General features: G+C 39.3%; 1 long non-coding RNA gene across 1 annotated transcript; it reads left to right on the top strand.

Annotated features, from left to right (window-relative positions):
• The first annotated feature begins 17,676 nt into the window (after positions 1 to 17,676).
• On the top strand, positions 17,677 to 30,689 carry LOC139044591 (uncharacterized). Its single transcript, XR_011501658.1, has 3 exons — positions 17,677 to 17,809; positions 25,105 to 25,243; positions 30,031 to 30,689. It is a non-coding gene; the product is annotated as an uncharacterized lncRNA (long non-coding RNA).
• The last annotated feature ends 41,400 nt before the right edge of the window (positions 30,690 to 72,089 follow it).

Below are 72,089 nucleotides of genomic sequence, written 5' to 3' on the forward strand. Positions count from 1 at the left end.
CTTGGAAAGCATTTATTCACTCCTCTTTTTAAGAGCGTAGACCAAAAGTTAATGGAAATCCTCCCATATGGAAGAAGACAGAGGTATTGGATGACGCTTGTAGGCCACTTAGAGCAGTTTTACTTTGCAATGATTATTATTAGTATTGATGAGTCCTCTATCATTCATCTCCTTACATCGGGTTTGCTAATGATTCTCCATTGCTAGAGTAAGAGGACAGCTGTATTGTTAATAGTTGAAAAAAAGCACCATCTGCACATTTTCAATTTGGCTCTTTTAAGGAAAGGATAAGATTATTAAATGAATCTCTATTTTATGAAAAAAGGAGGAAATTAATAAATTGGGAGTTCAATTGCCCCAGATATTTTGTGTGGTTTTGATTTTTTATGGTGAGATGGCTCACGCAGTACCAATATCTCCATCAGGGTCAGTAGAACTGCTCTCTGCTTTCTTGCCACACTGTCTTTGCTCACACTCCTTCCTCTACCTTTAATGGGGTTATCTCTTTGTATCCTCTCTTGTCTAAGAACGGTTTGCTGATTCTCACAGCTAGAAGTATTCCTCCTCTATTGTTTATGAATTTTTATGAAATACTTAACCTCGTTCCTGTCATTGGCAGAATCATTTCCTTTATTATGGTTATCCCTGTATTGCCTTTTCTCCCATATTAAATGCTACAATTATCTAAGACTAGGTGGCTTTACTTTCTACAGGATATAAAATTAGGGGGTCAAAGGAGCATTATTCAAATCATCATGGTGCCACAAGTTCCCCAGTTGACATCCTGATTACACAAATATTCTTGGATAGTAAACAGCTTTAGACACGATGATTAAAATATATGTTGAATGTTGATTATTAGTTAATTTGTTTATTTGCTCTTATTCAAGGTCACTATGTAATGGATTGCTCTGTTCTAATACCAAAATAAAATTTTAGAATAGCTGAGGAATTTCTGTCCATATTTTTATAACATTTTCTCCTAGAAAAAAATGAACCACCAATGAATCTTTGTAATACATCATTTCTTCTATCACCAGAAGGATTAGGGCTTGGTCCTTATATATGAGTGATAGAATTAATGTTGTGATATACTTTAAAGCCTCTGAAACATGTTGGTTTGAAAGGAAGCATTTTTATTTTATTATTATTATTATTTATTGACGCTTTAAAACATAATTCAGATAAATTTAACCTGTTTACTTAATCATCATAGATGTTTAAAGCTATGGAATAATTATAATCCTATGCCTAGAGTAGACGAGATATGGTTATTCACGCTGTAGTTTGGTAAACTATGAAGACTCAAATTGATGCTTTTATTTTTTTTATAAACCTAGGTTTTTTTTAAAGAATGGCACCTGAGCTAACACCTGTTGCCCATCTTCTTCTTTTTTTTTCTTTCTCCGCAAATCCCCACAGTTCATAGTTGTATATTCTAGTTTTAGATCCCTCTAGTTGTGCCATGTGGCACGCCATCTCAGCATGGCTTGATGAGCAGCGCTAGGTCCGCACCCAGGATCCAAACTGGTGAAACTCTGTGCTGCCGAAGTGGAGCATGTGAACTTAACCACTTGGGCATGGGCCCGGCCCCAAACTGATGCTTTTAAATGATCACGTTATTGGAAAAAGTCAAGTTCCTTATCTGGAATTTTTTTTTTTAATTTTGAAAACCTCTTATTTTCCACACATCTTTTAGAAGAAAAAATAAATCTAGGCTGTGCCATTTCTGGATAGTCATTAAAGCACATTCTTTCTTTGGCTGTATCATTTCTGTACAGATAGTACTGCTACTGCTGCTCCTTACAGGGTACAGCTCTTAAAAGTATACTTCTGAGTACATATTTACAAAATGAATAAAATGTTTTCTTAGTCAAATTTCAGAGTTTGAAATCACTGTCCCCGACTGTCTCAGTGTCTCAGAGGAAGTGCTAGCTGCATGAATGACTTAAAAGGGACATGTCAGGAGCTTTTCCTTTGTTGGTTCCTGACACCATCTTTTACTTTTACCTTCTATTCATTTGTCTTTTAAAGCTATGTGTCTCTCTTACTCCTTTTATCTAATTGTCTGAAAACATTATCCTTACCTTTGTTTTATTTCCTCACAATGATTAATATTTACGTTTAGTTATAGGTGACCAATTAATATTTACTGAATAAGGAGAAATTTATTTATGAAACTTTCTTGTTCAATGTAAGGTTCAATACTAGAAACCAGAGATACAATATTGAAAAATAAACATTCTCTTTTTTACCCTAGTCTGTAGTACATAGAGAGAGAAAGACCTTAAAGCATCAGATAAATCCAGTGAAATGTTATTAAAGACCATAGTACACAGCAAGCAAAGCACCAGAACTACATGGACAAGTGAGAGAAATATTAACTAGAGGGTAATAATAATAAATTCGTATTTATTGAGTAGTTATTGAGTACCAGTCTCTGCTAAACTGACTTATCTCCTCTTAAAGTAATAGTCCATTCCAAGACAACTCCAAAGAAATCCTCTTTAGCCTAATATCCTGTCCTGATCTATAGGCTTGCAGAATAATAAATTTGCAGAGAAAATAATGAGATACAAATAATAAAGAAGAATTACAATAACCAGGCATTTGTAAATGTATTGAAAATCCCAATGTCTATTTAACTCGTTCTGTAAGAGTTTAGAGATCCAGAGGTTATACCATGTTCAGTTCTACTCATAGGGGCCATCCAGTTTTGACTATAACCAAGCTCCATACTATACTACCATCCCTGATGATCATAATGTTAAGGTGTATCATGGTTCCCAGCAGATGAACTGATATTCTGCCCCTCCCATGCCTGCAAAAACTCAACAGATGTAATTTATTGATCTTGGCAAACAGCATTGGTTTTGCAAAGAAAGAATGTTTCATTTGTTTATGATCTAGAGTATTTTAATAGCATAAAATCTCACAAAAGCATTGGAAACCTACCTCAGCCATGGGATTATCTGATATAATTGACAGCATTATTACAGAGAATCTTACCTATGGAATCATTCTTGGATGCACTGCAAGAATAATGTGTGAACTTCCTTGTTGTTATTGCTATGCTCTAAATACCAAAAGCATTCTAGTTATGGCTCTGACACTATTACTTTGAATTTTTATCTTCCTTGTTAAACTGAGCAAACTATAACATAAGAAAGTGGTCCAATTGACCCATCTCCCATTTAATGAATCAGAGCAAAACTCTTGTGAAGGGTATAAGGTCTGTGTCTAGATTCATTATTTTGCATGTGGATGTCCAATTGTTCCAGCACCATCTATTGAAAAGAATACCATTGCTCCATTGTATTACTTTTGCTCCTTTGTTAAATATCAGTTCATTATATTTACATAGGTCTATTTATAACTTACCATTTTGATGATTCATTGATCTATTTGTCTGTTCTTTACCAGTACCATACTGTCTAGATTATGGAAGCTTCACATGAAGTCTTAAAGTCAGGTAGTGTCAGTCTTTCAACTTTGCTCTTACTTCAATATTGCGTTAGCTATTCTGGAACTTTTGCCTGATCGTATATACTTAGAATCAGTTTGTTAATACCCACAAAAAAACCTAGGATTTTTATTGGGTATTGCATTAAATCTATAGATGAATTTTGGAAGAACTGACATCTTGACAACATTGAGTCTTCTTATCCACGAACGTGGAATATCTTTACAATTATTTAGAGAAATCATCCTTACTCTGTAAGTTGGTCTTAGTGGGAAAGCTTTGAGTTTCTCACTATTAGGTATGATGTGAGCCATAGGTTTTTTGTAGATGTTCTTTATCAAGTTGAGGAAGTTCTCCTTTTCCTAATTTACTGAGAGTTTTTATCATGGATAGGTGCTGGATTTTGTCGATGCATTTTCTGTGTCTATTCATATAATCATGTGATTTTTCCTTTTCAGTATGTTGATGCAATGGATTACATTAGTTGATTTTCAAATGTTGAACCAGCCTTGCATCCCTAGGATAAAGAACATTTTGTCTTGGTGTATATTTCCATTAACATACTGTTAGATTCAATTTGCTAAAATTTGTTGAGGATTTTTGCACCTATGTTCACAGGAGATGTTATCTGTAGTTTTCTTTTCTTGTAATGTCTTTGACTGGTTTTGGTACTAGGGTAATGCTGGCCTTATAGGATGAGTTGGGAAGTATTACCTCTGATTCTTGCTTCTACCCTTCGAAAGAGATGGTAGAGAATTGGCATAATTACTTGTTTAAATGTTTGGTAGATTTCACCAGTAAATCCATCTGGGCCTTGTGCTTTATGTGTTGGAGGGTTGTTAATTATTGATTCAATTTCTTTAATATATATAGGCCTATTGATTATCTCTTTCTTCTTGTGTGAGTTCTGGCAAATTGTGTCATTCAAGGACTTGCTCCATTTCATCTAAGTTAGCAAATGTGTCAGCATAGAGTTGTTCACGGTGTTCTTTTATTATCCTTTTAATGTCTGTAGGATCTGTAGTTATGTCCCCTTTTCCATTTCTCATATTAGTAATTTGTGTCCTATCTCTTTTTTCTTAGTTTCATTGTCTAGAGGCTTATTGATTTTGTTGATCTTTTTAAAAACCATTTTTGGTTTTGTTGATTTTCTCTATTGATTTCCTGTTTTTAATTTCATTAATTTGTGCTCAGATTCTTATTATTCCTTTTCTTATGCTTATTTGGATTTAATTTGCTCTTATTTTCCTAATTCCTTAAGATGGACATTTCAATTCCTGATTTTAGATCTTTCTTCTTATATAATATGTCATTCAAAGCTATAAATTTGCCTCTAAGCACTGCTTTCACTACATTCCACAAACTTTGATACATTGATTTTTATTTTCATTTAGCTCAAAATATTTTTAAATTTCTATTGAGATTTCCTCTTTTACCCATGTGTTATTTAGAAGTGTGTTATTTAATCTCCACATATTTTTGGCTTTTCACTCATCTTTCTGTGATAGATTTCTAGTTTAATTCCACTGTGGCCTGAGAGCAGACATTGCATGATTTCTAGTCTTTTAAATCTGTTTAAGATGTGTTTATGGCCAAGAATGTGATCTTAGTGAATGTTTCATATGAGCTTAAGAAAAATGTGTATTCTGCTGTTGTTGGATGAATTATTCTATAGATAGCAATTATAACCAGCTGATTGATGGTGTTTTTGAGTTCAATTTTGTTCTTACTGATTTTTTTTTTTTTTTTTTTTTGGCCTGCTAATACTGTCCACTTTTGGTAGAAGAGTGTTGAAATTTCCATCTCTGATAGTGGATTCATGTATTTTTCCTTGCAATTATATTAGTTTTTGCCTCATGTAGGTTGATGCTCTCATGTTAGGTGCATACACATTAAAGATTGTAACATTTTCTTGGAGAATTGACTTCTTTATCATTACAAAATGCCTTTCTTTGTCCCTGATAATTTTCCTTGCTTTAAAGTCAATGCTATCTGAAATTAATATAGCTAACTACTGCTTTATTTTGATTAGTTTTAGCATGGTATATTTTGTGTATTTTTCATTTGATGTCAATATAATAATAAGTATGAATCCAAGCTTATCAACCAAGAAAAACTTCTTTAGCTGGTATGATTTCAAGCTCAATTATGAAAATTGATAAAGATTATGAGATTAATATTAGTCAATATAGAAGTAGAGACTTTTATTCATATGTATAGTCCACACTATGTTTCAGCAGTATGCTTTCCTTGCAGATCATTTTACTCTTAAGGAAACAGGGCTTTTTTTCTTTTATTTTCCTTTTCTTTCTTTTTTTTAAAATACTTTATCATCATCATAAGAAAATATTTCTTTCTCTCTTATAATAAATCCAACATTAAGCTAACAATTTTAGAGATTAATTTATTTTCCTAAGGTTGCACAGTAGGAAAGTAGTGAAACTGAAATTCTGGGGTAATCTGTCTGACTTTTGAGGGCAACCTCTTAACCTCCAAACTACTCTTTAAACATTTGCCCTAATTATTCAGGTAAATTTGAACAGATAGTCAAATAATAGGTGTTGCCTAAAAATAAGAATTAAAAGTTCTTTTACATAATCTTATAACTTGCTTAATGTGGTGATTTGTCATCATAGTAATATTTAAAGTAATCCTTTTCCTTTGGTAATTGCACTGATAATAAAAATATTGTCATTTGCTTTTTGTTTAAAATGAAACAGATTTTTGAGAATCTGGCTTCGGTATCTCTGGTTTTTTGATCAATATCTGTGCCTGTGATATTTAAGAAAATGATAGCATCTAGTTAAGGCTAAGAATGGGTTGAGGAAAGGGAGCAGATATGCCTGTTAACCTTTAGAATTCCCTCCCACCATTGAGAGTACTATTGGAATGTTTTTGGTCAATGTTCACATAACATTGGTTTAGAATATCTTTTAAAATTACCACCATATCCTGCTTGTCCAGAGCATTTTAAACTTTTCAAAGATGTTCAAATATTAATATTTTTGAGTCCATACACACTCTGTAGCAGTCATTTTGAGCATAAGACAGTGAGTTTTACAGAAATTAACAACTTGCCAAAGGTCACATTACAAGTAAATGGACAGAAACAGAAATTTGTATTTCATTCAGATATCAACACCCTTAGATAATTCTATGGAACTGTATCCCATCAATACTAAAAATCATCCAGACCAGCCATTCATCTCACAGTCCTATGGAGTGTGAAATATCTTCCATATAACACAACCAGTGTGTGGCAGACTTAGGACTTCAAAAAAGGACTAGAAAGAAAGGCAGAAAATCTTCATTCATTACACTGAATTGCCTTTGCAAAATTACTCCATATCATTACAAAAGCTTTAAAAATTAAACTCACAGCTGATGTTGCCTTGAAAATCTGGCATTCATCCATGCATAAAGTTGCTATTAGCTCAGCTCTGGCTCATTAGACATCCTGAATTTGAAGCAAATTGCTTAAGACGCAAGATGTGTGAAACCAGTATATTGATTAAACATGACAGACGACATAATCAAAACACAACTTTATTTTTCTCTCTCACTATTACTTTATAATGTTTAGGAGCAGATCTTTCTCTGGTCCTGAGTGAAAATTCCCTAAGTCCGTGTCTTTTATGTCATTTTTTTGGTAAGAGGAAATTCTACTTTAAGTCACAAAACAATCTCAAATCAGGAAGTAGAATGTCCAATCTAAGTTTAATCAGAAGTTTGAACTTAATTTAGCATGTAAATCTCTCCTCTCCCCTAGCTGCAGCCTACTTCTATTCAAAACCTGTAGTGACAAAGAGACTTCTCTATTTCTCTGTCACTGCAATGGCCACTTGAACTTATACTGACATATTCTGTTGGAATATTATGGCCTCTAAATCTACCAAATTTGGATTCAATTAACCTCATTCATATTTGTATACGCTCTTTGAAAACAGGTGGAAAGAACTAATAGCTTCACTTCTCTTGCTGCCCTTCCTCCAGCTAATCATCCCAAAGAAATTATGATGAACAATTGGGCTCTCCAATTCACTCTTTTCATGTCTGCCTTTCAGAACTGGCTTTGTGAATTCAATACATCATATTCTTTTTAACTTGGACTAGTGTGTTAGAAAACTGTAGGGGCTGGTTGAAGATGGTTCACTTCAAGACTAATGTATGAAATGACAAAACTAAAATAAAGTATGTTAGATCATTTCAAGAATAATTTGATCTAATATTGTATTTTAAGACTTTACCACAAAAGAAATATTTTGGAAAATCCAATAAAGTTGAGTTTCCTTAACATGTAGATTAAAGTTTTTCAATAAAGCTGGAAAGTTTTCTGCCACCATTTCTTTGAATATTTTATTTGCTCTTTTCTCTGACTTCTCTTTCTGGTATTCCCATTACACGTATGTTGGAGAATTTAGTAGTATCCCACATTTTTCTGAAGCTCTGTTCATTCATCTTCGTTTCTCTTTTTCTCTCTGTTCTTTGGACTGCATAATCTCTATAGATCTATCTGAAGTTCTCAAATGCTTTCTTCTGTCATTTCACATCCACCATTGAGTCTTCTAGTGAATTTTCAACTCCAGAATTTCCATTTGGTTCTTTTTTATAACTTTTGTCTCTTTTGATATTGCCTATTTGAAATGACATTATCATACTGTTTTTTCTCTTTTTTTTACTGTAATCACGATTTCCTTTAATTCCTTGAGCATGTTTATATTGACTACTCTTAAGCCTGTTAAATCTGCCATGTGATGGCTCTCATAGGCAGTTTCCATAATTTGCTTTTTTTTTCTTGTGTGTGGGTCATGGTTTTCTGTTTCTTTATGTGTCTCTTTTTTTTTTTTTTTGGTAAATGGACATTACAGGTAATATGTTGCAGCAATTCCAGACACTGCCCCCTCCTTTTCCTGGGTTTATTACTGTTATTTCATTCCTTGCTTGTTTGTTCAGTGCTGGTCTGGATTATTTTAGTGAAGTCTACCCCTCCTACACACACATACACCCAGTGTGAAGCCTCTGATTTTGCTCCCCAGGGGACACACACATGAGTATGTCCACAGCCACTCTATGATGACAGTGATTATAGTAGAGATTGCTTTGTCTCTTTTTCTGATCTCACACAGCTGTTATCTCCATTAATTGCTGGCCAATTGCTCTGTTGTTTTCAACAATGCCTTGGGGCATAAATTCCTTTACAGAACAATCCAATCAAATTCAGACTCCTTTGAAGGGATAGTTCCTGAGATCGGTGTCTAATATTTGTTGACCCAGGAGGCCTCTTCCCAGCTGGCACTGTCCTCATTTCTCTCCACTGAAACGAAGACAACTAATGTAGCGTTTATTGTGAATCACTCTATCCATCTCCTCCCACTTACCTTTCCCCATAACTTTTACTGCTTTTCAGAGTGCCCTTAGGCTTGAACTTCTCCATACTTCATTGAAAATACAATCAGTTCCTTGGGGAATCAGGATGGGATTGGACCTCTCTGTTCTATGGTCTGCTTCTCTCCCTGGGCAAAATATTTGAGCCAGTGCTTCAGTACTGGAGGTGGAGACAACACTGCCTTCTCCTATCAGTGAAACTCCCCCTTGAGTTGCTGAATACTCAATTGATATAAGGTGACCAACAGTGGTCAGATTACCACCCTCACTGACCAATTCGCCCCTGAAGAAGCAGGACACCTATTGTAGCATCCTCACAATTTTTCTGTAAATGTACAACTGTCCTAAAAAGGTAGAGTTTATATGTTAAATATCCTGAAAAATGTTGCCCAGCCTCAGTGAATTCCCATAAATGAATCTCTTAGACCACCTCTTTAAGTAGATGATCTAGATACATGTATTTGGGAGGTTGGGAAAAGTAACATTTGTATGGAGGAAAACAAAACCAAACCATAGCATTTGTATCTTTAAGAAGTATCTCTGGAAATTATTTTAGTTTCGATAGCCATTCTGCTTTCATGCTAGGAGGATGATAAATAATCTAGGGCTAAAATATTAAGAGCATTATTTCAAAATCAACATTAGTCCTACTCTTCAAATTTATTTATTCCCTCTTTCCTTGTTCCTTTGCTTTATCCAGTTCTATCTCTGTATATGGAGCTACTTGTACTTTGATTTTTCAATCTGGTTTCCTACCTTTGGAATCATTTTCATATACTTATCATGGTTAGATAGGAGTTAGGAAGACTTGTAGAAAAGACATTAAGCAAATGCATCTGCAAATCTCTGAAATCATTGTGAGAGGAGAGAGAAACAGCTTTACTAGTCTTTAACAAATAACATTTGTGGTTTGAGTTGGGGGAGACTACAGGTTCCCTTCTCCCATCTATAGACCACAACTGGACAGCATCTTGCTTTGTTAGCAGAGGATAGGTCTGATTTCCAAGGATATGCCCTTATTCATGGGAAGTAAAAGTATTTTTGAAAGAATATCCCAGGCTCCTTGAATGACTGAACTCGTCAGCCTGACATTTAGGACACTCTCTTGTTCATAGAAGCACTGAAATTTAATGGCTGAGATGGCTGCTTTTCTTGCATTTGCTCTTGTCTTAGATTGGTCTAAAGAATAGCTCTGAAGATTCTTCCCAAAATACACCTTACAAAAGAGCTTGTGTGAGAGAACTTTCCTTTTCATAAGTTAGAAAAGGTTTAGTTATTAATGAGTAATAGTTACTCTGTTATCTTCCAAGTGGTCCCATCACAGGTCTAGAAATTATATTTTTTCAATGAAGTTAACATGAAGGAAACAAAGTATATATTTAGAAGTTATAATTTTTCCTATCTTATTGTTATAGCTATCATTCTTTCTGACACTCATTTATTGAATATTGAGTACCTCCATCTATATACAGGAGTATCATTAGTTTTGTGAAGACTGCAAAGGAATCTGAAGACATTTCACCCCTCTAGAAATAAACCGTCTACTTGAAAGGTTTGGATTTTAAGAAATACTTTGCAATTTTCAAAGTCCTTTTTCCCCAAAATCTCCATTTGAACTTTATAACAGCAGCAACAGGAGAGCTGGCTTGACAGATATTATAGTCATACAATTGAAGAATTTTGGACTCAGAAAGGTTTCAAAGGTCATTTAATCCAATTCTTTCATTACATTTTTATCATAACATTTTTTTTCATTTTTATTTTAAAATAGTGTCAGATTACAAAAAGTTGCAAAAATGAAATTCATATATGCCCTTTATTCAGCTTCTACAAATACAAACACCACGCAATCACAGGACAATTTCAAAACTAGGAAATTAAATGTGATATGGTACTCTAAACTGATCTACAGACTTTATTCTAATTTTGCCAATCGGTCTACTAATGTCCTTTTCCTGGTCTAGGATCTAATCCAGGATCACACAGTTTGTTTTCTTGTCTCCTAAATCTCCTTTAATTTGGGACAGCTCCTTAGTTTCTTTGCCTTACCTGATGCTGATATTTTTTAAGTGTATTGGTCCCTTATTTTGTAGAATGTTCCTCACTTACAACCCATTTTCAAGCGTAGGCAAGGGAGGGTGGTAATTCCCTGAGATCTCACAGTGAATTAGTGACAGAGAACCTTGTTCACAAATAGAAGACTGCTAACCATATGGAAAGTTCATCCCAAGGTTTCAGAGGCATGTTTTCTGCTAGAAGGGTGAGGACTGACACAGGTAAATCTGAATTTATCCAACGAACAATCATATAATAGATGCAATAAATATATGTCTCTAATAGATTACTGATGTTCTGTGGGGTCTTGGGTTTTGTGCTAAGCCCTGGGACTACAACAGTTTGCAAAAACCAAAATGTTCCCAAGCCTACAGTTTGAGCTCCTTTTTTTTTTTTTCCCCACGTTCTCTGCTCCCGCCCCAGGACGTAGTAGTGTTTTAGAAGACTCCGAAGTGTGCGTCCACACAACATTTAGAACACGGTTAGTAGCAAAGTGCTCTTTCAAATGGGATTATGCAAGAACACTGATTTTAGACAGAATGAATGTTACAGAGGGTCAGGAAAAGAGAACAAAGAATGGCAACTGATAGAAAAACCCCTAAATATACGTATTATCACCGTCACTGGAGAGATGATAAATAGATAGACCTTAGATCTATAAATATACGATCTATGTAGATATATGATATGTATCCATAGGTATCTATTTGTCTATTGATATCTGTAGATAGATCATCGATATCTATCCATCACACACACCCAACCCCACGCCATCCCTTCTACCGCACTTCTAGCGCCTCTCCCAGGCCAGGACACATTGCCTGTGCTCTGGGTTAGATCGAGGGGCCAATTCACAGAGACTAAGAGGGAAAGTGTAGGAATCCCCCAATTCCTCTCCTCCCAAGGTCACTGGCGAGTCCTGGAGGCAGAGGAAAACTAGACTCCTTGCGGAACGGACAGAAAGAGGACAAAGCCAGAGGTGGTGAGCAGGAGAAGGAGGGTCCACGGCGCGTGCGGTCCGCTCCCAGTCCGCGGGGGCGCGGCGGGAAGGGGGAGCCACTGAACCTGAGCCCCGCCACCCCCGGCCCCGCACTGGGCTCCGCAGGCGGCTGCACCGGGGCCGCGGGACGCCGGCTCCAGCCCGCGTGGCGGCGCCTGGCTCTGTGCAAAGCACGCGGCCGCCTCCGCTAACCTCCTCCGCGGCCCAACTTGGATGGAGTTGGGGTCCCGAGCGCCTGTCCCCCACGGCCCACCGGCGGAGAGCCCCGCGCCGCCACGCCACCTTGGGTCCGGGACTGCCCTCCGCTCCCGGGATGGGAAAAGTTGGCGCGGCTGGCGGCTCCCGGCCCGGCTGAGAGCGCTCCTCGCCTGCGTGGGTCTCGGTCCATCGCGCCCCGGGCGCCCGCGGCGGCGGCTCCTGCTGTATCCCGCGGTCCCAGGGCTCCGACCCCGTGGATCCCATCACCAGTCGTTGCGGGGACCGGCTCCTGCTGCTGCTCCCTTCCTTTCTCTTCCCAGAGAAGCCTCGGGAGAGGTGAGCAGGATCGAGCAGGAGTAGAATCCGCTTTGGGCAGCGGGAGCCTGGAACTCCGGAGCAAGAGTAAGAAAAAGCCACAGGCTTCCGGGATGGAGGAGCTGAGGCTGACAGCGTGTGAGCAGTGACGAGGAACTTTGCACACAAAAGCCGCTCCATTGGTCTGACCACAACAGCGTTGTGAGTAGAGAAGCGGCGCTGGGACGCGTCAGAGAGGTGAGAGGCAACGGGTGGGATGCGTTAAAGTGGGCTGGGGGGTGGGGGGTAGTCAGGTGGAGAAGGGCAGTTGAGGCTTCTGACTGGGAAGGGTGCAAAGTGAAGCCTCTGCCCACCTTCTTCAGGAATTATATCACTTTCAAGATGTGCCTCCATCCCTCCGGGACCTCCGTCTTCTCCAAGCCTCAACCTTGAAAAACACTTCCAAGATAGCAGGCAAATCCTGTTTCCTGTCGCAATGGTCTGTGGGGTTGAAGGCCAGACAAAGAGTAGGATATTAAGTATCCGGTTGGTAGGGGTGAAAGAGTTAACTTTTAGGGCCATCTGACATTCCCTGGAGTGATTTCCCGTTTACTTGCTACAAACTTACTGATGGCTCTAAGACGACATATTTACAAGGTAATTTAGAGTGGGTGAGAACTGCGTGGGTAGTCGTTGCCCTTTCATCTAGTCCCCCTCTCTGGGAACTCATGGGATGCCAGCGCAGAGAAAGCCTGCACTACCTTCCACCCGCCCCAGTGTGTGTTTAGAGCTGGAACTTTGCAACTTGTAAACTTTTGATTGTTCTCCAGTGTCATCCAGTCCTAGAAACATCAATATCCCAGTGACAACACTCCCCCACTGCCTGACCTCTAGTGAAGAGCACAAATAGAGGCTTGACCTTTCCTTATAAGGTGAAAGCGATTGACAGATTACAGGAGGCTGACACTAGGGAGATAGGGAGAGGGGTGTGTGGTGGGCTGCTGCTGGACCCAGAGAGGCTATTGGGGAGAAAGTCAGTGATCTGGGGTCATGCCAGGGGAGGTTTTAGATTTTGGAGAATAAATCTGCAGCTCTAGCTCTTCAGTCTGTCAGAGCTGTCAGTTTAAAAAGAACCTGGAAACTCTTATTGGCAGAAATAGTAAAAGAGCAGCTTTGGCCGTAATGATTAAAGAACATTTAAAAAGTGTCAGAAAGTTCTCTAGGCTACCATAAAGCAAGTGTTAAGAACATTATGATCAAGGATGGGCAAAAAATAAGCACATAAATAAATAAGTGGGGACTCAATCAGGAAATTGAGAGTTCACTCATTGAAATATGCACGGATTATCCAGCTCAGCACCTTCCACCATGTCTTTATTTGTAATGTAACTGCCAGAACCCTTTCCAGACACAAGCACGTTGGTTATGCTCATCATTAGCTTTTGAAATACAAGTTTTGAATATTTTAAATATCTGCTCAGTAGGGATTCTATTAGTACATATGTATATTGATACAAATCGTGGTAACAGCATTCCAGATTGATAGCCCTGTCTTGAGAGCATCCGTGACACCCTAATGTCCAGCCTTGAGGACACAAGTTTTGTGTGTTGTTCATGTGCAAGTTTACTGAAATGACTGCAGCAGAGATTCTTTCTGTTGAGCTCCTGGAGACCTTTGCCCTCACTCCCTACTTTAATAATTGTATTTTTAATATCATTACCACTAAAATTATTTATCCTATTTAAATATGAAATTCTAAACGTTTTTCACTTCAAGTAGTTAACTCAGAATTTCTGGCTTAAAGGGAAGTTTCAAACACATCAGATAGGTGAGTACCATGAAGCAAAGGGCTTGGACTAGAAATAGATACTGTAATCCAAACTGCAAATTATCCCTTACCTAGTCTTGAAAGATTTTGGACAGAATGAGAGAGGGGGGAAAATACATCTTTGGCAAACCAGCCACTTGTTCATTTAAAAAAAATGGCTGAAATGTATGGCCAGGGTGTGTGTGTATGTGTGTGTGTGTGTGTGTGTTGCATATACACTCATATGCTTAGAAGCTGAATAGGGACAGTGTGGCTCAAAGCTTGGATGGGCGGCATGCAGTTGGTCTACTAAGACTACTTATGGTAGGAAGTAATAGGGATGGTGGCTGTTAATGTTTGAGCGCCCAAAGTTTGCTAAACAGTGAGTTTTCTCTTTCGTCTGAAGTCTTCTATTTCTTAATGCCAACCCCTCACACACACACAGAATACTTTTCCAGTATATATATATATATATATATATATCCTCAAAAACAGTTAATTTCATCTAGCCAAATTTATGTCTGAGCATCGTGGAGAAGGTAAAGTTTAAAGTTATTTTTGTAAACTGGAGTATGGGGAATCAGAAGTAACTTCTTAGTTGGAAGCAACTTGATGAAATGAATAGCAGAGTGGAGATCTGAATTCTAGTCCTATTTAATTTCATGTTTCTTTGGCAAGTAGATATAATAATCTGAGTTTGAATTTCTTCATCTGTAAAGCAAGGTCAGGGCCAATCAGGAGAATCACATATCTAATACACACGAAAGGGCATTGATGTAACATCCTATACACATGTGTCACTCCATGCCCAACACTTTCCTTTCTCTCAATCACTAAAGGGAATAGCTCATCAACCCCAAATCTGAAGACAACATCAGAAACTCATGACTTGCCACTTAGATTTCTTCCCCCAGAAAGCAGGGGGACTTAGATATCACACATCTGTTTGACCTGTCTGATCTTTAGCTAAAAGCCGTGGCTGAGAAAGACTAATGATTAGAATAACACCTGAATTAAAGGTATGAAATTATGGTAATCATAGCCTGCCCACCTAACTTTTCAAGAATTCTGAATGGTTTCCCTGACTCTTTCCCCTCTCCTTCCTGTGCCTTTTGCTGATGCTCGTGGGGCAGCCGTTTGAAGATGTAACTTTGATCTTGGACATGATTAGACCTTTTCCTGTTGTATGAGTGTGTGTAGCGTGTGTGTGTGCATTTAGAGGAATTCCCAGTATTTGAGAGCCATTATTTAAATCCAGGTGCTCATCTTTGCAGCTTTGTCATAAAGGACAGCCTTTCTTGATGAGAGCCTTTGCAAGATCTGAAACAAATGAGAAAATCCTATGGCATGGAGGATGCTGAGTACAGATAATTTGTCATAAACAGGAACATATTGCTTCTGTGCCACTCATTTTATACATAATTTAATTTTATATGATATTTAGTGCCGTGTGTGTGTGTGTGTATTGCTTTCTTCCATTGAGTTCCAAATGCTAACCAGCCTTAACTCATTAATCCCTATGAAATTTCTGTTAGGTAGGTGGTAAGCATTAATATCTTTCCTCACATTTTTATGCTGAATATAATTTAAATGTTTCATTTTCTCACTCCCAGTCTCTTTTTCACTAGCATTTTGCTCAAAGACAGTTGTCTGTAGTACATTACTTGACTTACATCATTATGATGGTATTGATGCCACGTTTATCAAATTGCATGACTATCTGATTGTTTGACATGCATGTCTTCTCCTTCAGCTATTTTCAGACCTGAGATGTATCAACACAATGTTGGTATTAAACTGGGCCAATTTTTTGGTAAAATGCCTCATATTCATCATCTTTTTAATTTTCACAATAATCTTGTGAGAGTGGGATTATCGCTCCCATTGCACAAAACAGGAAACGGAGGTTCAGAAAGGATAAGTAACTTGGCCAAACTGATATGGGGGGTCAGGGACAGGGCACAATTTGAAAATTGCTTTGGTCTGACTCCAAAATCTGTGCTTGTTTTGTAGATTTTAATGTAGAATTTAGAAATGAGAACCTTTTAAGATCTGTTTGTAAAATTATTCATCTAGAATGGATTTCAGAGGAGGTTGGATAGAGGCAAATCCTGGCTATGGAAACTCCATCTCCTTCTGAAAAAGGAATGCCTTTAACCTGTGCCTGTCACATTGCATCCCTTACTCCGTTGGTGACAGTGATTGATTGCACTGGGCTCACACTCCCCTCTTGATCTGTAGAGAGTTTTAAAATCAACACTCGAGGGATTCATTGAGCAGAAGGTCATCTGCACGTTTTGAGATCTGGTCTTGGTTAATACATTTCTGAGTTAACAAAATCTGTTTTATTTCGACATTGGCTGTGAAAATCGAGTTTGGTGATCATTTGTATAAGATTTTTTCACCTGACCCTTAATTGACTTTCTTTAACAAACTCACGTTTTTCCTTTTCTGATCAGAGCTCTCGTCCTAATCAAGAATGCAAATAGAGCACGGCAGGGAAGGCACGATGAGTGGAATAAGAAAGCTTACTAGATGTGGAGGCACATGGACTTCAGTTTGAATGCCCTTACCAGCTATCTCTTCTTTTCTTTTTGTGAGGAAGATGATTAACCCTGAGCTGACCATCTACTGCCAATCCTCTTATTGCTGAGGAAGACCGGCCCTGAGCTAACATCTGTGCCCACCTTCCTCCACTTTATATGTGCGATGCCTGCCACAGCATGGCTTGACAAGCAGTGCATAAGTCTGCACCCAGGATCCAAACTGATCAGCCCTGGGCCACCGAAGCGGAACATGCAAACTTAACCGCTGTGCCACCAGGCTGGCCCCACCTTACTAGTTATCTTAAAAGTAGAGAGACTGTCTGCTTTCTGCTGTCTGGTGAGGCATAGTCAGTACTTCCTCTGAAGTCCACCCAGGTCTGACCCAGTGTGTTAGTGTCTTCCACTTGAGAGTGTTGAGTACTTTGTGCTTATAAGTAAAGTTCTGGGAAAACAAAGATGACACAGTGATCTGTGTCCTTGACTTGGGAGCAAGCAAACCTTACATTTCATGTGATTAGGTCCTTCCCTATTGTTCCTATACATAGATGTTTACAGAAATTCCTGAAATTTGAATGCCATTATTTAAATCAGGTACTAGTATTTGCACAGTAGTTTGTTTTATATCATCTCTGTATTGGCAAACATGCCATCTTTACTGACAAAATGCATCATCTGAGAGTAGAAATTAAACCTCTTTTTGAAATGAGCTGGTACCTTCTAGAAAAGATAATTAAATATTGACTATGAGAATGAGTCACCTCTTTTTTAGAAAGGTATGAATAGAATAGAATTGGGCAAAAAGTACATGGAGTGTTTTCATTTATTTATGATATTAATAAGTGCTAACATTTAAGGAGTACTATCTGTATGCCCAGGACGACACTAACAACCTTATACAAATGATCTTATTAACTTTTAATTCTGCAGATATATGCTGAGCACATAATATGTTTCAGGAACTGGTCAAGAGGTGTGTGAAGTGGTACAAAAAGTTATGAACATTCATATGAGGAGTAGAAGATGCATGTCGTCCGATGGCAGAACTGCTAGAGAATTAATGGTGAGATGGAACCTTCTAGCTAGGCTGGTTATGAAGGCTTGTGGCAAGGGTGATGCTTAAATTGGACCATGAATAATAGGGAGAACTTTAAAAGGGGAGTTTTGAGATGACCATAAGTGCATGGTAGGGGAAAGAACTTCAAGAGCAAATATGGGGAGGAAAAAGATTAAAATTCCTTAATCTGTAAAATCAGTTTTGAATGATTACAAGTATATTGCATGCCTAATGAGAAGTGGAAAATCTGTGTCAAAAAGAAAATCAATGCCATTCCTTAAAGATATGATTACCTTAATTTGCACATTCAAACAGTTAAATCTCATCTTGGATGTTGTTGATTCTTTTTTTCCTGATTTATTTCTCAAACACAGTTTTCAAAACAGGCTGCCCAGACTGCCACTTTGCTTTGTCTTCAAATTTATATACAAATTCTGTGACCTGCCTTTCTGTTTCTTAATTAGTGTCGTACACCTCCAGAAAACATAGAGAATACATCTATGTCTCCCAAGGGGAAACAGGCCAACAGCATCCCTGCGGTGGCCAAAAGTGATGGCCGAGAAGAGGTGTGGTCAGTGTGAGGAGGAACCAGACTCTTGGAATGTAATGGTCACTCCTGACCAGGACTCGCTCTGCTCAGATTAGATGGTTGCAATAGTTAAAAGTTTGGCCAGAAACATAGGTAAAATCTTACTGTGCTAAGTTCATACTGAAAGAGCAGAGTTTATTCTAAAATGTGGGTAGGCATAAAAGGACCGGAATGCTCTTGTAGGAAACCCTACGTGAACTTTTACATGGACTTTAAAGGTTTCATGTCTGTTTCTGCTGAGATCTGCTCGATGTTTTTATACGACCTTAAATCAGTAATGTGCCTTTTCACTTTTCAAAATGCTTCGGTTTTGAAGAATTTTGCCAGGTTCCTTTAGTTTTATTCTCATCATAGTCCTAAGAGATAAGAAGGACAGACATCATTGCCTACGTTTCGTGGGAGATGACCCTGAGGATCTGCTGGTTTCGCAGGGTGATGTACAGGTCAGCTGCTGCAAGAAGAGGGACTAAAACTTAGGACACAGCCTTATGCCACTGACACCTGGACTTGCTCGGGCTTTTCTCGCCATGGGTTGGGGACAGAGTTTATGTTTTGACTGAAGCCTATGCTTCTGCCCCTCAGGGACCACTATTGAGGACAAGTATAGAAATTAGGCTCAGGGCTCTTGGGTTCTAGGAGAACCTATTCAAGTTCTCTGTGCTGGGCTTTAGGCAAGTTGCTTGGTGCAGAGTGATTTATGGGTCATTATTAGCCTTTAAAAAGTGGCTGACCATACAGGGTACTAATAAGATTTACTGCAAGTAAGGTGCCATTGCCTATTGATACAAGTGTTGGTTTAGATATTGACAATTCTAAGTGAGTCATCAATGACTCCTTTTGCTCTTCTTGTATCTGATGGAGGCTGGGGGTTGGAGACAGGGCAGAGGGGAGTTTGCTGAACAGGAGAACAGGTCTGCTCCACCCAGATATGCTATCTATGTGATAACAGAAGTTGACTTTTAGCAACAATAATAACAATTACCACATTCTCTGTAAGCACAATGCAGAATATCACTGCATTATGTAATTTAATCCTCACAACAACTCTTGAAGTAGATATTTTCCTCATTCCAACGTTGTGGAAACTGAGTCTCAGGGGCATTAAGAAACATGCCCCAAATTACCTAGGGAAACGTGGCAGAACAGGGGTTTGAGGTTTGCTCTGAGTTCAGCTCCAAAGCTCTTTCTGCTGGCTCACACTGCCGCTGTGTGTGGGTTTATTATATTTAGGGAATTCACAAGTCAGTTCAGAGCGATGGTTGAGAGAACTCTTGACAGGAGCAGAAAAATCTAAGTGTGCCCCTTTCCATGTCACACTGTCTCAGGTTGCTGACCTGTTTTATTTGTTTCACGACCTCCATCCATCCCTGTGAATGGCTCATATAGCATCACTAATGTGTATCCTCTCCAGCTTGTCATCCAGGGAGAATGTGTGGGAGCTGGCACTTGATTTCTCCCTGCCGGCTACTGACCCTGGAGACATGGCAGGAACAACATGGACACTCAGTTTAAGATAGTGCTACTCAGACCGGGTATTAGGTAATTGGCTAATCATACTGTGCCCAGGAGCCAAAGGTTTGAGGGCTCTGGTCGTCTTCTGCATTAGAATACCAGAGGATGTGGGAACTCAGACCCATAGGCCATGTGATGCAGGGCTTGCCTGTTGGGAAAGTAAACGATCTTCTGTTTGGTTCTTTGCTTCCCACCACTCTCTTGGTTAGAATCATCAAGAGGGCATTTGTCACTCTGCTTTAGAAGCACTGCCGCTGATCTCCACCTGCCCTACCCTGCATTTTGCTGACTGGATGGAGGGATTTTGAAGTGGGCAGACCCGGGCTCTCTCAATGGCCACTAAAACTATATTCAGGCATGGTCATCAGGCCCCAGCATTTAAATAACCTGGGGTGTTTGAAGAAAATTTAGGCTCCAGATAGTATTTTGTTGGAGGGGGCAGGGCAGTGAGCAGGAATTTTGTGTGTTAATCACCCCCCAGGTGATTCTTTCTAACACTAAAGTTTGAAAAATATTTCCCTAGAGGATTCTTCTATGGGCTTCCTGGTCCCTGAACTTCCTCAGATTGCCTGCATATTGTGTGTATATGAACTTTTTTTTTTTTTTTCTGGAAAGAGTTGAAGTCCACAGCTTTCAACAACTTCTCTAGGAATCTGTGAACACAGTGCGGTAGGACCCTCTGAAGCAGGCTGGCGGGGAGACGATGACGCACCTACAATATGGGATGTCATGCCAGCTCTTCAGAAAGAGGAAAGACAGTACCTTTTCCTGGAAAGTCGTCTTTCTACTGTTGAAATAAACACTTTGCTTTGTCATTTACATAATGGGAATGAGTTCTAGGTACTGTCTTTCCTGGGTATCCATGGAAACGAGATTTGTGTTCTGAGGATAAAAGGGTGAACTTTTCTAACTATAACATAGTGATTAGTAGTAAAGACTCTGGAAGCAGACTCCTTGGGTTTGAAGCATTGCTTCAACATCTACTAGCTCTGTGATGTCATGAAAATAAGTCTGATTGCATGCCTCTATTTATTTCCTCATATGTAAAACATATCCTTCTTAAAAGTTTGTTATGAGACTTAAATGGGTTGATATACATGTAGTGCTTAAAACAGTAACTGGCAGATAGTAAGCCCTCAAGAAATGTCAGCTATTGTATTACTATTATTACTTTGTGGTTATAGTCATCAGTGAATTAATAACAACAATCATGATAATAAGCATAATGCCTAATGCCCACTTAGCAAATATGTATTATATGTTGTTTGTGACATTACCACCTCTTTTGTAATGATGCTCTCTCCCTTTTTCATTTTCATGTTTTGTAGGGCTGAGGCCCTTTCTCATCTTTAAAAAAATGTTCTTTGTTTTTTCGTATTCATTCATTACAGCATTTATAACTATACACTCAGAGTAAACACTTAGTAAATTATTGCTGGTTTTTTTTCTTTTTTTGAACTTCACTTGGTCCACAAGAAAGCAAAACCCATGACCTTGTACATGAATGTGATAAAATATTATACCGCCATTAAATATATTATAGACACAGATTTGATGACTTAGAAAATATACACAGCAAAGCAAAAAATAAAACATAAATTTCAAAAATAGTAAGATTTTAAGTTCCATGAAGGTAGAAATTTTTGTCTCCTGTTCTCTGATGTATCTCAGATATTTAACAGGACATCTAGTATGTAACAGGGACTCAGTAAACTGGTGAATCTCTTTCTATTTTTGTAAAAAATAAATAAATAATGGAAAGAAAAGGTGAAAAAAATCTGGAAAGATAGAGCTAAAATGTTACCCTTGATTATAACTGATTTTTTTTTTTTTAAAGATTTTTTTTTTTTTCCTTTTTCTCCCCAAAGCCCTCTGGTACATAGTTGTATATTCTTCGTTGTGGGTCCTTCTAGTTGTGGCATGTGGGACGCTGCCTCAGCGTGGTTTGATGAGCAGTACCATGTCTGCACCCAGGATTCGAACCAACGAAACACTGGGCTGCCTGCAGCGGAGCACGCTAACTTAACCACTCGGCCATGGGGCCAGCCCCTGATTATAACTGTTTTGATTATCATTTAAATTGTTTTGTATTTGCTGATATTTCTTTCATGAACATGCACTACTTGTATTATTTTTTTTAAAATATTTAAACTTAACAAAAAGAGATTGTGAACTCAGATTCATTATATGTAATTCTAGGCACCTAAATTTGACACACATACGCAAATCTCTCTACTAGAGTTGTTAGATAGTTTAATGAAAAAGGTGGCAAAAAATATCACTTTATGTTTTTTCTTCTGAATGTGTAATAGCAGCTGTTTCCAGGCCTTTCTTCATCAGTTTTTTTAATTGGAGAACAGACAGATATGGAGGTACTTGCAACAATAAGACTATATACTAGACTTTCTGGTGACCTATAATTCCAAGAAAGAGAACATACATATCTCAATTTAAGTATCAGACATTAGCTTGGTCTTGATATTCATCTACCCATCTACCTATCTATCTGTGCATAGAAATTCACATACGCACACACCCACACACATGCACACCCTTAGCCATATGTATAGATAGTGAGTTGAGCCTTATATTCCACCTGTGACCTCTCACCCACGGAGGTGAGTCATTAGATGGTCTCTCCTGGCCATGGAAAAGAAGTTTACTGATTTAATGGCTTAAGTGGAAGGCAACTGAAGAAGAAGAGTGAAAGGAAGAGGAGGAAACAGAAACTGAGATACAGAGAGATGGAGAAAGAGGAAGACAAAAAGAGTATGAGAGAAGCAGAGCAAGGGAGATGGAAAAGCAAGAGAGGAGTTGGGAACGAGTGAGAGGAGAGGGAGCAAGAGAGAGAAGGACAGGGGCAGGAAGAGAGAAAGAGGCTACATCAGAAGCATGGAGACCCAGAGATCCAAAGAGAGAATCATAGGAAGAAGGAGCAATCAAGGAAAGCCAGTGACAATGGAGAATTTGTAATTCATCAATGTCTTTTAAAAGTTCCAGAGTAGAACTTGATCTAGCATTCACTAGAAACTTTCCTAATATACTGATGAGATTTTTTTTTTTGTTTAAGTTTTGGTATAAGTTCTTATTTTTTTATTCATAGACATCATATCGCACTACTAAAGTACCCCTGAGATGTGTGCCAGATTGCGGGGCACAGGGGTAACACAGTAGCCACCACAGTTCCCTTTCAAAGGTATGTGCGTGTGGCTCCTGAGTTTACAAAGAAAGGATATTTCACGCGTTTTTCCTTTTTGGCTTGGAATGGGTTTGACCTTTAAAACAGTATTCACCCAAGTGGTTAGATTTCTAGGTAACCCACAAAAACTCAGGGTCCTGGTATTGGAGCTTATGTTGTAATTTAGATGTCCAATGATTTGATAACTATATAGGCTCATCTGGGCATCAAACTAGACTTGACAGTTTCATTTCTGGATGAAAACTGTACTTCAGAGCCAATGTTGAAGAGTAGATGTGGTGGCACCAAAGACTTCGATAAATTTGCCTTCTTTGACTGCAGACGCTCGACAAAAGTTGTTGGTAGCCACATATGCTTCTCTCCTCTATGGAAAAAGCAAAGCAAATTGGGAATTTTCCCTCTTTGAAGAAACTAGCATAGGTCAAACATTGTGTATTTTTGCAGTTTGTAAAAGCTACATTTTGTTTAGCTTGGGCTGCATAAAGGATTTACTCAACTAGCAATACATTTTATAGGAAATTTTTGACAGTTGTCCATTTAGGACATGAAACTATGGTCGAGGGTACAGATGGGCAAACTATGTTCCATGGGACAACTTTGGCTTGCTATCTGTTTTTCTACATAAAGTTATATTAGAACACAACCTCGTTCACTTGTTTTTGCATATTGTCTGTAGCTGTTTCTGTGATGCAACAGCAGACTTGAGTAGTTGTAGCAGAGACCACTTATGCAATGCTAAAAGTATTTCCCATCTGGCCCTTTACAGGAAGAGTTTGCTGACCTCTGGCCTAGATCATGGGGAGGGAATTTTTAACCATTCCGTTTATGTTTGTCTATGCTGTTTTGAATTTTTTTTGCCACGTGTATATATTCCTATTGTAATAAAACCATTAAAACATTTTAAATGATTGTGCTACATGCTAAGATGTAGCCTTTGCCCTTGAGGTTGCATATGCTGATGGGAATAGACAGTTATACAGACAGAAAACATTGCAATTTAATATGATAAGTGCATAATAAGTATCACAAAGATTTGTCCAAAGTGCTATGAGGACAAAAATGGGTGAAGAGTCAACTAAGCTGCCTGGGAGAGGGAAGGAGTGATTTTACAAGGAATTAATATTTGACCTGGCCTTTATACAAGACTAGGAATTGGCCATCCCAGGGACCCTTGAGAGGGGGAGAGGATACCTGTAACCATTTTCCCTCCTTATTATGAGAATTAGGTCCACCTTAGTGGTTCTCAGTACATTTAACAAGATGTGACCAGTCTTTTTATCTTGTTAGTCATTTCCATCTCGATGCCATTTGGACTCAGTCTAACAATCTTTAAATATCATGTTCGATTTCCTTTTTCCTTTTGACTATCATGTCTCTGACTAGACCAAAGAATCTGAGCTCCCAAAAAGATAAAGACTTGCCTTAAATCTTAACAAACATTTGCTTTCTCATCTCTTCACAGGAGAATTTTACTAGCATGGTTTTGACAGAGTTTTCCCTTGATATTTATTATGTTGCTGCTTCTACACAAGACAAAAATGGTTGATTCTGTCATGTTTTGGGGCCTGTGGCCTGAATCAATGTGGCTATTGGGTGCCATATGACAAGTCAGTTGTCATTTTCTATTAGTGCAATATTGTTACCCCAGGAAGTGTGATGATATGTGCTAGAGTGCATGACATCACTGTTATCTACAATCAGCCTGATATGTACATAAAAAGTGAGGGGTTGTGTACCTAAACTAGGTCAGTGCATATCTTATGATTTTAACCTTAATGTCTCTCTCAGAGCTGCGCCCAAACAAGAAAGTTAACTCTTATAAGACATTTAAAATGTTTTTCCTCCCAAGACTCCCATCCATCTCTTCTTCCCACTATGCATATTTTTATTTTTTTTTGAGGAAGATTAGCCTTGAGCTAACTGCTGCCAACTTCTCTTTTTGCTGAGGAAGACTGGCCTTGAGCTAACATCCATGCCCATCTTCCTCTCCTTTATATGTAGGATGCCTGCCACAGCATGGCGTGCCAAGCCGTGCCATGTCCGCACCTGGGATCCTAACAGGCGAACCCCAGGACCCTGAAGCAGAATGTGCGCACTTAACCGCTGCGCCACCGGGCCGGCGCCTGCATATTTTTTAAAGGTAAGTGTACATAAAAAAGTGCCCGTGTCGTCATTATACTGCTTGTAGGACTTTCACAAATGAACACACCTGTGTAGCCAGCACTCAGGTCAAGATAAGAACATCAGGATCATCCCAGAGGCCCCACTCATGTCCTTTTGTATTCAGGTCCCTGCTTCAGGATAACCTCTGTTTTGACTTCAGATAGCATAGGTTGGTTTTACTTGCTTTTATACTTTATGTAAAATTTATATAAATGGAATTCAATTCTATGTCCTTTTTTATATATGACTTTCAATATTATATTTTTTAATTTCTTCCATATTGTATTTATTTTTAAATCATATGAGCTGTATAATTTGAGAGTAATATGAATAGTTCTTTTATAAACATTCTCATGTGTGTCTTTTGGTGAACATATAGACCCGTGTCCAATTCTGAGGACAATTATATTCAGCATTAGTAGATATTGCCAAATATTTTCCCAAAGTAATTGTACCAATTTATATTCCCATGGGCAGTGAATGAGAGTTTTGGTTACCATACATACGCCTGCACTTGATATTTTTCATCTTTTTCATTTTATCTATCCTTTGATCATGAAGCATTATCACATAGTGATTTTAATAAGTCTTTCCCTGATTACTACTGAAGTCAGTTCATTTGGATATCCTCCTTTGTGAATTATTTGTTCAATTCTTTTGAATTTTATTCTGTTACCTGTCTTTCTCTTACTGATTTTTGGAAGTTATCATTTTTTGCTATATTTGTTGTTATGTATCTAATGTGGCTGAGTCGTTTGTCATATGTACATATGTATGCCTACTATGCGGTTTGACTTTTCATCATCTTAATGGTGTCTTTTAGTGCATAGAAGTTCTTAGTTATAATCTATTCCTATATAGTTAGTTGCTGTTCAGAACTTTTCAGGGACTGATTTAAGAAAACTAGCCTACATCAAAGTCATCAAAAGGTTTTCCTATATTTTGTTGTAAAATATTTATTACTTTATCTTCCACGTTTCAATGTGTAATTCATCTTGAATTGATTTGTGCGTATAGTATGAGATAAAGTGAAGATGCATACATACATGATTTTTCTCTATGGCTATACAGTTGACACAGGATTCTTCCTTGATAAGATCATTCTTTCCCCACTACTTTACTGAGTTACTTTGTCACAAATTTGTTGACTGTTTATTTGTTGATGTCTTTCCGAACTCTCCATTCTGATCAATTAGTCGGTTTTTCCTTGTATTAATATCATATTATTTTAGTTATATGGCTTCATCATAGGTCTTTATATCTACCATCTTTATATGTTTAGCAGTCTTCTGTTGTATGCTAGACAGCATAGAAAAGAATCACAGAGACTATAACTGACATTATTTTCCAAAAGAGAGGATTTCTCTTTTTCTCTGTTAGGTTTATAAGCTGGGGCACTGACCATCTTAGGCTTATCAAGGACTGACGTGGGTTTTGTCTGGGTTTCAGCTATAGCAAGACTCAATCTTTTCTGATTAGCCCCTGCTACCATGGTGGGGTTCTCCATGGCCTTTGATTGAGATTCTGGGGTATCTGGTGTCTTCAGCCCTGGAAACCGGCTAGAAATTCAGTTTTCTTCACAGATATTCAGCTTAGCTTTGATCTCCTATCCCATGCACTACTCTCCTCCCTTTCTTTTTTTTGTGGAAAATGGCTGTAGTTTGATGTCTACCAAACCTCCACCCTTGTCACTTCAGCAGTGCAAAAAATAGCCAAAATAGCTGCTAGTTTTTCCGTCAGCTAAGGAACTGTAGTTTTCTGCCTACTGTCCAGACTGGTCCTCAGACTCTAGCTTTGCCCAATATTAGGATATGCCCCCAGGTGAAATGTGATTAGATTCTCAGTATCAATTCACCATTCCTTCTAGGACTTTAGTCAATTTCCTGTGCCGGGCCCCTGCCTCCTCCTAGTGGGTTTTGTTTACTAAGCACAACAAGACTGCAGATTTGCCTCTTTGTGTTCCTGTGCATCCTCAGAATTCAGCAAACGTTTGTGGAACAAAGTAGACATACAGGTCTCTTAGAATGGAGGCAAGGAGAATAGTTAGAAGGCTAATCTGGGCAAGAAGCTATGGTGGCCAGAATTAGCAGGTTGCTTATTAAGATGGATGGATGTAAATTAAAGTGGAAAGCTTTGATACAGATTTTAGGATGTATAACAAGTAACCATGGGGAATCTAGGAAGGACGGTGGGAAAAGGAAGAGTCAAGAAAGGCAATGCCCATGCTTCTACCTATGGCAATTGAGCGGTATGTGAATCTAGGCAACTGTAAACCTTAAATGAGTTAAGTCAACAGAACTGAATTTGTAAATTCAGTTCAACCTAAGCTCTAGCTAAGATCACTCAGCTGGTTCTATCCTCTGAGTCTGCTACTAATGGAATCATTTCTGTTGCTTATCCACCCTTTCTTGAAATATCCTAATATAACTCAGTTCTCATAAAAGACTGTAAGATGTATATGTTAATTCCATGGCAAAGAGGGTTTTTAATGTTAAAAAAATACAATTGAGGGAACCATTAAATGTCTTCTGCCCCACCACAATAAAGTAACAATCAATCCCCTATACCAGCAAGTGCCCTAGTGATCTTATGAGGTGAGGGGTTCATTTATTCAAGTGGTAATGAATTAACAAATGAGTGAGAAATGAAGGCTGCCCCTTCTTTGCTGATTTTCTTCTCTCACATCTTGCTTCCTTCAAAGTTATCCTTCATTTAAGCATCTCAGAAGAGAACCTAAGATTGGAGTTGGATCTTAATGTTGGAGAGCGAGAGAGTGCAAGAGGTGGTATATAAAGAGTATAGAGAATGTGTGACTTATTGTTAGTGATTTGACCAATGTTTCACAGCAATGACTTTTAATGCTCCATTCCCACTGCAAGTTATGAATGTGGCTAATGGAAAAACGTAATTAAGAAACCAGCTTATCTTACTCTGTAAAAAGCACAACTTTTGATTGAATTGGTGGGTTTCTATTAATAGTAATAATCAACTACTAAAAGTATTAGGTTTCTATAGGTAATGACGGGGACTTTCTTTCACTGATGGGTTGTAACAGAATCCATTATTATTGTAGGTATTATTTTCTATTTCAGAATGTGTGGTGAGGTTGTTCCCAGAGTGGGCACCTCTGTGTCCCCAAGGTCTCTGTCCAGTGAATCCCTTGCCATTCTAGCATGAGCAGTTGGCTTCCACTTCAAGTGCAATTCTTCTGAAAACAGACTGCTATTTTACACGGTCTTGGTGTTACAGACTTCCGTGTGCCACTGACTTTAGACCTTCGCTGAAAGCATCTCCATGAAACTGGTAATTCGTTAAGTGCCAAGGGCTGGATGAGTTCATTCCCACCACATCAGCTGCTGTGTGATACACAATCATTTTCTCTCAGTCTCTGTCTCTTTTTCTCTCTCTCTCGCTCAATCGAAAAGTGAATCTGTTCCTTTCTTTTTGGAAAGGCTTGCCTCCACAGTTTGAACTGGACTGTGCGTTTCAGGTTGCTCACAGTCTATGAGAAAGTAACATGGAAGCCAATCCTTAGAGAAACCAACTTGCTTCCTTGAGAAGGACATTTCTTTTGTGAAAAGTGATTGCAGACTTCAGTAAAATTATATGAGGGAGAGTAAAATACCTCATTACTGGTAGGGTCAGGCTCATCCTGTTTATGAGCTCCATTTAATTAATTATTAAAGGCTAAGACATTTAGAGAAAAACTTAACAGCATTCTATTAAGGTCAAAGTGGCTAAGATTAAAATTTAAATAGTTTTAACTATCGTGTTGTTTCAAGAACGTTCTCTTCCGTTTGGGGAGGTAAACTGAGATAGGAGGTAGAGAGGTCTACAGTAAGAGTCAGGAGACTTGCTTCAAATTCCCCCTCTGCTGTCAACCTGGCTCTGTGACCTCAAATGTGACACTTACTTCCTGTAAATCAGGGGATAAAAATGCCCATTTCCAAAGCTGGTTGTGAGGAATCCATATGCTGTGAGAGTGGCTGGCACAGTGAGGGCCTGGCTCACTGTCAATGTCCAGTGAATGTTTGGTTCAATATCTGTGTCAATATTTCCTATGAGAGTTTGTTCAGGAAGTTTCTCTGAACCAGGAAGTTTTGTAAGATGCCAGTGCTCACGATTTGTGAGCACTGGTCGGGAATTCTCTTTTTAGGCTGAGGGAAGATCATCAGACCTGATCTAGAAGATTAGTTTTAGTTCTGATTTGTCCTTCACCAGTTGTGTGACACGTGCGTAAATCATATAACCTTTTTTGAATATTTAGTATCCTCATCTGGGCTATAAGCATAATACTTAATACAGTCAATACATAATACAGTTCGGGGTAGCATGAGCTCTGAGTGGCACTGCCTGAGTTTGAATCTCAGCTCTACTACTTACTAAATGGTAACTGTTGGCAAGTGACTGAAACTTCTCTGTGGATGTTTCTTTATCTATAAAATAAGCATAATGATAATAACCACCTCATAAGATCTCCAAGAGGCTGACATGAATCGACACATGGGAAATGTTCTAGCAGAGTGTCTGTCACATGATATGTGCTCAATAAATGTTAATTGGGATGATTTTTATTTCTTCCTAGCCCTTGCTTGAATGAAACCACCAAACATGGAAACTAGAATGCTGAGTGCACTGTCAATATAGTGTTAATGTCATGACAGTTCTCTGAAGAAAAAGAAAACCTGTCTGATGTTCCCAGTTATGTCTTACCTGAATTTTTTTCTCATTTTTTCTTTCCCCTGATTCTTTGTGCCAGAGTAGCAGCAACTACAGCAATATTAGCCACTATAGTCCAGGGCCAAACTGCCAGAAACCAGCATGAAAGAGATCACCTTCCTCCCCACCCTGCCACTGTGCCCCTGGGTTTTCTTTGGCAGGAGTGCTTCACGTATTTCCTCAGAAGCCACATAGCTGTGAGCGCAGCAGTTTTCCTGGAACCAGCGTCAGGAGGTCCCTGCTTCCCTGTGGCAGGCTCCTGTTCTCACTGAGGGTATCAAGAGTTTCTTCATCCAAGTGGAAGCGCATGGCCTTTCCCTTCCTGTTTCAGCAGCTCCCACTCCCAGCCTCAGACCCAGTCAAGACAAGTGGGGCTGCTGCATGGAGTGAGCCTCTCTGAGCCCCTGAGGGAGGTTATAAGAGCTTCTCAGAGAACAAAGCTTTGGACTGGACTTGGCTTTGCTGTGATCCATTTTCCCGGCAAACCATGGTGTTGAATGAAGTTAAGAAGATGCTCCCTGCAGATTGCAGTCCGGTCACAAAGGCTGAAAGTTGAGGGGAAGTGGCCATTGTTCCCTCCTGTTTTATCACTCCAGGGTCTGTCTCCTTGAATCTTTGTTGGAGTTATTGGTATCCTGGCTTTGTCCATGTACCCTGGTATTTGAGTACTGGTGCTCATAGCACTAGTAAAAAGGGAAACCTAGAAAAAAAATCTAAAGAATAAAATGAAAGTCATTTGTAACCCATCTATTTGTAAAGAAAATAAAATTATGTTTTTATACCTTATACTTTGGTTGTTTCCACATATATTTTGATGTGTTTATGTTTAATTATTGAAATTATGTGACACATGTGTTTCTGTGGTTCTTCATTTTGCTCTCTTACTGAACATTATGTTGTTTTTTCTCATGCCATTACCAGTTATTTATAAGTGTTATCATAATTGTCGCATCATAATGTATTGTTGAATGAATACACTATAATTTACTTAATGAACCCCCTGTTGTAATCCTTAATTTGTAGCCAGTCTTGAGGAGCTTTAGGGCTATTCTCTATGAGAAATGGAATACAGGAGAGGACGACACCTTGAGATTCCCATTGTAGGGTTTTCCTTTTCACACATTGGGGTAATCTTTTCACCCCTTTCTTCTTTTCCAAAGTGGGCAGAGTTGACAGGATGTGTAGATCAGATCCTACCAAAAGCTGAAAAAACAGGCTGATTCATGTGTGTGTGTATCTGCACTTTACAAATTCTTCTTTAAAATACTATTCTGGTGATTTCTGTACTTAAGAAGTTTGGGTTGTTTAATTTACTGATACCAACTGCGCCCACCTAGCGCTTGAGCTACGTCTCTCTTCTGACATCAGAGAATTTTCTTCATCAAGGAAATTCAAATATCAAGAAATCACTGGCTTTCAATGTCAAGAAGAAAACTTTTAATACACTTGAACCCAGAGCCGGAAATCAAAGAATCCCAGACATGTCTTCCATTAACATAATCTGGGGCTGCCCAGTTTGTTAACTTTGAGCATAACTTTGGCAGCAGGAAGGCTCTGCCATCATGTAGTCAGATCAGTCGTCTGGGGTAGTTGCTCAGGGGGCAGTATCCACACTCCTCCGCAGACTTACAGAACCAGCCACCAAAATAGAGAATAGGAATCTATATTTTTAACAAACTCCCCAAGTGAATTTTGTCAGGTAAATTTAAGAAATGGATCATGTCCCCTACACAATAAAAGATTTCTAGGCCATCAACTCAGCCTGAAAGACGATTGCCTTACCTTGTCCTCACACTTCTATTTCCGAGGAGTGTTAGCCTCTTAGATATTGGGTTTTTCTTAAAGAATTGTTTCATCTTTTGTAATTTTCAAAATCATGATTGGCAAACAGTAGCTTCATAAACCTGTAGCAAGGCTGATGAAGGAATTTTTGTAATGCAGAAGTGATCATTTTTGAAAGAAACATCCCACATCTCCCCAAAGGCACTGCCACTAATAGAGAACCAGCTGCATTCCTCAGTCACAGGCCAATACCACTCTTGTGGAATGGATAAAAACTGTGTTATCGCCTATGGGGACTGGCTGATTTGAGGCAGTAGCATATGGCTGACTGTTAAAACAAATCAAAATAAAACCAAACAGAATGTTCTGGTGGCTTGGCCCCAATAGAATTTTCAAAAGCCAATACAAAAGGCTAAGCCCGGATGCAGCCTCACTCCATCTGTGCTTCATCTCCAGCCCAGAGAAACTTGAGCCTTCGTGGGCCTAGTGTACTGGGCTGCTTCCAATGCACTGTTTGTCCAGACTTTCCTCTTGTAACAGGTTTCTTTTTGTGCGGATGAGAAACTACTCATTGTGTATCCTCGTGTACCTATTAGAAAGGATGAAAAGTCTTCCACTAACATGACCCACTGGTCCCAGTAGTGAGGGTACCCAGATGTGATGGGCAGGTCCTCATGGTGGTCAGCTGCCATAAAGAGGAGTGAATGGTCTCTGTTCTTCCCCTTCCTACATATAATTTCAACTACCAAGGAAAGTAGATCTTTAAACTTTTATGGTCCTAATGCAGACAAATGTGGTAGATAAGAATTATCTTATGAAAAAGCAGTGAAGGGAAAAGGTATGAGGAGCAGGAGTGGGAGAGAGTTACAGCCGGTCTTCTCTACTCTTCGCATTTAAAAAAATTGGGAAGTGCAGGGCGAATCTTCCTCAAGCAAAAAGAGGAAGACTAGCAACAGATGTTAGCTCAGGGTGAATCTTCCACAGCAAAAAAAGAAAAAAATTAAGAAGTAGGATAAGCTTAATAATAAGAATAGATTAATGCAAAAACTTTTCTTTGTTGAGCCACCTCCAGGAGACATTCCTGTTCTCTATTCCCTAAGTATTGTGAAGCTGTTGGATTTTGTGGGTGAGAGTTGTGGGTACCTGGCTTCTAGCAGAGCAGGAGCCACAGTAAAGTGGGGACATCCCTCCATGAAGTGGTGTCCCCTATAAAAATTGCAATGGACCTCAGGGCCATTTGCCCATTGCATATATTTTCTGGAGCATTAAGGAAATGACAAGCATGTTTCTTATGTATGTGCCCAGTTCTCCAGTGAAAGAGGAGAGAGGCGGAAATGGCCCCTGTAAGTTAGCTCTGATCATGCTGGGTCCATGAAACCCTTCACAAAAGCAGCTGGTCCCTCCCGGAGTCTGGGTGTTAGTCAAGCCCAGACTCTTTCAGTAAAGGGTGTAGATACTGTGGAGATGGCCAGCTGGGTTCCCAGAAGCAGGGTTTGAGGGAACAGACCCTAAGTAAGAGACCCTAAGTAAGAGCAAACAGACCATAAGTGAGACCAAAGCCGCAGGTCGCAACTGGCACAGACACAGGGCAGACCAAATGGGCCCAGACATAACAGGAGCCAGAGGGACAAAACTTCCAGAGGCAGAGCAAAGTAGGTGGTCATAAGTCTCACAAAACGCAACTGTCAGAAGTCAAAACGGCAGGCCTAGCAAGCAGAGTGTGGCCGGGAGTAAGAGGTCTCTTTCAACCTGGGTAGCCACTTGTTTCATCCCAGGAGCCTTTGTCTACCTCATAAGGGAAGAGTACCATTTGGGCCTTATGTGTGGTATTAAATAAAAGCACCCATGAGGAATGAGGGTTGATGGGAGCACTCGTCTCCCCCTCCTAAAGGAAGCATTGCTTGGGATTCTCCCTGCTGGATGCTTCCTAGATGGTGGCAAAGCAAAGACTCCTGCCTCTCTGGAGTCCCAGCACTTAACTTGTTTATGTGTGTGACCCCAGCATCCCCATGCCTCTCACACACGGGAGCTTACACTACAGTTCTCAGCGGAGGCTGGTTCTCTCTGTCTGCCCCCCTGAGAAGTGGTCAGAAAGGATCTCAAAGAACAGGGGCATCACCATGCTCTCAGCAGAGAGGCCAGACCAACCTTCAAACAGCACTGACTCATTGCTACATTTTTTTAAAGCATGCTTTGGGGTGAAAGGGAAAAAAGTTAACATCTCAGAGTCCTGACATCCTCTACTCTTCCTCTCCTTCCTTCCTTCCTCCCTAATTTTTTTGGGGAGGTTTCAAACTCTAAAAATGTCAACATAATGATAACTAAACTACTCATTTCACATTTTCTTGCAAACTTTTCATTATTTTTTCTTTTGTGGTTGTTGAGTATGATCCAAGAATAAAATCACTGCACCAATTGAATGCCCACTTGGAGCTGAAAATTTGGATGGGGGAAGGCTTGGAAGCCGTGTGGCTCTGGCCGGTGATGGTAAAACGGTCAGTGCTCCAACGTAATTACGTTCCAGGTGAATATTCATGACGGCCTAAGTGCCATGACATTGTATGTCTGATCAGTAAATACAATAGAAAGGCTGCGCTTCCTCTCAGTCCTCTCTCTTTGCCCCCAGAGCTGTCTCCCTCACTGTTGGATGAGCTGGATTCAAGCGTTGGCTGTGCATGTTGGAGAATTTGCTATTGATGAGGTGTCTGTGCAGAAGTTTTGCAGACAGAAGAACACTCCCCCGACCCCCCGATCCTGCCCCAACTTGAAGAGAGAACTCTGGCATTTCCTCAATCTGTCTGGCTTAATTGATTGTAAAGCTTGTTTTCTTTTCTTTTTATTCCACTTTTTCTCCTGATTATGGAAGCAATACATATTAATGTTATAAATATCAAGCAATGTAAATTATAGAATCTAATGTGACAGTCACCCATGATTAAGCCGCCACCTATAGATAACCACCATTCACTAATATATAGTTTTCCTTTGATGATTTCAAGAACATATTGAAGGATTGTGTATGTGTTTATAAAATAACGTTTAAATACACAGCCATGCACATGCACAGAAATCAGTCCATACAATGCATATTATGAAACTTGCCTTTGTTCCCTGACAATAGATTTGTCATTTTTTCTATCAATCCATGCAGCTGTACCTCATCCTTTTTTTTTTTTAAAGTAACAGATTTTATTTTTTAGAGAAGTTTTAGAGTTACAGAAAAATTGAGTGGAAAGAACAGAGTACCCACATAACTGCTCTGCTCCTCACACACACAGCCTCCCCCACATTCAACATCCCACAGTGTAGTGATACACTTGTTACAATCCATGAAAAGACATTGACACAGCATTATCTACCACTCATTGTGTTGTGTATTCTCTGGGTTTTGATAAATGTATAATGACATGTACTCACTATTATCACATCCTACAGAATACTTTCTCTGCCCTAAAGAATCTCTGTGCTCTACCTATTTATCCCATCTTCCCCTGAACTCCTGGAAACCACTGATCTTGCTATTGTCTTCATAATTTTGCCCTTTCTAGAATGTCATATGTTTAGAATCATATGGTATGTATCCTATTCAGATTGGCATCTTTCACTTTGAAATATGCATTTAAGAATCCACTATGCCTTAATGTGGCTTGATAGCTCATTTCTTTTTAGTGCTTAATAATATTGTATTGTGTGGATGTACCAATTTGTGTATCTATTCACCTACTGAAGAACATCTCCGTTGCTTCCAAGTTTTGGTAATTATGAATAAAGCTGCTGTAACCATTCAGGTGCAGGTTTTTGTGTGGACATAAGATTGCAACTAATTTGGGTAAATACCAAGGAATGTAATTGCCGAATTGTATGATAAGAATATGTTTAGTTTTCTTTAAAAAAAACCCCCAAAACTGCCAAACTGTCTTTCAAAGCAGATTGAGCCTTTCATGGATCATTTCTTTGGTTTTTCATTAAAAAATCATTGTCAAACTCAGTCATTTAGGTTTTCACCTGTTATCTTCTAGGAATTTTATAGTTCTGTGTTGTTCTTTTAGGTCTCTGATCCATTTTGAGTTATTTTTTGTGAAAGGTGTTAGGTCTGTGTCTAGATTCATTATTTTTTTATTTATTTTTTTAAAGATTTGTATCTAAGCTAACACCTGTTGCCAATCTTATCTTTTTTCTTCTTCTTCTCCCCAAAGCCCCACAGTACATAGTTGTATATTCTAGTTGTGAGTGCCTCTGGTTGTGCTGTGTGAGATGCCTCCTCAGCATGGCCTGATGAGCACTGCCATGTCCACACCCAGGATTCGAACTGGGAAAACCCTGGGCCGCCGAAGTGGAGCACGCAAACTTAATCACTTGGCCACTGGCTGGCCCCAAGATTCATTATTTTGCATGTGAATGTCCAGTTGTTCCAGCATCAGTTGTTGAAGAGACTACCCTTTCTCCACTGAATTGCCTTTGCTTCTTTGTCGAAGATCTGTTGACTATATTTCTGTGGGTCTATTTCTGGACTCTCTATTCTTTTCTGTTGATCTATTTGTTTATTCTTTTGTCAATACCACACTGCCTTGATTATAGTAGATTTATAATAAGTCGTAAGTCAAGTAGTGTCAGTCCTCCAACTTTATTCTTTTCCTTCAATATTGTTTCAGCTATTCTGGGTGTCTTGCCTTTCCATATAAACTTTAGAATTTATTTGTTGATATCCATATCACAACTGGAATTTTGATCTTAACACTATTGAGTCTTCCTATCCATGAACATGGAATATCTCTCAATTTATATAGTTTTTCTTTGATTTCTTTCAACAGAGTTTGGTAATTATTCTCATATAGCTCTTAAACATGTTTTGTTAGATTTATACCTAAGTATCTCATTTCTTTGATCCTAATGTTACCTCATCCTGTTTAATGGCTGCAAAATAGTCTTTCATGTGGCTGTATTTAAGAACTCTCGTTAATTCTTAAGTGCATCTTTAGTTTGGATGACTTTGAAAGGTGAACAAACAAAAGCATATCTTTGGCCATCCACTAAAGCAGAGGTGGTGATATATTACTTGTTCAAGCTGGAGACCCAGAAAATGAAGGAAACCAGGCTGTATTTATGACCCAAGATGACAATTGTCAAATAAATCACCATAAGTAGCAGCAAACTAAATTGCACAAATAGGGCGAGCCTACCAAAAAAAAAAAGTACCTAAAAACAACTTAGCCAGATAGATAGGTAGATATTTTTTCTCATGCTCTTCTAGGAACCACTTATTCAAAATACCATAGTGAAACCTAAATACTCGTCTAGTTCTTGGGTTATATTTGTAACCAATCCAGGGAAGCTTAAAGTGATGTTTCACAATAGTAGTCTAAATTTTGATTCATTAGAGATTATTTTGGGATGCCTTTGATTTATATTTGCACGTATCTTTAATGTACTCCATAAGATTAGACTTTAAAGGAGGCTTCTCCTTGAACATTTATGAAGGGATTTAATTTATTATTTGTCTGGTGTCTCCTTTAAAGGTCTGGAAGGCTCCTCTTTAGGATTCATGCAGTTGTTTCTACGATATCCTGAAGTCTCTTCCATCCCACCTGCTCAGGAAGTGTGAGCCCTGAATTGTAGCTGATTTGAAGTTTAAACAGACTGTAACTCAAGTGTGATGGCAACTCCACTGTTTGTTCACCAGGCTGTTAAGCTTGTCATTTCCCAAGGCAGCCTACAGAGCAAAGTTTTATTTAATTGTTCAAGCACAAGAAATAAAAATATCCAGGTGCCCTGCTTGTCTGAAGCTTTTCGCCTGGACCTTGTCAGCAGTTAGCATTTAGCTTAGAGAGAAATAAACTAGGCGACATGACCTGTGAAGATGGAAGACCACAATAAAGTTATAATACACAAGATCTCAAAAGGATGATTTGAGGATGAAAATCTTGCATGAAAGAAATGTTCTTCCTCACTTTTACATAAATAATTAAAAAAAATATTTGGAGAAAATGGTCATTAGGCTAAAACTACAAAATAAATACAGATGACCAGACTCTATTTCTTTGACACATTACTTTCTCCTTTTCTTAAAGTTTTTTGTACAAGACCAGGAATTAGTACAGTCTAGCAGTAATGGTACTGGATTCCAACAATTACCAGTCATTCTCATCAGGTTGATTCAGAGTGGGAAATTTTGACAGGAGATTTAAAAGGAACTGAGAGTGTGATCACCAATCCTGAGCAAGATTTTGGCATTGGTGTTCATCAACCATTGGTGAATTTCCAGTTCCTTGGGAGAAGTGTGATGGAATTCTCACAAGGATCTTGTCTGAGGCACTTTGATGCACTGTTTAGCAATAGCACTAGCACTTTTGCCTTTGTGGAGATGGATGAGTATAAGAGGAAGATGTGTTGGGCTATTTTCAAGGCTCTACCGTAGTTTTTAATTACAATGATAGTTAAGGGTGTCGATGTTGAGAATTGAATAATATGCATAGTCTGTAAAGCCACAGATATCAGGAAGATGAGGCTCATGAGTAGGTGGGCAGGATCAGGTGGGAGACTGAGAAGTGACCACCATCCCTAAAGGGGAAGCAGATGTCCATCTCCAGCAAAGTGTTTCAATACGCCAAAGAGAGCTCAGGAGAAGAGCTGAAAAACTTCAAGTTTGTTTTTAAAGCTCACTGTCGGCTTAAGCAAGTGATTTGCTTTGGTCAATAGAATGTTAAGAGGTATTATTTATGCAGAAACAAGAAAAACTGCTTGTATGGGTCCATCTCCTCTTTTGGAATCCCGCTGGCATGAGTACAAGCCTAGGATAACCTGCCTAGGGTGAAAGGCCACAAGAGAAATGTGCCCTAAACAACCAGCATAGAGCCAGCCAACTTCCAAACATAAGGGAGCCCAACCAACATCAGCAGAACCAATTACACAGCTATAGCTAACTGCGGGCACATGGTGAGCCCAGCTGAGCCTGGTCTATATCAGTGGAATTGCTCAATCACCCCATAATTCATAAGCAAAAATTAATGTTGATTGTTGTATAACGCTGAGGTTTTATGGTTGTTCTGGTTAGACAGATTTTTTTGTTTGTGTGTCAGGAAGATTGGCCAACACAGCATAGCTTGATGTGTGGCACTATGTCTGTGCCAAGGATCCAAACCTGTGAACCCTGGGCCACCAAAGCACAGAGTGAGAACTTAACCGCTACACCACCGGGCCAGCCTCGGTTAGAAAGCTTTAATGTGGCAATAGGTAACTGGTACACCAGTCCATGGAATGCCATCAACGAATGTTAGCTATATAAATTCATATTTCATTGATTCTAAGGTGCTTTGATGATGGTGCCATCTTGATTTTTTCCAGAAGCTGTCTCTAGAAAGTTTTCACCTAATAGCACTATAACTGCCACCTGTCTGACAATGACTATTGCATTCCGTCATTCTTAGATGCATCCTGAATTTCAAAGATGTTAAAATGCAAAAATCCTGCTTATTGTAGAAAATTTCACCAAGACTTCACCAAGCGTAGCTGAAGTCCAGTTCCTTGGAGCCAGTGTGCTGCAGAGATGAAGGTCGTCAGCGTGATACAATACAGAATCAGAATTTCAGGTTCATAGAGAACAGCAGGACCCGGAGATTGTGTGGCCAACAGTCCCCTCCATTAAAGCAAGTCACTGCTGTCCTGTTTTATCTCCTAGCTGACCAGAGGAGGAACAGTTTGGGCGACCCATCAGGGTCCTCCAAGTTGCCTAAACATCACAAGGACAAAGATTTCAGAAACATAGCTTTCTGTCACACTTAGAGTTTGAAGGGATAAAATATGGGGTCCCCTAGGGTCTCCTTATGCTGAATTGGGGCAATGTTTTATTAAGCTCCCCATAAATAGCATTAAGATAACAAGGGAGACTTTAAATCCTACAGTTAAAAACATTCATTGTATATTTTGCTTTTTATTGTTTCTATCCAGATGCAAATTAATATTTTATTTTGTTACCTAAATCTTTTAAAATTTTTAATAGAATGGGGTATAGGGGGTTAATGCTGGACATTTATACTTTTAATAGACGTTCACAAGCATTACAAGAAAATCAAAACTGTCATTTCATTGTTATATGTTAATTTGGACCAAAAACATTCCCCCGGTTGAGTCCTATCTCTGGCTCCAAATAATCTTCATCTGTTGAAAAAAAAAATCATATTCTCCTTCCAAAAACAAGCTTCTCTAAATCACCTTCTATAGACTCTGAGGGTGTCCCCAAGCTGTTTGAAACAAGAATGGTGCTACAGGGATCCTGATTGCCCCTTTCATGGTCAAAATCCTGAAGGGGACAGCTCTCAGTCAAGAGGAATTAGCATACTGTAGCTGAGTGCTGAGCTGATTCTGAACCCTCTTTCTGCCAAGATAGTCCTCTTACTGCCTTGTGCCTATGTTTAAGAAAGTGCCTTTGGCATTATTAATTATAAGGCTTGAGAATCAAGCTACTGATTTATCCTCATTTTCTGAGATATAGCTTTGATTTCCCGCCCAGATGCCTTGTAGTTCCCTGGAAGGGCGAATGTACTACCAGTTGGGGTGGAGAGAGCATGGTTTGGGGGTCAAAAAGAACTTGACCCAAATTCTGGCTCCACTGGCTGTGTGATGTCGGCTAAGTTCTCTGGTTCTGAACCTCAATTTCTTCCTTACTTAAAAGGTATGGTGGTGATAAATAATATTGCCTTAAAGGTATGGTGAACTTTAGAAAATCTAAGATACAACAAACACCTGTACATGGAGAGGTTGATTACCATTCTACCGTCTTTCTTTTCCGATCCCGAGCTTCTCTCTCTGGACCTGGCTACAGCTGCTACACTTTGATGTCAAACATCTGCCGGAATATCCAGGTTTGCTCACTCTCAAATGGCACAAGTTCATGTTCTTCCCATTTGGTGGGGCATTCCGCTTTTTGATGGACTTCTCTGAAGTGACCACCAGCCTAGATTAACACTGCTTATCTTACTGTTTGACACAATTTCTCTGTTTGTGAGTGTTTATGTTGCTGACCATCCCAGTGGGCATGCTGGGATCTCTTTCCCTTCTCAGGGGAACCATGAGACCCACTCCTTATTTCTTTGCAGCCCTGGCCTCAGCAGCAACCAGGTAAGGAAGACTGTGGATGCACCAGTGCAGCCCATTGCTATCCCTGGGAGCCTCGTTCAAAGAGAACTTGATATGGAAGTTGGGTCACCTGTGTCACCTTTATATAAGAAAAAAAGGTGACATTGTCTGGATCAGGGCCATTTGACTCCACTGGGATCACTGTAAACATTGACATCAAGTTCTCTGGAAAGTTCATGTGTCAACACAGAATAAGAGTGAATATTTAGTGAGATTTTCTCTGTGTCAGGCTCTCTTCTAAAGGCTACACATGTATGATTCCATTTAATACTCACAACAGACCTACGGTTTGAGTGGTATAGTAGCTCCATTTTACATATGTGGAAACAGGTTTAGAGAAACTAAGTGACTCCCAGAAGATTGTATAGTTACTGAGTGGCAGAGCCAGTATTTTACCTCAGGCAGTTGTCACTCCACAACTCTTTCTGTTTTCCTCTAATTGCAGCCATCCTCAGGGGGGCTCTGGTCATTTTCAGACTCAAACAGACTTCCAGATGAACTGGGTGTGTTGGAGGAGTTCTGGGGAGCTGGGAGGAAAGGGACATCCATGTTTCTGTTATGAAGAAAACTGCGTTTGCAGCCACAAGTGATAAAGTTCAGAACCCTGTTAGGCTTTCTCAGGGGTCAAGAACAGCAGAGTTTGAGGCACACTCAGTCAAGTATCTGATGGCAGGGAGAGGACTACATTCCCACAGTCAAGTCTTTGGGCATCAGTGGAGGAAATGCCTTGTGGGTAGAAAGGGGAAGACAAGTCTGCATGCCCTTCCCTCTCCTGGACTCCACCCTCTCCCCTGTGACATAAGGAATTAGAGGACAGATCTGAGCCAGATCTGATGCTAATTAGAAGAAATGTTCCCTCATTGCTATATGAACAATGTTCATTAATTAAAAGAGAATTCTCTCAGTGACTATAAAAATTAAAATAAGGGCATCAGGAATAGTATATCCTGAAGCAGAAACACATCATAGTTATTTCTATTCTTGCACTTTAGTATCAAACTATATTATTTGAAACCGTACCCACTCTAGGAGATTTTAAGATCCCTCTATTTGCCTCTTCTTAGGAAACTTCATACTTAGCTTTGAATCCTTGGGCTGTGGGGTCATCTAACAGCTTTTCCTATTTTTTGGCAATGTCAGGAAGTGAAAACTAATTATTCTGGCTCTCATCAAGGAGAGGTGGCAGAGGGAGGTTGAACTTCCCTTCTGCCAATATCTCACGTCTTGGAGAATTCTCCTAAATAGGAGATGGAATGCTACAGAAACAGAGGAGGAGAAGTGGTGAATGCTAACCAGTGAGCAACAAAATTTTTCTTCTAGAAACAAATGTAAAGACTACATATATTATGTGTATGTGTGTTTGTGTGTATGTGTGTCTATCTTGGCCTTATATAACACATAGGTTCTGAAAAGCTATGTTTAAAACGTCTCATTTCAGTTGAAAAAGGGTAACCATCTATTTGCAATAATTTGGGTGCTGCATCTTTTCACAGCTAGTAATGCAACAGAGAGCCTCAAATTGATTTTCTTTAAAAGTAGAATTGCCCCATAATGGCTTTCTTCAAGGGAAAGAAGCTGAATATGTAATTGAGCTCCTTTCGGGAAGGAAATTCTGAATTCTGCCAGCAGGAAGCTCCTATCTTGAACAGATCTTGATGGAAAATTCCATCACAGATCCCATTACTTCAACCAGTTATCTCTTAAGAACTGAATGTACTGGAATCCCTTTCTCTTTTCTTTTTCTCCATATGTGAGCATGTGTGTGACTCTTCTTTGCGACAAGGCATGCTATCTCAACTCTGACTAGAATGATTGATTTTATCCTGTTTTCCAAGGAATTAAATAAATCGTTTTTGTTACTTAAGTGCCTGCAAGGAGCCCCTACATTTTCTTTAAAGTCTAGTTCTGGTGATGAGGCTTTTCTTGAGGACCACCAGCCCAGGGCACATTTTTCCTTTTCCAGAAATCCATTGGGGCACAGAAATCTCACGCTTGATACCTCTGTTCTCTTTTCCTTTCCTACATGTGGACCACACATCCCCTCCTAGACTTTCTGGCCATTGTTAAGGGCTTTTGATAAAACTGATAATCTGACCTGATACTCAGGGAAATTGATACTGTTATTTGCTCTTTGTGAGTGTGGATTACAAGGATGGAAAAAACTTTCCCCTCTCTTTATCCCTCTCAAGAAATATCAATAAGTGTTAACTGTGGGTTTTATGGGCGCCTCTGAGAGTCTGTCCACATGAATCGACCATCAAAGGTAGCAATAACCAAAGCCCAGAGCCTCTGGCTGGCCTGTAAATCACAGAAATTTAGGGGGCTTCTAGCCCCATGGAACTCAAGCTTGGCAATTTCAAGGCCTAGTCAAATTTTTTAGTATGGCAAAATCTGGGGCTGAATTTGCTAAGTTACCACGTTAAAATGAAAACAAGATAAAAAATAAACAAAACACCAAAGCTAAACTTCCAGCAGTTAACAGTGGATTTCAGAAAAGAAAGGATATCAACAAAACAACAAAAGGATGAACACACATAATCTCAAGTGAAAGGACAATCACTTATTTTGAGCAAATTTAGCTTTATGAAAAACATACTTCATTTTCTCATATTTTTTCCTTATATTTATAACATACATCATTGAACCCTTCAACATTACACTGTACAATAAGAATAACTCTCACAAATTTAATGGTGAGTGAAAGAAAGATATAAAATAGTTCATACTGTATAGTTCTATTTATAGAAATTATATAAACAAGTGAAGCTAACCTCAGCAGATAGGCGTCAAGGCAATGCCTTATAATTGAGGGACAGATGGGAGTGTCTGGAAGGCAGTGAGGGAGAGTACATTTTTAGGGTATGAGTAATGTTTTGCCTCTTGATTCAGGTCATGTTACACAAATCAATTCATTCTGTGAAAATTCAAGCTGTATACTATTTTATGTGTAATCTGCAGTATATTATGCTTCAATTAAAATAAATTAAAAAATAAAGTATACCTCATCATAGCCTATATAGACTTACAGGCATTTGAAAATCACTGATCAGTTTGGTTTCCCTTTCGACAGATGAGGAAACTGAGAACCTGAGAAGGAGACTACCTTGTTCAAAGTCATGAAACAAATGAGTAATCCAACTGGGAGCTGAGTCCAGGCTTCCCTGGGTTAGTCCAGGGCCTTTGCCATGCTGCAGCCTTCTTGATCCTGAGATAATCACCGTACTTGAGGCCTCTCTGCCAGGAAGGGCCCAACTTGTATTAAGGAGCTTGTTCAGGTGCCAGGCACTCAGTAGCCACTAGAACGGATGTTGGTGTCACCCGTCCTCACCCAGGCAGCTGGGGTCTTCTTGCTAGATAGCTGGCTCTTTCATACTTGTACATCTTTGGGCCATTTTATTATCTCCTTAAGAAAAGAAATTGCTTCTACCTTGTTCCAAGACAAACTCCACTCCTTGAAAACTTGGAGCTCTCCAACTGTTCTTGTTGTATGTTCTCTTCTCACATTTGCACCATTTATCTCTTTCGTCCTTCTGGGTCCTTCCCCTGTGCCTACAGATACACTCAATATTTTTCTGTCTTAGAAAATAGACAAGATAAACAAAAACAAAGAAAAGCAAACAAAAGTAGCCTCTATCTTTGTCTCTGTTAGTGAGTCATCAGATATGTATTGAGTGCCCACCACGTGTCCATATGCCAGCCCAGCCCATAGTCATGCAGGCTCAGCCTCCCTCTCTCGTTACTTCTTTACTTCTTCAATTTTTTGAAGAAGACAGGTGATCATTAGTTCTTCCTACGCCTCATCTCCACTTTTTTCCTGAGTCCATGGCTATCTGGCTTGCAGTTGCACAGATCTGTAGACACTGTTCTTTTGAAGGAGACCCATGTCTTCTTCATAGAACGTCCCTACATCCTAATTTTCCTGGGATAGTTATAGTATACATATGTGGTCCTGCAGCTCATATTAATGGATCCTTGTTTTTAAATTGGCAAAAATCACACAAATTGGAGGATACATTGTGTGCTCAACACTACCTCTTGGTCACCATATAAATGGGTGTTACTGAGTCTTTGTTCTCACTGACACTTGTCACATTGGGCACATGTTTATAATGATTATGAGCATAGGCTTTGGCATAGAGCCCTGATTCAATTCCCAGCTGTCTTATGTAGGAGCTGTATGATCTTAGACAAGTTAATTAATCATTGTGATTGTCAGTTTCTCCATCTGTAAAAAGAAAATAGTAATAATAGTACCTACCTCATAATGTAGTTGCACAAGTTCAACAAGAAAAGTATCTACAGTGTGCTGTGCAATGCCAGGCACAGAGGTAGCATTCAGTAAGTGGGACCAGTTCTCATTGTATCTTCCTTGTTTGAATCTAATTCACGTTTTCCTATAGTGGCCTCTCATCTCCGATGATGTTTCTTGAGATCCTTCTGTCCTCTCACCTTTTACTCACTGCACACTCACTGTACTTTCCATGTTTACAGTTTCTGTGCTTGACACTGCACTAGTGCTTATGGTTAAGCCTCTGGGCTGAGCAGCCTGACCTGCATTCATTCCTCCCTCTCCCCTGCCCCGATGGAAGAGTCTGTGCTTAGTCCTGCGCATTCGTCCTCTCTGGAGCCCTCACAAACCCTCCCCTTTCCTTCACACCTCCCTTACCCTAATTCAGATCTTTGATCCTTCTTTCTGACCTACTGGAATAACTTAATTACTTTTCTTGCCAACCATATTCCCCCCTCAATCTATTGCCCATGATAAAAGAGTTGAATTTTCCTGAATCAGGTTTCTGATCATGCCACTCTTTGACACTAAGTACTCCCACAGTTCCTCATTTTCTATTGATTAGATTTCAAAATTTAAGTTCTGCTATTCAAGCTCTCCCATATCTAGACCCCACTTACCTTTCAAACTTTACTTCTCGTTTGCACACATTGCTGTATTGAGTGGCCCAGCCTGAAGGACCTGTTCAATCTTCCTCATGTCTGAAGTACCCCATCGAAGACATTGTTTCCGTTCTTCTGTCCATCTCAATATCCTCCCCTCTCCAAATGCACACCTTCTACCATCCTGTACAGTTCGACCAAGGTGTCATCTTTACTTTGACTGCCCTGATATGTCCTCCGTCTCTAAAATGGTAGAATTTTCTCCATCCTGTGCAACCCTCTGAGATATTGTCTGACTCTTCCCGACAGATGCAACACTTTTCTACCTTGTGTTCTGTCTAAAGACATTTTTTTCCCAAAAGAACAGCACCTGCATGTGCTTGCTTTCCTTGTCTGTCTGTCCTCTGCTTTTCTTTGTGCGGTTTGCATCACTATGTCCAGGGGAGGGAGGAGGGTTGCTTGATTTCACTAACCTCATTGTGCACAAGAATTGAACCAGGCTCTGTGGAGGCCACTGCAAAAACCATGAAGAGCTCTATTCCTGCCTTGGAGGAACATAAAGCTGAATGAAGGAGCAAGAGTGCACACATGAAAATGACTTAGGAACATTTTCAGAGCAGCACATAAACAGGTGCAGATTAATGAAGTGCCCATGGAGTCTATAAGTGAGGGGATGCATAATACGGAGAGCTCATCGGCCTTGTGACATAGTGGATGAAGTTTTGGCAAAGAAGCAGTGATTTACAGAAGGAGCAGAATGAAGGGAGGCACAGGATCTGTCAAAAAAGAGAGGGAAGGTTATCCTGGAGGGTAGGAGTGACTGGGCAGGGTGCTGCCATTTCTGTTTCCTCTACCGCCTGAGGAGAAAGCCTGGCTTTCTCCTGGAGAAGTTTAGGCGCAAATCAAAATATCACCAGGTCTCAGTTTAAACACTGAGAAAATGAATCCTTCATGTTTGGTAGTAAGAACATGCACTTGGAGTCAGATATGCTGGGTTATATCTTCTTTTTACTTACCAGGTGTGTGATCCTGGGCCCATCACTCTACCTCTCTAATCCTCAGTTTCCCCAAAAGTCTTCAGCACAACTTGGGGTTCAGAACACAGGGTCTGGCCATAGACTAAATTCTACCACTCCTAAGTGTTGACTGTATGACTGGGAAAGTCTCTCAACTTCTCTGAGCTTCTTCATCCTAATGGGATAGCCATGAGAATGACTGAAATAGTGTACATGAAGGTTCTGCCATATCATGAAAGGTCGATGCACTTTAGATAATATTATCAACATTCTTCATTACATTCTGAGAATTAGTATCCTTTTCTATAAAATGAGTAAACTAATAATCACTTGCTAAGGATGCTATGTGAGTTTAGTGAGCCATCATCCAAAGCGCTGGGCATAGATTTGGCACTCAATAAGTGAAAGATTGATACTATTCCAAGGCGATTTATGCCTGAGACTAACCAGAAAGATGGATCACCACTGTATTTAATCTATGTGTGATTTTGTGTTTAACATCTATCTCCCATGCTCAAATGAAATCCCAAGAGTTCAGAACTCTGACTGTCTTCTCTACCACTGGATGCCTGATACGAAACAGTTTCTAACACAGTGTCAGTGTAAACTAATAGAAAAACAAGAGGGATTAGGAAAAAAAAAAAGTTGTAGTGGTAATTACACAACATGCACAGCTGGTAGATGGTAGATTCCTATGGACTAAGGAATTGTGCAAATTATTTCCAGAGTTGTTGGAATGAGGCCATTTGCATTAAATATGCAGAGCATTAGTAATTAAGCTGCAGATTCTAGCTATCTCCAATCTATGTTCCTCTGTTTTATTTACACCTTATTTGCAACAAATTCCTGCTTTTGTTCCCATATTCTCTAACTTTGCCCATTGATTCTTCTAATTTTCTCTTATGGATTTTATTATTTCCTATACAAACTGAAACATTTGTGGGCAAAGAGTCATCTTGGTTTTAAGAAAGTGCTTACTATTAGAATCACAGGCATCGTATGTCTTCTGGCAATTACCATAATTATTGGAAAGCCCTAATTAGATCCTGGAAGGTGAGAACATTTCCTTGGGGTAAATTCCACAGAGAAAAACAGAGAAAGGAAGAAAAAAAGGGCTGAAAGAAAAAAGGAAAGAGGAAGAGATTTAGTCATGACAACATGATTAGCTTAATTAGACTTTATCAACTTGCCATCTTGAAAGTGGTTAACAACATCATTTGCAAATGTTTATTAAGCGCCTGCTACATGCAGTGTTGTGAAGTGTTGCACTCCGCATGATAGAGATTAGAGAAAAGAATATGGCACAGCCTCTGCTCTCCAGGATCTCCTACCTTAGTTGTGGAGGGAAATGTAAATCAATGAAACTTAGTAAGCCTCTGGAACACCTTGATTTTAGCTCAGAGAAGACAGGCCAGAATGTTGAAGGAGTTTGGAAACTAGTCATCTGAGGAATGATGAAAAGACGTCAGTGTTGTTGTCTTAGAGAGATTAAGCAGGAGAGGCCAGGAGTCTCAGGGACTAAACAGCTGTTATATGGAAGCGTGTCAGAATCATTTCATGTAGCTCCAAGGTGGCAGAGTTAAGATTGATTAATTTATTATCTCATTCATTCATTTATTCTTTAAATACGTACTTATAGAACATCAAATAAATGCTAGGCATTGTTGTAAGTGCCACAGAGAAAAAAAGTGCACAAAAATCTGTGCGCTAATGATCGGAATGCCCTAAAGGAAGATACAAAGGAGACCAGCTTCAAGAGATGGACACAACCAGAGCTTTTCAGAGATGGTCCTCCTATGGGCCTACAGTCAAAAATCTCTCACAGAACTTTCTAATTGTTAATACACAGAAAGCATTTGACACATTCATTTATTGACTTATTTGGGAAATACTACTATTTACTGTAACCCATGAATCATGCTAAGTGTTGCAAATATAGGGATAAATAAGACAGAGAAGGTTCCTGGCTTCGTGGCGCTTACATTCCACTTGAAAGGAGAGACACAACAAACATACACAAATAAACATGATGGTGTCAGGTGAGGATACATGTAAAAATTATGACGTATCATTTATAATTGTAATAAGAATCTGAATGGATGTTTTAAATTTGGTGGTCAGCTTGCAGATGAGTTCCCCACTCTAGTGATTGCCTTCAGCTGAAAAGAACTGCCTCACCCAAGACCATGTTCCCTTCCAGGGGAGTATGAGGGGAGTTCACATGCAATGACTCATCAAGTAGGCAAATATAGACCTGGGCAGCCCATCCTAAAAAGGAACAACTCTGTAGGGGCTTCTTAGCTACCAAACTCCCCATGGGGTTGACTGAGACTTTCATTAAGATTGCATCACATTTCTACTTCTCTTTCTACCCAACCCTGCTTTCTTCACCCTCCCCCGCCAGAGTTTGATCCTGAAAACACTCCCCAGTAAATTTCCTACACACAAATCTCTGTTACAGGGTGGGCTTCCCAGAGTCTGTATTCACATGACTTGTGACAGATGTAATTGATAAGGAGTTGACCATGCAAAACTACATTAAATCCACTCAGCCATTAAAATAAAATAACAAAATTGATGACAGTATGGTACTGTTATTGATACAAGGCAGTCCTGGAAGATAGGATCCTTTTCTGATTCCCAAACAAACATGATCCCAGCCAACTGCCCTCTCATGGATGTTCTCTCCTGACCAAGAACGCCTTAGCATTCTCGTCAGCTTGACTAAACTTCAGACAAGTTTCTTTCTGACCACAGTTTCCTAACCTCCATTTTCCGAGAGCATTTACTTTTGAAAACTTGAGATTGCAAATGCTTTCTCTTCCCCTTTAAGATGTGAATCTTCTCCCCACACTTGCCAGTTTTATAACCTAGAAACATCTTTCTCAAGGACAGGAGCTATCCCTTTGAAATATAATTATCAAGAAAGATAGCAGTCTTATCTCCCATTCTCTTTGGCAGAGTAGGAGCCTAGCTTTGATAAGCACAAATTAGCCCACTGAGATGGCCTAATCACATTGACCAAACTCCGCCCTAATGCCCTACAGTAGTTTGTCACTAGCTCACCTGGAACTTAAAAAACTCTACTGCCTTTCATTGCGGCAGAGTTGAGTTCATTCTCTCTCCTCTATTGCAATAGTTGTGAATAAAGTCTTTCTTGCCTGTTTAACTATGTCTGGTGCAATTTTTCGTTGACACCCTCTTTCTCTATTAATCATTTTGGCAAGCAGAGAGGCTGGCAGAGGAAAAATGGCTGGAGTTAGCAGAGCCTGGTTCTGCCAGCAGTAAACTCATGTTTTGGATTATTCTTTTGAATTCCTCCTGATCACGACCACAGGAGACTGTAAGAGTCACTTTGGTTAGACTTCTGTAAGGACAACAACAATATATTCACTGATATCTCAGAAACTGAATCTGATGATGAGCTGGCGAGGAGCTAGCCTTGGAGAGTCAAGGATGGGCACAAAGCCTGGGCTCTGACGTGGTCTGTGTGAGCAACTGAGATTTCAGGCCTTAGGATTTGTGTTAGTTAGCAAGCTCCAAAACTGAGATGAGCATCCAAAAAAATGGTTGAACTTGGCTAGTTTTAAGGGCTCTTCCAACTCTGATGACTTCATGTCAACTTCTCTAAGCATCAACATGGACTCAGAGAGTTCATTTGCTATGGTTACATGATGGTTTATTGAGCCAACACACCAAAATTTACCTTACAAACTCCTACTAGAATTTGACTTACCTGTTTTTTGCTCTTTTGTTTGTTTACTTTAATGTTATTTTTTTATTTGAATAAATTCCCAACACTGGGATTACTGAATCAAAGTTCGTATCCTTTTAATGGCTTTTTTACCTATTCAGAGTGCCCTTTTAAAAGATGGAAAATATTTAATTTGCTGCCAGCATTGAATGAGTATACCAGTATCCCACAATCTTGTCCAATTCCTTTTAATAATTTAGATTTATTGTGTTTGTTGTTTGTTTGATTAGACCTGGTAATTATTTTAATATAATTTGCATGCATTTAATTACTATCTGGTTTATTAGTTCCCTCCAGGTAGCATGAAAAAGACTCTTGAGATACGTTGTTTCAGGTATCTGTCCCTGAGCCCAGTTCTCTCATTTTGTCTTCTCCCTGGCTAGGTTTCAAGGACGCTTTCTGTCGTTATTTAATTAATTAAGTGGTATGAACAATGGTAAAGGAGAGATCCCAGGGAGACTATGCCAAGCACAGAGAGGTCTCTAAATCAGGGCTCATTCCTGGACTGTGAAAGAGGGTCCTTCTAGGTCTAGGGAGGTGAACATCGAGTTCACTTCCTCTACTCCTTCCCACCTAACCCAACCAACTATGGGACATTGTATTAAAATCAACTAAGAGCAGCTCAAAAATGTAAGAAGCCCCCTAGGAGTCACTTCAATATGAGGCAGCCAGATAAGAACAGGAAAGATTATCTTGACTGGTGGCTCACAGGCTAGCTGTATGAGTATGAGACTTAGGTTTGTTATATTAAAAAAAAGAAAACTATTGAATTCAGCATCTTGTAAAAAGATTACACATTTTAAAACAAATTGAAATATTCAAGGGTACGAATTTTTAAATGATGATTATTTTTCATTTTTACTTCTGGAAGGCATACCATTTTAGGGTTTTATGTACTTAGATTTTTAGATATTATTTGGCATATTCTTATGAAATGTAAGCATACAAGAAGCAATAGGAAATAATGTAGTGAATGCTTCTTTACCTGTTACCCAGCTTTACCAAATTTGTCAATTTCCCATATTTCAAATTTTTCCATGTTTTTTTTTTTCTATCCTTATACATATTACTAGGTTGGCAATTTTTTCCCTCTTTCTTTCGTTTTTAATGTAATAACAATCTGCATACAAGTCTTCTCCTTGCACCGACATTTTCCCAAGTCAGTACATCTTTGATAGTAATTCTCAGACTGTCTGCACATTATAATCACATGGAGAGCTTTTCAAAAAATTTCTCATATTTATATTAATATGCTTAAAAATATAATTTGGGCATTCTCTGTCTTTGCTAGATGTCTATGTAATCTCAAATTTTGTCCCCCAAATTAACTATTACAAGGAGGAAAAGAGTGACCTCATGGTGAAGAAACCTGGACACCACCTTAATCATGTTATCAAAGCCAACATTACCAATATTGGGACAAAATGATACCAATGTGCCTCCTGATATGATGCACTGAAAGCACATAACATCAATTTTCTGACATTCCTATCAAAAATACATAAACTGGATCTGATCATGAGGATAGCTAAGACAAACAACTATTGAAGGACATGGTACAAAATAACTACCTTAATTTTCAGGGCTAGAAGTTTTTGTTGTTGTTGTTAGGAAGATTCACCCTGAGCTAACATCTGTAGCCAATCTTCCTCTTTTGGCTTGAAGAAGATTGGCCCTGAGCTAACACCTGTGCCAGTCTTCCTCTATTTTGTATGTGGGATGCCACCACAGCATGGTGTGATGACTGGTGCGTAGATCCATGCCCAGGATATGAACCCACAAACCCTGGGCCACCAAAGCAGAGCACATAAACCTAACCATCATGCCACCTGGCCAGATAACTTATTCGTGAAGAAGTAAAATGAAAGAAATATGTCAGTCTTCCCAGATAGTGAGAGCTCAAAAAGTATTCACTGAACTGAAGCTAATTCAGAAAGATCAAAGCAAGTCCCCAGTTGGTCACTGCCCAAAGGATATTTGAGGAACCTGATGCTACAGAGCAAGCTGCTCTTCTTCAAGTCACCTCACGGTGTGACCTTCAGAAATGGACCTCTCTACCAAAAGGATATAGGACTGACCTGGGTGGAAGGGCAGAAGCTTGAGACTCAGGAAGTCTGAAGTCAATCTCAGACTGGTCATCAACTTACTGTGACTCAGGTAGGTCATAGTACCTTTCTGTACATATCAGCTTCCCTTCCAAAGGGAAATAATAATAGCTGCTGAACACTGTGAGGTTGACGATGATATAGCACCACAGCTGTGGAAATCCTTTGGGATAAAATGTTAAAGTTTTTACACTATCACAAGAAAAGAATATCTTAAATATCCTATTATCAGGTGTGTTACATTAAAAGAATAAAATTTTACATTGACTGAGAACAATGTTTTGTCACCTTGGTCTTTCTAGGTAACCCTCCTGAAGTTAGATTCTCAGATCCACTACCTCTTTCTCCTCTCACTGATCATTCCATTCTTCGCCCTCTTCCTTTCCCTGATGCCCCAGCTTTTTCACTGTATGCACAATTATCTCTTCTGTAAAGCCCCACAGTCTCCTGAAGTTGAGAAATGAAGTCTTATCATCCGATAGCCCAAGTAGATGCCATCCTCCAGCCTCACCCCCAGCATGTCTTCCTTGTTGATATGTGGGGACATTTTACTTACACAATTCGAGTGCAGCAGTTACCACGGCACAACTGAACTGCCATCAGAGGTAGCTGATGACATAAAATTGACAGAAAAGCTTTTTCAGGATCACCTTGTCTTTGTTTTCTGTGTTTTCTCTAGCTTATCACCAGCAGTCAGGGTTGTTTTACTCCAGAGGGCAAAGACTAAGATCGTTTCAGCCAGCACCCTCTACTCCCAAACATTTTCATTTTAATATCAATTGAACTCCATTCAAGGGAAGACTTATGACTCTGATGAGGGGCTGACTTTGGAAGGTTTCAGGATTCCCCATCTCTCTATCACTGGGCTCTTCAGTACTCCCTAAAAGGAGAAGATGACTCCAGTTCAAGATGACAACAAAGAAACTGCCGATTACTAGCTGTACGGCCTTAGGCAAGCTGTTTGATTTCTCTGGGCTTCTATTTCATCATCTATGAAACAAACGAGAATTTGGGGCTTGTAAGACTACCTTCAACTGTGGCACTTCTAATTCTGGATTCAGTGGGAAGAAAAGTGAGATTTCCTACATACCACTTGCATGTGCTCTGGTCACATTTCAAGCTTTCTGTGTACCAGAGGAAATGAATGCTGATATGTCAAATCACCAGTAGGGGGAGCCTGATAAACTCTATGAGGAGGATGTGATTTCTTAGTCTTGTTCTCTTCACTTCTCCTGACCTGAAGGACTGAAGGGAAAGGGAGATACTAAGAGGCTCTTACAATGACCCAAGGGAACAATGAAGAGGGCATTGACCAGGACAGGAGCATCCAGGCCAGCACCAGCCACACAGTGGGAATGGGATAAACATATGTTTATAAAAGAATTAAATGTCCCTTCCCACCTCCCTCTAGCAGGAGAAATTCCACTGTCTGCATAAAGCAGTCTAGGGAAGTGCTCCAGGCCTTTGTCATTCAGGTTACAGAGCGTAGTGTGGGCCTCGGACTGCAAGACCACATGTCTTCAGTCTATATTATTCATCCATCTTTTCCTTCATTCAACATTTATTGAGCAACTTCAACGTACCTCCTATAGCCAGACATTTTGTATTAAGCATGTAACACTAAACGAGACTGTTACAGTCTTTGCTGTCTTGTAATTTATAGTCTGTATGGTTCACTTTATCTGGACTCTTCACATCATGTAATCTCTATCAAAATCCTGCAGACCAGTTCACATGAAAGTTTTCCTCCCCGAAATGTCTGTGCGCTCCTTGTCTTTACCATAGAAATTGGCATTGTGTTAGTCTGCTCAGGCTGCCGTAACAAACTACCATAGACTAGGTGGCTTAAACAACATAAATTTATTTCTCACAGTTCTGAGAGCTGAGAAGTCCAAGGTCACGATGCTGCCATGGTTAGGTTCTGGTGAGAACTTTCTTCCTGGTTTGCCGACAGCCATCTTCTCATTGTAGCCTCACATGGCAGGGAGAGAGAGAGAGTGAAAGAGAGTAAGTGAGTGAGCCAGCAGCTCTCTGGTATGTCTTCCTGTAAGGGCACTAATCCCATCATGAAGGCCCCATCCTCATGACCTCATCTAAACCTAATTATTTCCCAAAGGCTTCATCTCAAATACCGTCACCTTGGGGGTTAGGACCTTAACATATGAATTTGTGAATTTTGGAGAGTCACAATCCAATTCAGTCAATAGCAGACATCAAGTGAAATATTTAATCTGCAAAATGGGCATACAAACCACTGCCCTACACAATACACAGGATTATGGTAACATAAAATTTCCCTTGAACATTTTCAGTTTACACCACCATAAGTCAAGGTGTGATGAACACTGAAAGCTCTGTCATCAACTCTCACTTATGCATTTGCTTAATTTAAGCAAATGAGGTACTTTCCCTTCAAGAATATTAAAATATTTTTGAACACAAGGAAAATTGTTCCTCCACAGTATGTTCCACAGCACATAACACAGTGCAGGCACATAACTCTGAAGAAGGCAGAAAGAAGGAAGAGACAGAGGCTACCCAAGTCTTCTCATCAGTGGGTCTCAGTGTGTTGGTGGAGGCTAGCACTGTCCATTCTCCTTGTTATGTGTCACCAGGACCTACTTTTTCTGAAGAATTAATACCAACATTTTTAGGAATCCCAGAATTCAAAAATACGACCAGAGTATAACATCCTGTTATTTCAGAAACATAATAAGTAGAATACAAGCAAGCAATGTGCTGTTCCTATTGGTTTGTCAGATTCACTCAGAATCTAATTCTAAGCATGTTGAATCCACATTTCAAATGTGTGCTTGGCAAAGTGGCTAATTCTTCCTATTCTGAAGCTTCAAGAGTCATTCTCTAAAGGTCAAAGTTGAATGAGTGTGAGCACCCCACCACCTGTAGTTTGTCTTAACCAATGGCTCTGGAATGCTTGCGTCTCTCTTTGCTGAGTCCCAACAGTACTAGTGAGAACTATTAAATTTGTTGCAACATGAAACATTGTCTGGCTCCATCCTTCACTTGATGGAAGATCCTCTCATATCATATTCTCGAAAGATGGTATTTGAGCCTCCAACTTAACAGTGTAGATGTTCTTCTACTTAGAAAGTATCTTACTGAGAGAAAATTTTATTCCCTATGGTTTTTGTCCTTTTATCTTAATTCAGTCACACATAATATCATTTATATTCAGTGATAAAGCTTTTGTTTCCAAATCTTGAGAAATCTTTTAAAAGTCTTCAAAGATTTTTATAAACAAATGTAAAGGAGGGAGATGATGGAACATACTAGCCATAATCTCACTCACCAGTCATAATTATTCTTAACTTTTCATTATATATTTTTGAAAATTAAAAAAAATTGGCCTGTGGTAGATTCAGCAACACATGTATGAAAAAAAATGGCCTTTTTTTAGATACTATTATATTGCGATACTCTTCTACAGATGTCCTCTCCCACCACACGCACACTTATAAATACAATATCACCATTTTTGATATCAGTTTATCTTCTTTTATGATTTTTTATGATTTTTTTGTGATTTTTAAATGTTTCATTGCATAGTTGTATCATAATTATCTAGAATTACTCATAAAGGGCTTATTAAATAGAAAAAACTCTTCTAGGAAATGCTGCTCTATTTTGGATAGTCTATATTTCAATGACATTTTCTTGATTTTTGACTTAGAATAGAATGCTAGAATTGAATACTGATCAAAATCTGTATTTTTTCTTGATTGTTTTCCAACGTATGACATTTCACCTCTGTTTTTCATTATCTCTAAATGAGATAAGTCTTTTATGTATTTATCTAAGTCAATAAAAAGAAATGTTGTACTAGAAAGATCCAAGTAAAAAGATGTCTGGCAGAATTCTAGATATCAACATCTAGGTTGACCCGTTCAACAACTGAAGGCTTACATTACATGTGTGTACGTTGAATAGTGTCCTTATCTGTCATTGATGTTCTTCCCGGAGGACCCTTATAAAGAGTCACCCTTAGACTCAACAGCTAATAATTTCTAGAATACAATTTTGTCCTATATTCTAAAATCATAACAACAGCAATGAATTATTGTGAGATGCTAACATAAGACTACATAATTCATCTCCCTCCCTAGCTCTTGTTCTTTCCCTATCGAGTGCATTTCAGAATCATGTGGTTGCACAATATTGGGTGACAAAGAAAGACAAACACGAGTTTTCATTTTAAGAGTCATTCTGGATTTTAAGGATTGCATCTAATTTTTCTCCCTCCTTCCTTCCTTCCTTCCTTCCATGCACTTGCGAACCATCTGCTTAATAATTATCTGTGAAGTTTTGACAAGTGTGTTGGGAACATACTAGGTGGAATACATCGACGTTTTATTATTAGAGGAGAATTGGAGTTGCCTGATGATGATGTGTATCCATTTACCTTCATTATTATTAAACTTGTATTTGTTTACTTTTTTGGTTCATGTTTAATAAAACATTGGCTATCCACACTCTTTCATAGGATCACAGGCAAAATCTTAGACTATCAGAGTTGAAGGTGGTCTTACAAAGCAACTCCTCTAATGCTGGAATTTTTATTTAATATGGACCTCAGGGATGGATTGTGGCTCCTGTTGAGTCACAGTCAGTCGATGGTAGAGCCTGGACCAGATTCCAGGTCATTTTGATTCTTAATGTTCTTAATGTTCTTTCTCTCCCCTCTGCCCCCTGCTTTTTAATTTTTTCTTAATTTTACTACTACACTACCATGGGTAGAATCCAGTAACATCTTTTTGAGGCCCAGGACATGGAATATAGAATCTGGCCTCCACTTTCTACCCTTGGATGCAAATCCTACAACTTTTTCCACTATCCCATTGGCAGAAGACTCATGGCTAATTTGGATCCTAGGAATGTACGTGCTCTGCAAAGCATTTCCTCAGTTCTCACTGCACATCAGGCCCTGTGATAAGTTATTTTTCTTGAATCGTATCCTTTAATGCAAATGTATAACAATCCTATTAAAGAGACGGTATTATAAGTAATTTATAGTTGTGGAAAATTGAATCTCAGAGAGGAAAGGAATCTTATTTAAGTTGTACAGATAATGCACGATGGACCTAGAATCTGAGGAACAGTCTGTCAGACGCAGTGCCAGCTATAAGGTTTGATTCCTTCTCTCTCCTGAGTTTGGGGTGTGTGGACCTGTGTGTGGACATGTGTGTGGACATGTGTGGACGTGTGTGTGTTCATGCATGTACACCTGAGTCTCAGTCTTTTTCCTGGGAAGAATGGCTTCTCACTTCATCTTTTATAGAAACATATATCCCCAGCCCACAGTTTATGAACAGCATTCTGTCAGTGGGCAGGAGTGTTGGCTCGCTGTAATTAATTTCCTTCTTACCTCACACCTCTGAGAATGAGAAATGAAAGGGCGTTAAAGGGAGTGCAGTTACAACCCACAAAAAGACCACATAAAATGTCACCTTTTGGCTCAACACACTGCTCCCTTCATGAGTCCTAGTCCTGAGTTCCCAGCTCAGCAGGGCAGACAGGGTTTATTACTGGCTGATACTCAATGACAGATTCGTTGGCAGTTCCCTCTTCATGATTTGGTAGGAGTATTAGCTCAAACTTCACTGAAAGTTAAGATTTCGTGCCAAAGGTCTTTCTTTATCCCATACGTATTACATGTGAGACAAATAAAGGTGAAGAAAAGAGATGAATTATTGGTGGAATTTAAACTTTGGAGTCAGAGAGTTGAGTGTGAGTCCCCACAATGTCATGTAACAACCTAGAGTGGGGTTAAGTCACTTAGACTTTCTGGGCCTCAATTCCTCCATTTGTAGTATAAGCATCATGACACATCTCTTAACATTTGGGGAGGGTGAAGTGAGTTTGTATATATATGGAATCTCACAGTACCTGGCACACAGTCAGTTCTCAGTGCTGATAATGATATAAATTGAAAACAAAACACTCCCCCCATTTATCTTCCCACATATAATTGATAAAGCATGTTCACATCATGTCACTTCATCCTCAGAGCAATCCATTCAGGTAGGCATGCACTGTTTTTCCATTTGCACACATTCCATAACCTGAATGGATGGCTTGGTTAGATTCCATCCAGTGGCCTTTCTACCATGACAGCGGCCACCAGGAGAAGAGGACAGTGCTCTCCTAGCTCTGGAACATGCTGGATGGCTCTGTGAGGGATACTCTCAAAACACAGGTCCTGCTTTTCTCCTATTGTAGGACAGATGGTCTTAAGGAACAGAGGCCTTATAAACCAGATCGCACAGTCCTTACCATCAGTCTATGGTAAGCACCTTGTGCAGTACCTCAATCTTCTTTCACCTTCTTGATAAATTTCATAGTGTTGGTTCTGTTAACTTTTCTGTTTCTTTTAAGAAAAAAAAAGCAGTGTTTTCTCTGGGCAACGTGCAATTCAAGGTTCTGTCTTCCTCTGTGAATCAGGAAAATAAATTATGGAGAGAATTGGTGCAACTCCAAGTCTTGGATTTGATTTTCCTCCCAGCAGGTGGTGGAGTGGGAAAGGCCATAGGATTATTTCAAGTGTTCATAGAAAAATACAGGAAAAAGGCTTATTCAGGAAAGGGAGACTTCTAAGCTAAAATGCAGATATCCTTTCCTAGTGTTCCTAGCAATCTTTGCTGATACTGGGAAATAAAGAAAAATAAACAAGTTGAGGGATTTGTTCCCTTACAAAAGGTGAAAGAAAAAAAGGTAGAATATGGGAAACTTAATCAGCTTTACACTTTTGAGCCTTGTTTTCTTAAGTTGCCAATTTGGAAAATAAAGAAAGTACATAGTAGTAGTAATATCTTTTTAATTAGTAAAATGTATCTATCTACCAATCCTTTGTTTACTCATGCTGAAATCTGTTATCAATGCATTTGGGTGAATGTAGCATCCTAGAACCTAGAACCCCAGGAACCATAAAATAGTGCAGTGTGGACTCACAGAGCCAGGGCCGTGGACCCTGATTGGAACTCTGTTCCTCTATCACTTGTCCATTGATTTTTATTTATTTATTTTTAAATTTATCTACAAACATTTACTGAGCATCTACTTTATGAATGGAGGAGCTTTCTTAAATGCATTGTTGCTGAATTCCAGGATACTTTGGTGAAGTCTGTGTTTCTGGAGAAATAGATTCAGCACAAGTGAGCGCCATTGATCACATACAGGACCCAGGAAGAGAGTGTAGACGGATCATCCCCCAGTGCTGAAGAGCAACTAGAATGTTCCTAGGGGCCAGGTGGTATGTGTGGATACTCAATGCCCACCACCTTCTGTACTAGAAGATGGTTCTACCTTGACACTCTCTGACTGGACTGTGACTGCTGCATACTGAAAAGTTCTCAGAGGTGTACATCAAGATGAGATGGTGGAGGAGGAAACAAGAACCGCTTAAATTTGGGTGGTTCATTCCCTCTGAACCGTAAGAGAAATGGACAGTCTCCCAGCCCAAGTCCCATATTTGGAAGATGAAGAATCTGAGATTCAGAGAGGGAAGAGGACTTCAGCTAGCTTAGCTAGTTAGGCAGCAGAGAGATTAGAACTCACATCTCCTTAGTCCATGTTTGATTTTTTTTTTCCATAAACTATACTGCCTATGAAACATAATGTGAATAATCACAGAGAGTCTTCATTATACAGGCGCACCTCATTTTACTGTGCTGTGTTTTATTACACTTTGAAGATACTGCAGTTTTTACAAGACCCTCTGCCAGCAAAAACATTACGACTCACTGAAGGATCAAATGATGGTTAGCATTTTTTAGCAATAAAGTATTTTTTAATCAAGGTACGAACATTGTTTTTTAGACATTATGCTATTACACACTTAACAAACTACAGTATAGTGTAAACATAACTTTTATATGCACTGGGAAGCCAAAAAATTCATGTGACTCACTTTATTGTGATATTTGCTTTATTGTGGTGGTCTGGAACTGAACCCGCAGTATCTCCGAGGTTTGCCTGTATCTTTATGTGTTCTACACGGTGTTGTTGAAAGTATTTTGTCATATTTAATCATTACAACAGCTCCATGCAGTAGTGCTATTATTTCCATTTTATGGGTGAGGAAACTGAAGCTCCTAGTTAGATTAATTTCTCAATTTCACACACCTTTTAAGTGATAGAATCTAGTCTAGGACTATTGTCATCCAGGGTTTATATTTTATTGAGTTGTCTTTCTTATTCTAAAAAGTAATCCCACAAGTAGATGCCATTATTTTCCATATTTCATAGATGAAGAAACTGGAGCAGAGAAGATTGGCAATTTTCTTAGGCCATACAACTAGCACACAGCAGGAGCACATTCCCACACTCTTAAATGTTATGCCATATTGCCTCTTAGCACAATGATGAAAATAAAGAATGATGTGGTTGAATTCTCTGTCTTCTGTCCATCAAGGCAGAGACGATACCAATGTACCACAGCAAGCCCAGGGAAGAGAAGAGACTAACTGTGTCTTTTTATCATCTAAGGGCTTCATCTCTCCCTTGCTTCTTAAAGGAACTATCACACTGATGTCTTGGTCATGGCCCATGAGCCAGTATGAAGGAAACACAACAAGCCTGGTCCTCTACTTTTTCCTAAGGAGTTGTGTCTCTTTTATGAAGTATACTTCTCCAGATAGACCAGACAGAGTCCTAACAGTGCTACGAACCCATTATTTAACACTTTCCCCACTCCAGCTAGACAGAGGCCCAGTGCTTCCTGCTCCTCTCCAGACTTTAGTAGCTCCTGGGAGTAAAGCAGTCAAATTTGTAAGAAGATAGGTCCGGGGCCTGCCAGGTGGTACAGTGTTTAAGTTCCGCTTCTCAGCAGCCCGGGGTTTGCTGGTTTGGATCCCGGGTGTGGACATGGCACTGCTTGACATGCCATGCTGTGGTAGGTGTCCTACATAGAAAGTAGAGGAAGATTGGCATGGATGTTAGCTCAGGGCCAGGATTCCTCAGCAAAAAGAGGAGGACTGGCAGTAGTTAGCTCAGGGTTACTCTTTCTCACACACAAAAAAAGAAAACAGAAGATAGGTCCACGAAGCAGACAACCAAAGGGGTTTAAGAAAGAAAACCTGGAAATTATAACTCCTTTTTGAGGTCATTTGGACCAATCATAAATTTTGGCAATGTTCATTTTTGTTTCTCGAGATGTACAAATATTTCTCAAGCCCATAAAAATAATAGGAACCCAACATGAAGTTTTTTCTAGACAATAACAGAATGGAAGTTAAGCACATTCTACTTAGAACAAAGGAAGTGTTTGTGTTACCCATAGTTTTCAATGGTTCAAAGTTCAAGGTAAATGGTTCAATCTTTCAAAGTAAATAATATTTTTTAAAAAGCGTTTACTGAGTGCTCACACTTCACTTCACTCTGAGGGCACAAGAGGAAGCCAAAGAAATATGATGCCCCTGACACACTGAGCTTACGGTTTTGCAGAGGTAGAGACTTTAGATAATTATCAATTATGGTGGATCAACGCCATGTAGAAGTACAGAGCTACATGAGATTAAATTACAGAGACAGCCTAATCCAAGGAGGCAAAGATATGTCCCCAGAAGAAGGACCATTTAAGTTTAGATGCAATGGATAAGTAGAGGCTTGGCTAGGTGACAGATGTCAGAGAAGCACTGAGGCATTTTGAGAGCGTGAGCGTGCAAGTTCTCCAGGCAGAAAGACTTTAATTTTACAATAAATTTGTAGGTGTCACTCTATCAAAAATAAAAAGAGAAGAAAAATATCAATAAAACCAATCACCAGGATTCTTTTCACAGTTGTATGTGGTGGCTGCCAGTAAGCGACTGAGGTCCTTAGTCCAACAGCCTGTGAGGAGCTCAATCCTGGCAACAGCCATGTGAGCAAGCTTGGAAGGAGACCCTCCCCTGGGTAAACCTTGAAAGGACTGTAGCCCCAGTCTGCAGCTGGATTGCAACCTTGTGAAAGCCCTTGAACCATAACACCCAGATTCTTGTCCCATAAGAACTGAGAGACAATTGATAACTATCGCTTCTGAAGGGGCTAGGATTTGCTTTAATTTGTTACGCAGCAGTAGAAAATTAATACACAATTTTTTGCTGGGATCAAGACATAATCAGCCTAATTTTTGTACATCTTCTCTTTAAAGTCTTTGTCTGAAGCCCTGAAAAAGAAGGTCATGAAATTTATCCTCATAATTGTTTAGTGAAGACAGATATAAATATTAATTATATAACTTAAGACATTATGTCTTTTTCATAGTCATAGAAGTCTGAACCTGTGGTTGATTGACATGGAAACCTCCAGTTATTCAGAAACTAGGCCTTAACACTGATAATACGTCATGTTAAAGTGAGGCCCTTCGGAGTTCTCAGGCCCAAGGTACACTGCACCTTAGGCTAAAGGATATAAAAGAGGTCAGAAGCCAACTCTAACAGGAGAGCAGAGTTGCTGCCACATTCCTCTCAGCACAGGCTTTCCTACTACTGTAGCTCCAGAAAGCCTCCTTGGATGCCACACCTTGTTCCCAGGGAGTCTGTTTCTCTGGCTTCCTTTCACTCAGGGTCCCAAAAGAATAGAGAAGTGATTTACAATCTCCTGGAAGCCTGTTGCAGCTTCTATGTTAGTAACTAAGGAGACCCTTCTTCCCTTGGGGGTTCGAGATCCTTCTCGTGCCTTCTGCCTCCCTCTTCTCTATGGGGAAATATTATTGACAAGCATATTCTTAGAACTGATTAAAAAACACATACCCAGCAACATGTCCTGGCCGAAATAAACGCAAGAATGAGGATAGGCTGTTTCTAGACCAAAATACAAGAGATGTATGCTTGGAAGAAAAATCAAGCGCACGCAAATTTCCTGCTTCTCCCACAGTCCTGGGGGCCTACATATCAAGAATTTAGTTTTCTTTCTGTTTGTTTGTTTTAGTATTTTAATTAGGGAATAGTTCAAACTTATCCAGAAAAGAGAGAATAATATGCTGAACTCCTCTGCACATTAACTCATCCTCAATAATTATTAACTCACTTATAACTTATCTATACTCTTTTATCACTTTATATGTTATCATATTTCATATATTTTTTATAGATAAAATTTATATTTTATCTATATTCCTTACTCACTCCCACCCCCAACACTCCCAGTGGATGTTGACTGTGGACTATTTTTTATGAATTTCCAAGACAATATACCATTAGTCTGAAGATTTTATATATAGACAGAGCTATAAACATATCTCTATATAAACGTATAAATATCACATACATACACTTTCCAATGGTATTTCTTCTTTCCTAGTACCATGCTCAGGGCTGAATCCACAGGTGCTGAGGTAATGACTTTGCCCAGATCTCCTGTTTGTTAAGCATTGTCTGACTGAATCCTCACAACAATGCTCTGAAGACAGTCCTATTAATAATTCCATTTTACAGATGTAGGAACTGGTTTCTGGTGGAATGAAGTCACTTGCTCAAGGTCATGGAGCTGGTAAGTGGCCAGCCTGTGACTGAACAGAGATCTGTTGGAAAACTAATGAACCCCCTTTAACAAATAGTTATACTGTTTCCTCAAAAGGGTTAAGTTTTCCTCTTTCCTAAAATAGGTTTTTAGTTTATTTTCCATGCAAGACGAAGCAAGATGAGCCCTCATTTTTTGCTCTTTGCTGAAGTAGGAAAGTTAGATGCCCAAGGGCCTGGCAGTGATTATGCTGAAAGGATTTTGTGACCAGAAGCCATAGGTCAGTTCACACATCCATCTGGGATGATGGGGAATAAAAATAAGGAAGGAGAACAGTTTATTTCAGCTCCAATCAAAATAAGAGCAAATGGATCAATGTTTACCAAATGCAACTTGTCTAGAGTAATACATTTCCTAAGTCCCATAGGTATTATAAACTGAAACAGGAAATGAAAAGCTATTAAAATAAATGATCCCATAGTGTTCTTTAAACAACTATCAGCATTTTGACAAAAAGGAAACCCATACCCCCCTCTTATTTTATATTCCCTAAATTCACACTCCTGTATCTTTCTTTGTAGGTGAGCACTAAATTTGGATAACGACTGCTAAGTCCTAGACGCTTAGACTACTTTAAAGGAAGTAGAAGTTAAACAGAAAAACAAAAACAAAAAAGAAAGGATTTTCAATACCTGTGAGTTTTATGCTCGCAGGTAATCTTGCTGGACCTAGAGGAAAGTTGAAATTGAGGCTATAAAAAATACATATGGGTCAAGTATTACATTTTAATTTAATGTGCTGGATAGAAATGATTAAGCAAGATTTCCAGAATTCCTCTTTCCCATTTCCCCAGGAACTTTAAAGAAGATTCTGCTGCTTCTCTTATGCTTTTTTCTTCCCTCATGCTCCAAGAAAAGTGTCTGGGGAAAGGGCAAGGGGAGGAAGACCATAGAGGTAAAGTGAAAAAAAAAGATAATGGTCTTCTTTTCCAACATTATTTCTCGTTAGTGCCTAGAGTTCTGGTTGGTATGTAGTTTTATAGAACTGGGGTTTTTTAAATGGGTTTTAAAGAGGGCAGAGTAGGGGTTACTATAGTAGATGTTTAAAAAGAATATGAATGCATTTCATTGTATATATATATATATATATAGTATATATATATAATATATACATTGTATATACATTACATATATATATGTGTAGACCACATTCTCTTTATTTACTCACATGTCAATGGATGTCTAAGTTTTTTCCCTAACTTGGCTATTATGAATAGGGCTGCAATGAACATGGAAAGGCTAATATCTCTGCAAGATCCTGATTTCAAGTTTTTTGGATAAATACCCAGGAGTTAAATTGATGGATCATATGGCACTTCTATTTTTAATTTTTGGGGACTCTCCATACTGTTTTCCATAGCAGCTACACCATTTTGCATTCCCACCAACAGTGTGCAAGGACTCCAATTTCTCCACCTCCTTGCCAGCACTTGCTGTCTTTCGTTTTTTTGTGAACAGCCATCCTGACAGGTGTGAAGTGATATTTCATTGTGGTTTTGATTTGCATTTTCTGGAAATGAGTTATTAATCAGTAGGCATAGTTTCCCGTATACAAGATGAACAAGTTCTATAGATCTGCTGTACAACGGTATACCTCTAGTCAGCAATACTGTATTGTACATTAAAAATATTTGTTAAGAGGGTAGATCTCATGTTAAATGTTCTTATCACAACAACAAAAAAAGTATATGAAGAGATTCAAGTCATTTTGTAATTACTTTCGTATGTCTGAATGACGTGCCCTTAGTGGTTGCATTGAAGTGTTCCAGGCCTGAACCACGTGCATCACAGCTTTTATAAGCAGTGCATCCAATCTTCAAGAAGAATGCAAGATATATTGTTCCTCTACATTCTTTTCTCCTGTGCAGACTTTTGCTGGCAATAGGGAGGATTGATTTAAATGCCTGGTCCGTGCAGTGGAAAAGTCCTTATTATGCTAAAACTAAAATTTTGGTAAATTAAATAAATGTGTAAAGAAGGACTAACAGTTTTGAAAGATGTAGGCTTCAATTTCTGAAGTTGTACATGTGGTTTCTGCAATTACATTCCTGAATTAAACTCCCCTTCTGTTCTTTCAAATTTTTATCTCCCCAAGGATGCTCAGAACAGACTTTTCCCTCAGATATCATGTCTGATTTATCCCCAGGAAGGCTCATTCACAGGGACCAGGATTTACTCAAGAGGTGACTAGTATATTTGCAGAGTATTTGACATCCAAGCTTTTCGTTTTGGCTGAGCTGTTAGTAGCCTGGGGAGAAGTTCAGTAGAAGCAGTTGTGACTGAGGCAGACTGCAGGGACTGCTGCTGCCCATTAGCAATAATGATTGGGAACAAAAAGTTCACTGCTTTCACAAAACATGCAAGGAACAAAGAGGGCTTGCAGTGAGTCCACCAACAGCTCACCTTTACTAATATATATCAGTGCCCACATGTACTTTCATACCTGACTGAATGCCAGACTTGAATCGTGTAACCCTATATATATTTTTTAAGAATGTGGAGGCTTGGGGCCGGTGCCGTGGCTGAGTGGTTAGGTTTGTGCACCCTGCTTCGCGGCTCAGGATTTTGCTCGTTCGGATCCTGGGCGGGAACACGGCACCACTCATCAAGCCACGCTGAGGCGGCACCCCACGTTCCACAAATAGAAGGACCCACAACTAAAATATACAACTATGTACTTGGAGGATTTGGGGAGAAAAAGCAGAAAGAAAAAAATAAGAATGAAGATTGGCAACAGTTGTTAGGTCAGGTGCCAATCTTACAAAAAAAGAATGTGGAGGCTTAAGAATTAGCATGTGGACTGCTAAGTGTGAGCCATTACCCAAACGTGATCACAATGTAGTATAGAAACAGATATGACAAAGACAGGACTTAGGAAGGCTGCTTACAAAATTGAAACCAAAATTCTTTCCCCAAACTTTTACCCTTTTGAACTAGAACTTCCCACTTAGGGACTTCATTCTAAATACTTACTGATCATTCTCTTGTTCTCTATTTTCTTGTAAAATTTTCTGAAGACCTGAATGAGCTGAAATAGTAGAATTCTTCCATTTACAGAAAAATAGTATCTAAATAGGTTGATTTGAGAAGATATATCCAGAGTACATCTGTGTGATATTTGCTAGTATTACTAGAGTACTCAGCTTTTAAACAATTCTACTTCATACTTTGAGACTTTCTTTGTAAGAGAGTTTCAATTTGCTAAAGTTCACAGTTCTACAAATAACTTTTCAAGACTATAGCTAGGTCGTGAAACAGAGTAGGCACATCACAATGCCTAGAGTAGCATCGTGGGTGAAACAGCACACAGGTCCTCTCTAACCCTTAAGCTGCCTTTGTGTCTTTTAAAAACAAACAAACAAAAACCTTGTTCTTTTCTGAAAACAATTTACCTCTTTTTGACAGAATGTGGTCATAATATACTGATATATTAAAAAAATGACATCTCTGGGGTCAGCCCTGTGGCTGAGTGGTTCACATGCTCTGCTTTGGTGGCCCAGGATTTTGCTGGTTCAGATCCTGGGCACGGACCTAGCACCGCTCATCAAGCCATGCTGAGGTGGCGTCCCACGTAGCACAACCAGAAGGACCTACAACTAGAATATATAACTATGTACTGGGGGCTTTGGGGAGAAGAAGGAAAAATAAGAACAATAAAAAATCTTTAAAAAATAAATGGACATCTGACTCCTGGCTGTCTGAATGTTTCTCTTAATAAATTTACAAATATCTGATGTTGGTGATGTGCTGGTAGCCTTTGGTGTGTTATTGTTCTACAATACACAGCTTGCACAAGCACAGACAGTGGCTCTCTGATTTGGTGGGTGGGTGTGAAGTGCTAATGAGAAGGCCTTTCTCTATTGACTCCCAGTAAGTCCTGCCCGCTGAGAGTGGAGTGGTGCTGAACGTTTGAGGCCACGTGGGTGATGCTCAGATATCTTTATCTGGCAGATGTTACAGTGGTCTCCACAGAATACCTTGAAATCTTGATACAAATATAAAACATTTCAGCCTGTATCAGACTTCATCTTATATTAGATCCAACACCACAAGTTTAATCAAGCTTTGAGCATTGAATACTTAGAAAGAAGGATTTAAATTTGAGAAAAACTCAACCCATTAATTTACCTTTTGGCAATTGAGTAAAGCGTCCCTTTTAAATGTTATCAGCGGAATATCTCACTCAAGTTTCTACGTGAGTGGAGATTGATAACCTCCTTCCTGCTTTGAGGCAAGGTCAAAATGTTCGCATGTGACTTAACCAAGATCTCCATTTCCACCATGGGGAGAAACCACAAAGCTGAAAGCAACTATATTTGTCGCTGAGGCTGTTCATATATATTCATTTTCTTCTTCTGGGCATGTTGTAGGATTGCACTTGAAATCAGGTGTGGCCATCTGACTTGCTTTGCTCAATAACATGTAAATGCAAGTAGCATGTATGCTGGAGGCTCTGCACTTTGGGCCTCCCACTGAGGTTGACTTGGAGCAGAGCTCCCAGCTAATGGGCATGTACTCTGAGAGAGAAATAAGCCTTTTAAGTATGAAAGGATTTTCAATATAAAATGAAACTGGAGGATATGAAATGGAGAATTCTATGTGTGCACCCTCAGAAGAATAGAACTTAAGAACCAAGAGGCTGATTTCTCTTTAATTGCCTGATTTACAGCAAATTGAGACTTACCTCCTGACCAGTGAACACCCGCCAAGAATCTCTCCCCATCCTCAACCTGTGAACTTACTGCTTGAAATTTGGCTAGACTTCCTCCTGCCTTTGCACTCCTTGCCCATAAATACAGCCCGCCCCAAACCCTCAACGAACTTGCCTGTAGTTTGCTCCAGCATGAGTTTCACAAATTGCCATCCCTTGGTACTCTTGAATACATTCAATTTCTGATAATTAGAACTTACCTCAATTTACTTCTTTATTTAGGTTGACAAAAGTCACTGAGATTTGAGACTGGCTTCTCAGAATCACCTGGAGTTCTTTTTAAACAGATTGCCGGGCACACCTCCAGAGTTTCTGACTTAGTAGGTTGGTGCGGGATCTGAGGAGCTCTAACAAGCTGCCAGCTGATGTCAATGCTGCTGATCCAGAGTCTACACTTCAATACCAACTGCCTAAGATTATCCTGACCCAGGCGGAGAAAGAGATTAAGAAATAGCGAGGGATGGGAGAGCGGGCAGAGAGGACGCTCTGATTTATTTGGCTGAATATAAATAGTGCATATGTATTGGTTACTTACTATATGGTAGGCATTATATTTCTTCACAACAACCCTAAGAACTATGTTGCGCTTATATTGCCCATTTTATAAAAACCCCAGACTTATAGAGCTTAAACTTAAGCCCATGGTTTTTTAGATAGTACCTGTCAGAGCTGGAGTCTAAGTCTGTCTGCCAGATATTAAAGACTGTGCTTTTATTATTCTCTTCTATGGTTCAGACTGTTTAGGTGGTGTTTGATCACCTAAATGATGCTGGCTATCAAAGTACTGGGTTTTGACCATATTCTCATTTAGTTAGGGCCTATTGAATTACTTCTATTTCAATATAATTATATTGAAATATAATTAGGCTCTTTCTAGATACGGTGGAAGACACAAAGATGAATAAAGTCCAATATGTTTTCATGGAATTTGCATTCTTATAGAGTAAGTATCTCTTAAGGAAGGCACTTTATAAATGCCATAAGACAAGAATAAACAAAGGACTACAGGTGTCCAGAGGAGGATGAGATTCCTTCCGGAGACTGGAAGAGAACCTATAAACTAGGCTATTAAGAGTGCGGGCGCCTTTGGAGCAAAGTGAGGAGGAAACAGTACAATTGGAATCCTAAGCTAATATTCACCACTGAGAAGATTGGTTTGATCCATGATCTCAATTTAAAAATATCCTTGGGACATTCCAATTCTTCTAAAGGTTAATTAATAGATGCATTGAGTGTTACGGTAAGGATTAATTGAGGTGATGCTGGAGGAATGACGAGGAACTGGAAGTATTATGTGAATTTTCTGCTAGGGCATTTTCCTATGAGACAGCTAAACCCGATGGCAGTGACAGTACCAAATTGTAAATGATATTTCCAAGTAAATTTTTTAAATCCTCAACTTAGTGTTTTTTTAATCTGAAAATGTAGTAGCTAACAAATTTACAAAGTGCACACAGATGAAAACGATCTGTGTGGATTATAATTTAAAATGTATTTTGACGTATGTTTAGGTCCAGTGGAGTGAGCTGGCCACTCTAAGCAGAGAAAGAATTGGAATGTTTCTTGAAGAAGGATATTCTAGCATCTTGTGCTTTCTACAAAAGAGCTGGCACTTGTTAAAAAGCTAACATTTGCCAGAAGTAAATGGAGCTGTTTTCATGATGCTTTTTTCACACAAACATGTCACAATGAAGTCAATGTGTAAGCTGCCTCATAAAGTTGATTGGGTTTTGAATCTCACTTTATAGTAATCACTTGCTTGGGGCATATCCAAAACGTTGGTTTGAAACTGCCAAGAAAGCCACTAGTTGGCCATCTATAGAGACGTTACTGTCGAGTGCCCAGATAGCTTTTTTTCTTCCAATCTTCTCCAAAGTGTTCCTCCCTTTGCTTCACCAACATTTCAGTGATTCTAGTGCTGACAAGTGGGGACTATGCAAAAGTAGGTGGATTTCACCAGCCAGAGTCTGACCGCCAAGCCCAGTGTGTGCTCTCCAGGCCGGAAATAAAGTCACTAATGGTGTGAACTCGCCTTTAGACTGTTTGGATTAGGATTCGCAACTCCACCTCCTACTAGAGGAGAGTCAGCATGTCATTCCTTTGAGGGAATTAAGAGCATGGATGGATTTTGGAGTCAGATAATCACATGCCTTTGTTTAAATCTGAGCCCTACTCCTTAATAGTGGGGCATCCTGGGATGAGTCACTTAACTTCCCTGCGGCAAGGGCTAGGAGAGCCAGGGGGGCTTTGCAGAAGAGAGAAATGTTGGAGAACTGGAATATGGAAGGGATTCCAAGAAGGTAGTAATTCTCCAGTGCTCCATTTGATGGCCTAAGATTAGAAGGATCCACAGGATTGATGTGGACATTCAGGTGGCATAGAATTGGACAAGAAAGTTGACCACTTCCAGATGAAAGTTCCATTAAATTCTTGACAGGATTCTCCCTCCTGACATGTGTTCGCTGGATCTCTCCTAGGCTCCAAGGTTTCCATCTCTGCGTGTACTCTCCACTTAGCCTATGTCATCTACGTGAGGTTGAGCATGACACCAAATCACAGGAAAAGAAGAAAGCAAGGAAAGCATTTCTCTGTGTGTGTGTGTCTGTGTTTTAATATAGAAATATGAACTTTAAAACTCAGATAGACCTGTCTTTTTGCAATCAGAATTCACAGTAAAATGTTATTAGGTCTTAAGATGTTGACTTTCCTGACAACCAGTGGATTTGAGTTTAATATTTATGGGGAGAAGGTTACCAGGCATGGTAAAAAGTTCAGGTTAGAGAAATCTATTACTTGTAGATAATTCATCAGAAATAAAAGCCATGTATTCTAAAGAGTTTTTGGAGCATAAGGGGATTCCTGTGGTGGTTGTGCTAGACTCTTAACATTCTCTAATTTTCATTTCTCAACCAAGTGTTTGTCTAACTGGTCTTGTTTGATTGCCATTGCCTCACGTGTGTGCCAGCAAATGATGGCATTACTCCTCTCCCTAAGTCTTGAAATGTGAAGTTAGAATAGTCAGAAGAGAACACATTTTGTGTCCACTAACGTGTCAGGTCACGAGCATTGGGATCAATATTACTGAGTCCTAAGAAATAGCCCATCTTTAGTTTTCTGATTCTGACTTAGCTGAGGTTTGCCTAGACTGGACAGTAAGAGTTGGAGAGGCTGGAGGCGGGAGAAAGGCATGAAATGAAATAT

The sequence above is a fragment of the Equus asinus genome, chromosome 2, assembly GCF_041296235.1.
Source record: "Equus asinus isolate D_3611 breed Donkey chromosome 2, EquAss-T2T_v2, whole genome shotgun sequence".
In the NCBI taxonomy this organism is placed as follows: domain Eukaryota; kingdom Metazoa; phylum Chordata; class Mammalia; order Perissodactyla; family Equidae; genus Equus; species Equus asinus.